This window comes from Pristiophorus japonicus, chromosome 3 (assembly GCF_044704955.1).
Source record: "Pristiophorus japonicus isolate sPriJap1 chromosome 3, sPriJap1.hap1, whole genome shotgun sequence".
Lineage (NCBI taxonomy): Eukaryota > Metazoa > Chordata > Chondrichthyes > Pristiophoridae > Pristiophorus > Pristiophorus japonicus.
In genome coordinates, this window is record NC_091979.1 from 77,525,812 (window position 1) to 77,585,670 (window position 59,859).

Below are 59,859 nucleotides of genomic sequence, written 5' to 3' on the forward strand. Positions count from 1 at the left end.
GTATTCTTGCCTTACTTTCACTGGTAAATTCCAGGAACCCTGGGAAGCCATGGACCCAAAGTTAAAGTGGAAAACCCATGTCAATATTGCTCTAATTGAGCGATTGACATATCTTAAATGGAAAGCCGCCTCTCCCGAGGGGGTTGCTTGCACGCAGTGAAATGCAGAAGTTGGTGGGCTGGAGCCGGCTTCTTGACGCGCTGTGAAATTTAATCAGTTTTAAATGCCCACCCGCTCTGAAAACTGCGCGTTCCTGCAGATTGAAATTCAGCCCATTGTCTTTGGGCCTCGCCACAAACTCTATTCCCTCACTACCGATTCCACATCCCTCCCTGGCCACTGTTTCAGGCTGAACCAGACTGTTCACAACCTGCCGTTCTATTTGACCCTGGGCTGAGTTTCTTCTTAAGCAGTCCCTCGGAGTCGAGGATGACTTGCTTCCACACTAAAAATGAGTTCTCAGGTGACTGATGAGTCCAATGCGGGACCTACAGTTTCTGTCACAGGTGGGGCAGACGATGGTTGACGGGTGGGTGGGGTGTTTGGGTTAGGTGCGCTCCTTCCTCTGTTTGCATTTGGCTTCCGCTTGCTCCCAGCGAAGAGACTCGAGGAGTTCGGCGCCTTCCCGGATGCTTCTCCGCCACTTTGAGCGGTCTTGGGCCAGGGATTCCCAGGTGTCAGTGGGGATGCTGCACTTTATCAAAGAGGCTTTCAGAGTGTCCTTGAAGCGTTTTCTCTGTCGACCTAGGGCTCGCTTGCCATGTCGGAGCTCCGACCCCATAACCCATAACCTATCCATCACAAAGGCTGCCTACTTACACCTCAGTAACAGCACCTTCCAGAAATACTAGGGAACCAAGGGTCCAGCGAGAAGGAGGAACTGAAGGAAATCTGTATTAGTCAGGAAATGGTGTTAGGGAAATTGATGGGATTGAAGGCCGATAAATCCCCAGGGACTGATAGTCTGCATCCAGAGTACTTAAGGAAGTGGTCCACGAAATAGTGGATGCATTGTTGGTCATTTTCCAACATTCTATAGATCTGGATCAGTTCCTATGGATTGGAGGGTAGCTAATGCAACCCCACTTTTTAAAAAAGGACAGAGAGAGAAAACAGGGAATTATAGACCGGTTAGCCTGACATCAGTAGTGGGGAAAATGTTGGAATCAATTATTAAGGATGTAATAGCAGTGCATTTGGAAAGTAGTGACAGGATCAGTCCAAGTCAGCATGGATTTATGAAAGGGAAATCATGCTTGACAAATCTTATCGAATTTTTTGAGGATGTAACTATTAGAATGGACAAGGGATGTGGTGTATTTGGACTTTCAAAAGGCTTTTGACAAGGTCCCACACAAGAGATTAGTGTGCAAAATTAAAACACACGGTATTGGGGGTAATGTATTGACGTGGATAGAGAACTGGTTGGCAGACAAGAAGAAAAGAGTAGGAATAAATTGGTCCTTTTCGGAATGGCAGGCAGTGACTAGTGGAGTACCGCAGGGTTCAGTGTTGGGACCCCAGCTATTTACAATATACATTAATGATTTAGACAAAGGAATTGAATGTAATATCTCCAAGTTTGCAGATGACACTAAGCTGGATGGCAGTGTGAGCTGTGAGGAGGATGCTAAAAAACAGGAAGGCAGAATATTATCTGAATGGTGACAGATTAGGAAAAGGGGAGGTGCAACAAGACCTGGGTGTCATGGTACATCAGTCATCGAAAGTTGGCATGCAGGTACAGCAGGCGGTGAAGAAGGCAAATGGCATGTTGGCCTTCATAGCGAGAGGATTTGAGTATAGGAGCAGGGAGGGCTTACTGCAGTTGTACAGGGCCTATGTGAGGCCACACCTTGAATATTGTGTGCAGTTTTGATCTCGTAATCTGAGGAAGGACATTCTTGCTATTGAGGGAGTGCAGCAAAGGTTCACCAGACTGATTCCCGGGATGGCAGGACTGACATATAAAGACTGGATCGACTAGGCTTATATTCACTGGAATTCAGAAGAATGAGAGGGGATCTCATAGAAACATATAAAATTCTGACGGAATTGGACAGGTTAGATGCAGGAAGAATGTTCCCGATGTTGGGGAAGTCCAGAACCAGGGGTCACAGTCTAAGGATAAGGAGTAAGCCATTTAGGACTGAGATGAGGGGAAACTTCTTCACTCAGAGAATTGTGAACCTGTGGAATTCTCTACCACAGAAAGTTGTTGAGGCCAGTTCGTTAGATATATTCAAAAGGGAGTTAGATGTGGCCCTTACGGCTAAAGGGATCAAAGGGTATGAAGAGAAAGCAGGAATGGGGTACTGAAGTTGCATGTTTCAGCCATGATCATATTGAATGGTGGTGCAGGCTCGAAGGGCCGAATGGCCTACTCCTGCACCTATTTTCTATGTTTCTATGTTAAAGGCGCTATATAAATGCAAGTTGTTGTGCATATTTGCATTTGGTTTTGAAAAGTGTAAAAAGATGTTCAAACAACAACAAAAAAATCACTTTGAAAATAATTACAAAGAATGATAAGTAATGTTTTTAGGCCATTTTTGCCACACACTCTGGGTGGGACTAAATACTGAAGAAAACCTGAAATTCTTGGGAGTCTGCGATAAACGCTGAACGAGCGAAAGGAGGTTGTGTGTTGATCAGGATTAGTGAATGTGCCTTCATTTAATCGCAGTGCCCAACTTGGAGGGGAAGAGCCTGAGGACGTGACTGCAATAAGTCACATGGCATCGTTCCATTCCGCTCACACCAAGTATACAGCCAACATGTGAGTACTGTAAAGTCAAAGCGTGTTTGCGAGCGCGCTGTGCCAGTGATCTTGTAATGTTGCCCTAAGTTGTGTGGAGTTTTGCACGCCGAGCTGTTTACTTTCGGTTTGTGAGTGTGTCGGCTTGGGTTGTGTAACGTTGTTTCCGCAGATTCGGCGCTTTGACTTTAGGTTTGAGGAAGTGTGCTTCGCTCTTGGTGTCACCTCTCACCCTATCGGCTCGCTGCTTTCTGGCTGACTGTACAGTAAAAAGCACCAGCAAGTACCCTGCCCTTGAATACAGCAGCACCGGGAGCTCTGTAGAAAGTGGCATTGTACCACAGCCCCCCTTGGGGTTAGTGGAAAAGGTTTGTTTCACGCGGATGTTCTTTACAAAATTACAGTTTTTAAACTTCGAACTATTGCAGGAAAGCTAACGTAAAACTACACGGCCCGCTCAGTGACCAGAATGACGCTAACTCTGAGCCGCACATGTAAAGGACAACACTTTCTATGTTTATACCCTACAATAGACGTTTTCTCTATAACATTATTTTGTACGGTTACACAAAATATGTTATGAAATAGTTTATTTTAAGCGTTCTGCTCAGATGGAACTTTAAATAACGCGGTGTATTTTGGTAGGGCTGGAGAGAAGAAGCAACAAAAAGTGCTGTGGGCAAAAGCTTCTTTTAACAGGATTAGTACCAGTCAGTTAATGTCGTGCATTGAATGGAGGGGAACTATAGGAAGAGTTTATAGTGGAGATGAATGCTTACAGTATGCACTGTAAACTAATATAGATGGACTACTCTTTGACATCACTCGAAAGAGATCCCAGAAAGGTTCAAAACCAATAAATCTGTGGGCAGGATGTGTACATTCCCCAGATCATTAAATGTGCCTTATTTAGAATTCTGGAAAACCTTGGATTAATTTCCTTTGGAAAGGCTGTTACAGCATCTTAAAGTAGTTTGGGTCGTAGGTAAGCCCTTTAGGGAGCTAGAAATTGGCTGAAAGAGAAGAAGCCATTAGCATTAATTCGGGGAATGGTTAGAGCGGGGAAGTGAATACAATGCAGAACTGAACAGATTGGTTTTGGAATCCTCATTATTTCTAATCTATATAAATTACCTAGTTTCAGAAATGCAATGCAATTTGGTCAATTTTGCAGAGGTTGCTAAATGGAGAGTGGGTAATGTCAACTCTCATGACTTGGCCAAAGTAGTTCAGAATTGGAACGTGAGCAGAACTATGGCCGATGAAAGAAGAACACGGGGGACATGTTTAATAAATTGTGCTAAATTCCTAATGAAGTTAGTGTTTGGTGTTTGCTCTTATTCTTCAGTTAATAAAAGGAGACACTTCTTGGGGGGGGCCTTTACTAAACTCCCTTTTCTTCCCAGCCTTGTGCTGTAACTCTGCTGTTTTTCAATTCTGGGATCTAAAATATGGGAAATATGTGAATGAAAAATCCATTTATGCCTCAGTGTTATCCAATACATTAGCCACTAGCTCCATGTAGCTAATTGGGATTCAAGATGTGGCTATTTTCTCATGAGTAAATTTTAAAAATTCAGTAATAGCCACATGGTTGGGCATATCATCTCAATATACATATTTACATGGCATATCCATGTGTACTTTAACCTTTTTGTGCATTTGTTGGTAAAATAATAAGATAAAAAGCCGAGCGCATGAGTGTTTTTTGATCATTGTGAGTGCTTTAATTCCTTGGTTACTGAATGGTGGTAGATGTTCTGTAAATATACACATGTGAAGCACATTTACCTGTAATGTGTGTTTATAAGGTGTTTTCTAGTAAAATTAATGCATGTAGCTAAAACAGTGTTGCCGTAGCCACATCTGTGGCTCGTCAGCAGTTTCTATTGGACAACACTGTCTTAGTAGCAATATAACAGTTGGCCCAGAATTTTAAAAGGTTCTAGTACAACTGTTTGGTTTCAAGTGCACTTTTCAACAATATATCCATTCAGTAAGTGTCATCGTTGATCTAGAAGTGTTTGCTACTTTGTTCACAAGAAGTTAGTATTGTAAAATAGTATTTTCATTGGTGACGGTGCATTAACCAGTATTATTTCATGAATCATTGAAGACATACTGAGCTAGGAATATATCATTGCAGCTATTCTATGGGCAGGGAGTAATTAATCAGCCCATCCCAAAAATAAAGATACAACTTAGTTTCTTTTGCACTACTGAGAAAATGCATGTGTTCCATATCTTTGAATTCCACGCAGAAAGAAGTGTATTTATCACATTGTGAAATCTGTGGTGTATCTGAGGAGGCAGACATCATTAAGGCACTGTAATATTTTAGGCTCTATATTTGTCTCAGTCACCATGTTATATAACACTCCTTTTCTGAGTGAAGTATGTGGTGTATGGTTTCTTTTGTGTAACCCATATATTAGTGGTGTTTATTTTTTCTCTTTAAAAAAGAACACATTGCTACTGCAACTTAGGAAAGTTTGTTTATGCTTCGATCCATATTTGCACTACTATTCAGTTTCCCCACTGTGAGGACATGGGGTGAATGACTTTTTTTTGGATGAATTGGATCATCCACAGTTCAACCCACCCCTTCCCCGCCTGTGTTTAAATCTGAGGCATTTTTCACCTACCCACCAGGCTATTACAAAGGCAATGAAATGGAAAAGAACAACCATCTCCACCACTAAATCACTAGCAACCTTGGACAGTAAGTGGGGTCAGTTCCTTCCAGTTACAGGTTGCATAAGCTTTGAGTCCAGCTCAGTCAATAGTCACATGTATGCAACATTCTACGGTTCAAAAGGTGGTAGGGTTTGAGGGCTAGGTAGCTTGGGCTGATGTAAGTAATAGCAATCCATAGTAACTCATTTCATGATTCATCATCATCATCATCATCATAGGCAGTCCCTCGGAATCGAGGAAGACTTGCTTCCACTCCTGAAGTGAGTTCTTTGGTGGCTGAACAGTTCAATATGAGAGCCACAGAATCTGTCACAGGTGGGATAGATAGTCATTGAGGGAAGGGGTGGGTGGCATTGCCTGCGCTTGATTTCTGCACACTCTCGGCGTTGATACTCAATGTGCTCAGCGCCCTCCCAGATGCACTTTCTCCACTTAGTGTGGTCTTTGGCCAGGGACTCCTAGGTGTCAGTGGGAATGTCGCACTTTATCAGGGACGCTTTGAGGGTGTCCTTGTAACATTTCCTCTGCCCATCTTTGGCTCGTTTGTCGTGAAGGAGCTCTGCATAGAGCACTTGCTTTGGGAGTCTCGTGTCTGGCATGCGAACTACGTGGCCTGCCCAGCAGAGCTGATCGAGTGTGGTCAGTGCTTCAATGCTGGGGATGTTAGCCTGGATGAGGACGCTGATGTTGGTGCGCCTGTCCTCCCAGGGGATTTGTAGGATCTTGCGGAGACATCATTGGTAATATTTCTCCAGCGACTTGAGGTGTCTACTGTACATGGTCCATGTCTCTGAGCCAGACAGGAGGGCGGGTATTACTACAGCCCTGCAGACCATGAACTTGGTGGCAGTTTTGAGGGCCTGGTCTTCAAACACACTTTTCCTCAGGTGGCCGAAGGCTGCACTGGCACACTGGAGGCGGTGGATCTCGTCGTGCTGTTGTTGATAGGAGGCTTTCGAGATATGGGAAGTGGTCCACGGTGTCCAGAGCTGCGCCATGGATCTTGATGACTAGGTGGCAGTGCTGTGTGGCAAGGACAGGCTGATGCAGGACCTGTGTCTTACAGATGTTTAGCGTAAGGCCCATGCTTTCGTACGCCTCAGTAACTACGTTGACTATGTCCTGGAGTTCAGCCTCTGTATGTGCGCAGACACAGGCGTCGTCCGCGTACTGTAGCTCGACGACAGAGGTTGGGGTGATCTTGGATCTGGCCTGGTGACGGCATAGGTTAAACAGGTTCCTACTGGTTCTGTAGTTTAGTTCCACTCCAGAGGGGAGCTTGTTGACTGTGAGGTGGAGCATGGCAACGAGAAAGATGGAGAAGTGGGTTGGGGCGATTTCGCAGCCCGGTCCGGACGTGGATTGGGTCTGTGATTGATCCGTTGGTAAGGATCATGGCCTGCATGTCGTCGTGGAACAGGCAGAGGATGGTGACAAATTTTGGGGGGCATCCGAAATGGAGGAGGATGCTCCATAGACCCTCGTGGTTGACAGTGTCAAAGGCCTTTGTAAGGTCGAAGAAGGCCATATATAATGGCTGGTGCTGTTCCCTGCATTTTTCCTGTAGCCGTCGCGCTGCAAAAATCACGTCCGTTGTGCCCCGTAGGGGACGAAATCCACACTGTGACTCCAGGAGGAGTTTCTCAGACATGGGGAGGAGTTCCTCGGACACGGGAAGAAGACGGTTGAGGAGGACTCTAGCGATGACTTTCCCAGTGGCTGATAGCAGGGAGATTCCTCTGTAGTTGCCGCAGTCGGACTTGTCCTCTTTTTTAAAGATGGTCATGATTACTGCATCTCTGTGATCCCCTGGCATACTCTCCTCCCTCCAGATGAGAGAGATGAGGTCATGTATTTGCATCAGCAGTGCCTCTCCACCATACTTCAATGCTTCAGTAGGGATTCCATCCGCACCCGTAGCCTTGTTGTTTTTAAGCTGTTTCATGATTAGACTAATGGGGAATTGCCTAATTTCTGTTCATCTCACAATTGAATAGCCCACCTGAAATCGGGACCTCACTGAGAGGGAATCATTGGCATAAGCTCATGTCCTTCTATTCTGCAGTGCAGTGTGTAATGTATGTGCCCACTATATGAAAACATGTTAGTGTTGGTGCTCAAGGAGATCCCAAGTTTCAATTAGGCCACTTAATGAGATAAAATGTGGAAGTGAGGTGGTTACAAGGAAGGAAAATTAAAAAAATATCCGATACTGACATTTGTGGAAGCCTGGCGGTTCGTTTTGTCTGGAAATGCTGAGTGATTTGAGCAAGGCTCAAATTAAATGTGATTGGCCAGGTTTCGCTGGAGTGGGGCAGCTCACAGCGTGACTCATTAGTTAGACTTGTTCGTATCGTGCACATTAAGTTTTTTTTAATTTTGCCCATAGAATTGCTGGAAGTGTGTGCTGATAATGGCACAGCGAGGGCAGCAGGGCATCCGGGATCTTGGTGAACAAGGGAACAAACAGTGTATCTTTTGAGCCAATGAGATTAAAGGATTGAGAAATAAACAGAAGACAGACTGAGAAGGAGAGTGAATTAGAGTGGGTGCATTCAATGTCAAATCAGGTAGAGAAAAGAGAGGGAAAGAAAGATTGCATTAAGAGAGAAAAAAAGACAGAAAAGAAAAATTTTTAAATTTAACATTTTACATTTGTACAATCTCCAAAAACAGTTCACAACCTGAAGGAATGAGGCAAGACAGATTGATTGACAGTCATTAACAATTATCACATTGTTAAAAGGGCACTCGCACTGTTTATTACTCGACAACTTTCTGTGACAAGTTTAATGGGCAATTAATGTGCAAATGCAGCAACTTCATGAAAATCACAGGGAGGTTAAGCACGATATGCCACTTTCGCTAAGTCGTTCAGACACCTTTTTTCCAGCACAATCTGGCCCAGTATGGAAAGGGGTAAACAATCACTTTTTTAATTCTTGGGATGTAGGCGATCCCAGCACAGTATTTATTGCTTAATCCTAGTTTCCCTGAAAAGTGATGGACGGCCTTCTCTTTAAGTTACTGTAGCCCTTATGATGATGGTGCTCCCTAGATGGCGTTGCCTAGGGAATTCCTGATGAAGAAACAGCGGCAGTGTATGACTTGGACATGATATTGTTCCCATAACATTGCTGCTTTTGTGAGTGCTTAATATTCCATTGCACTCCCGATTTAAGCCTTGTAAATGGTGGAGAGGCTTTGAGGGATCAGATGGTGAACCACGCGTTTGAGTATTCAGCCTCTGCCCTGCTCTTGTTTGTGATGGTCATTACCACGCAGTTAAGCGGCAGCTAACATTGGCATCACGTGTCAGCCCAAGCCTGGATATTACCTAGGTCCCGCTGTAGGTGGTATGGCCTGCTTCATTATTAGAGGAGTTGCGAATGGAGTTGAACAATGGAATCATCTGCTGAACTCTCTGGCATCATAATCCTCGCTCCTGATCTTATGACAGAGGAAAGGTCATTGATGAAGCAGCTGAAGATAGTTGACCAAGGAAACTTCAAACTTCCCTGAGGAAATCCTGCACTGATGTCCTGTAGCTACGACGACTGACCTCTGATAACTACAACCATCTTCAATGTGTCAGGTATGACACCAGTCACTGGAAGATTTTTCCTTTGACCCCGCTGAGCTCAGTTTTGCTAGTGCCATACTTGGTCAAATACCGCCTTGACAACGAGGGCAGTTATTCTTACCCCCCCCCCATCGGTATTCAGCTCTTGCATCCATATGTAAGATCAAGGCAGTAATGAGATCTGGAACCAAATGGGTATGGCAGAATCTTAATTGAGGTTTACTGAGCAGATTATTGGTAAGTAGGTGTCACTTGATGGTACTATTGATGAATCCTTTCATCACATTACACATATAATGATGGGTGTGGTTTAATCGCATAGTACAATTCGTCTAATAAAGTTTACTAAAATGTGTAGTTTTGTTAATCACTTTTTATAACTCCTTTGTACTAACAATTGGGAGAAAATAAGCCTGTTTCTGCTTACTATTGTAAATGTGGTAATTCTATTACTCAAGCCTATAAAATCCTCATCCTCAGATCCCTTTATTACATTACTGTATCCTCTGGGCTCAATTTTGGCCAGGAGTTGCTCTGTTTTTTTTGGAGTAACTTGGTTTTTTTGGCGTAACTTAAAAATCCCCATTTTCCCCAATCAATCATTGTAACTGAGATAGTTACAATTTTTTTTGTTTCGGTTTTTTTCTCAAAAGGGGGCGTTACCAGCCACCTACACCAGTTCTGCCCATTTAGGCAATCTTTGGCCAGCTAATAGTTACTCCAAATCTACTACGGTCAGCTTATGTGGCCACTTCAGAAAACCCTTGCAGAGAGTTAAAGAAATCGGCGCAGGTAAGTACATTGGAGGCCATTCGGCCTGGGATAGGGGCGGGAAGCAGAGAGGACCTGCCTGCACCTAAATCACCAAGCCTTACAAACCACCAAACCTTGCAAACAAAAAGTAATAAGAATTCAATAAGAAATAAAAAATTGAAGTAAGTCCTACCTTCATCTTCAAACTCGGCCCGGGAAGGCAGCGGACCAACCGGTGCGGGAGGCCACTTGGCCAGGGCTAGGGGCGGGCAGGAGAACTGATAGAAATCATCCAGGCAGGAGCACTATCAGTTCTCCTGCCCGCCCGCCCCTAGCCCTGGCCGAGTGGCCTCCCGGTATGATCGATCTCTTAGAAATCACACTGGGAGGCCACTCGGCCTGGGCTAGGGGCAGGAGCGATTCCAGTGGCCGGCATCGCGTCCCACAGAGCAGCTGCAGCAAGACACGGAGAGGTTGGGGGCGAGAAGCGATTCTAGTGGCCGGCATCGCGTCCCACAGAGCGGCTGCAGCAAGACATGGAGAGGCTCGGGACGAGGAGCTACTGCGCAAGCACGGACACTCCACTGTGCATGTGCAGATGTCCCTGCAGTTTTCAATGCAGAACGCTGGCTCCACCCCCGACTTGACTGGCCACGCTGCACGACTACAGGGAAGAGGCCGGACAGCGGCTAAAGTGGGAAGGAAATTTTTCGGCGCACTTTGGAACGGAGAAAAGCGGCACAACTCCGGTGTGCGCCGAAAAAAGGACTGGGCCAAAATTGAGGCCTCTGCCTCCACAATCTCCTCTGGTTTTATATTCCCTCCTGCACCCACTGGTCCTCCAAATCTGACCTTCTCTGTATCCCTTACTTCCATTTGCCCCCCCCATTGCTGGCAGAGCTTCAGCTACCTCAGCGCTGCTCTCTGGAACTCCCTCTATTAAACCCTTTCACCTCTCCCCTCTCCACTTTTAAGAATCTTATGAAAATCCATCTCTTCGACTAAGGTTTTAATACCTTCAAAGAATCTGTGCTAGATCCCTTAACTATTCCCGTTTTTCTCCCCCCTCCTCTCGGCCCATAAAGCATCCTGCATATTTATTACATCAAAGATGATATATAACTGCAAATTTTTGTTGTTTTAAAAACAATACATTTATGCCCCATTTATATTAGAACTTTGGCACTGGTACCAACAGCACTGCTGTCGTTGGCTCAAAACTGCTAGTGTAAACATGAACACTGTTGCTGCCAGAAACAATCATCATCAAAGTTGGTGGTTTTCAGCTGCCCTTCAGATAGTAGCGCTGTTTCCACCTCCTAATGTAACTGCAAGCAATGCAGTTTTTCCACTTTTTGAAAGTTTTTCAGGAACTTGGTGAACTTATGCAATATCTGTCCCATGACCGCACCCACTACAAATAATGCATAAGTACTCATTCTAATCTTAACTTTAAAAAAAAGTTTTGTGTATTGCACAATGTGCGTGGACTCCTGAGTGGAGACACATTTTGTTAATCTTTCAGCCTGAAAAAAGTACTGTTGATATTGAATAACCTTGGATCCTTGGGGATTGTGAGTCAGTGGCATTTAAAACAAAAATAGTTTGTCTAGCTCAGTGTAGCAATGGTTTGCAGAATGTTAGGCTGTGTGCTTATGGACATGATTCTTCACATAAGGGTTCTGATCTGGCTTAGGTGTTTCAGAGGAGGAATTGAGCAGAGGATCATTGTTTCTGCAGCAGGGCAATGGTAAAAGACAAACAAATGGTAAAAGAGGAAATAGCAGAGGCCTTGACCATCATTTTCCAGTCCTCTTTGGATTTTGGCATGGTGGACTGGAGGACTGCTAATGTGATACCCTTGTTTAAGAAGGGAGAAAGGGATAGGCTGAGTAATTACAGGCCTGTTAGCCTAACCTCAGTGGTAGGAAAATTATTGGAAAAAATCCTGAAAGACAGGGATAAATCTACATTCATTAGGGACAGTCAGCACGGATTTGTTAAAGGAAGATCGTGTTTGACTAACTTGATTGAATTTTTTGAGGAGGTAACCAAGAGGGCCGATGAGGGTAGTGCGTACGATGTAGTCTATATGGACTTTAGCAAAGCTTTTGATAAGGTCCCACATGGTAGACTGGTCACGAAGGTTAAATCCCATGGGATCCAGGGCAAAGTGGCTAGTTGGATCCAAAATTGACTTAGAGGTCGGAAGCAAAGAGTAATGGTTGATGGATGTTTTTGTGACTGGAAGGATGCATCCATTGGAGTTCCGCAGGGCTCAGTACTGGGTCCCTTGCTTTTTGTGGTATATATCAATGATTTAGATTTGAATATAGGGAGTATGATTAAGAAGTTTGCGGATGACACTAAAATTGGCTGTGTGGTTGATAATGAAGAGGAAAGTTCTTATGTTCTTAAAGTAATGGACTGCAGGAGGATATCAATCTACTGGTTAAGTGGGCAGAGCAGTGGCAAATGGAATTTAATTTGGAAAAGTGTGAGGTAATGCACTTTGGGAGAGCTAATAAGGAAAGGGTATACACATTAAGAGGTAGGCCACTTAATAGTGTAGATGAACAAAGGGACCTTGGAGTGCTTGTCCACAGATCCCTGAGAGTAGCAGGCCAGGTGGATAAGGTGGTTAAGAAGGCTTGCTTGCCTTTATTGTCTGAGGCATAGAATACAAGAGCAGGGAGGTTGTGCTTAAATTATATGGTTGGGCCACAACTGGAGTACTGCATGCACTTCTGATCGCCGTATTATAGGAAGGACGTGATTGCAATAGAGAGAGTGCAGAGGAAATTTACTAGGATGCTGCCTGGAATGGAGAATCTTAGGTATGAGGATAGATTAGATAGGCTGGGTTTGTTCTGATTGGAACAGAGGAGGTTGAGAGGAGACCTCATTAAGGTGTACAACATTTTGAAAGGCCTGGATATAGTGGATAACAAGGGCCTATTTCCATTGGTGGAGAGGTCTATTACGAGGGGGCATAGTTTTAAGGTGGTTGGTGGAAGGTTCAGAGGGAATTTGAGGGGAGGCTTCTTCATGCAGAGGGTTGCGGAGGTCTGGAACTCACTGCCTGGAAGGGTGGTGGATGCAGAAACCTTCACCACATTTAAAAGGTGCTTGGATGGACACTTATAAAGTGCCGTAACCTACAGGGTTATGGACCTAGAGTTGGTAATTGGGATTAGACTGGATAAGCTCTTGTTGGCTGTAAGTACTGCAGGGAATCGAATACGGTCAGGTGATCTCCTGGAGTAGTTTTGATCGCCTGGATGGGTCGGAGGGGAATTTTCCCAGATTTTTTTCCCCCCCAATTGGCCTGGATTTTTATCTGGTTTTTGCCTCTCCCAGGAGATCACATGGCTCGGGTTGGGGTAGAGTGCAGAATGTTTCAATGTCAGGGATGTCGCAGTTGTGAGGGGTAGACTGGTTAGGCTGGATGCTCTTTGCCTTTCCGCCATTATTCATTGTTCATAGGTTTATATGTAATCTTCAGGGCTGCTGACCCAGGGCCGTGCAGCTCTTTGTTGGTCGGCGCGGACATGATGGGGCGAAATGGCCTCCTTCTGCGCTGTTAATTTCTATGTTTCTAAAGTTATTTGGGAGTATTTTCTGGTAGCTAGTTACAGACTAGCATTGACAGAAGCCTGGCCACAGATCACTTACCTGAGTGATGGTGTAAAGTTGAGAGGAATCTGAAAATGTAGGTTTGAGTAGAATAAGAAATTGCCGATTTAAAAAAAACTTCAAATAATCTAAATTTGTGATCTTGGGAATCCGCTAAGTTATTATATTGTACAATATGGTGTGATTAAGTCATAGATTCATAGATATTCTATACTAGGAAAATTAAACACCTTGAAATTACTAGCACTATTTTTAGTGCTTTCATTTGAATTTCCTCTCGCCACTTAATTAGCAAAGTTATTTAATCATTTAAAATGGTGGAGAGAGGAATTTCAAATAGATGAGTTAAGTTAGACAATCTTGGCTCAGCGGTCGCACGATAGCTTCTGAGTCTAGGTTCAAGCTCCAGTCCAGAGACGTGAGCACATAATCTGGGCTGACACTCCAGTGCAGTGCTGAGGGAGTGCTGTACTGTCAGAGGGTGCCGGCTTTCGAACGTGACGTTAAACCGAGGCCCCATCTGCCCCCTCAAGTGGACATAAAAGATCCCATGCCATTATTTGAAGAAAAGCAGGGGAGTTCTCCCGAGGGTCCTTTTCAAATAGTGGAGAGAGGAAATTCAAACAAATGTTAGGTTTGTACCTTTTGTTGTAATTTCAGAGCCATAGGACTTATAACCAATGTGGCAGCTGTAAAATAGGTAAACAAGATATACAGAGGTACAACTTGTACTTTGGATTTCTTAGTAAATCTCTGATGTTTAAAAAGTAAACACATTACTGGGACATACTTTGACTATCATTTTCTGAAAACAACTATTGTAGTTTACATTGATGTGGATTTAATGGTTTCTTTGGCTCATGGTTACAGTTATCAGGAAGAATTCAAAAAGATTTTGTTTTAGGAATACTAGATCTTAATCCAGGCCAGTTAATGGCACAGTTTTCTGTTGGATACTGCTCAGTTTGATACTGCTCTGTTTGCAGTGTATGTTACTGATTTGCCCGAGAGGTTTTCAATCAAGTACAGCTCTAGTGATCACTGAGGGAAATTTGCTTGTGGGTGGCCATGGTGAGTGAATTCCCTCATGGGTAAATGTGTTTTCTGATGTATTGGCTAAGGAATGGTATTAATAATTCTGTCTTTCTGACTTGAGAATAAATGGACACAAAAGAAAACCCTTGGGGAAATAAAAATATTTTATAGCGATTCACTGGTTCTGTGTACTCTATATAGAAACATAGAAAATAGGTGCAGGAGTAGGCCATTCGGCCCTTCGAGCCTGCACCACCATTCAATAAGATCATGGCTGATCATTCACCTCAGTACCCCTTTCCTGCTTCTTTCCATATCCCTTGATCCCCTTAGCTGTAAGGGCCATATCTAACTCCCTCTTGAATATATCCAATGAACTGGCATCAACAACTCTCTGTGGCAGGAAATTCCACAGGTTAACAACTCTCTGAGTGAAGAAGTTTCTCCTCATCTCAGTCCTAAATGGCCTACCCCTTATCCTAAGACTGTGTCCCCTGGTTCTGGACTTCCCCAACATCGGGAACAATCTACCTGCATCTAACCTGTCACGTCCCATCAGAATCTTGTATGTTTCAATGAGATCCCCTCTCATCCTTCTAAACTCTAATGTATGAAGACCCAGTTGATCCAGTCGCTCCTCATATGTCAGTCCAGCCATCCTGGGAATCAGTCTGGTGAACCTTCGCTGCACTCCCTCAATAGCAAGAACATCCTTCCTCAGATTAGGAGACCAAAACTGAACACAATATTCCAGGTGAGGCCTCAACTGCAGTAAGACCTCCCTGCTCCTATACTCAAATCCCCTAGCTATGAAGGCCAACATACCATTTGCCTTCTTCACCGCCTGCTGTAACTGTATGCCAACTTTCAATGACTGATGAACCATGACACTCAGGTCTCGTTGTACCTCCCCTTTTCTTAATCTGCCACCATTCAGATAATATTCTGTCTTCGTGTTTTTGCCCCCAAAGTGGATAACCTCACATTTATCCACATTATACTGTATATGCCATTGTGGAAGTGTATATTTTCAAAGCTGAAATGTTCAGTCATGGGTTGTTTGGCCTCAACTTGTTAGGATGTACTTCATATCGCAACTTTGGCATTGTTGAAAAGCTGTTTCTACTTCGAAGCAATGTTAAAAATACAATGTTGGAACACGTTGGAGGAGAGAGTCTTGCACCACTTGGTTTGATACCAAATATAACTCCAGCCCAGTGCTAAACTTGGTTTTTAAAAAAGAAATGCCTATGGACTTGTAATTTATTTGCTTCATGGGTTCTTTGCTTAAGAATTCATAGCAACACATTGATATTAAGAAATAGTTGATTTATTAGGTTTAACAATCACATCACACATTACCAGTTCATCCACCAGGCTCAAAACCACCTGCCTCATCATAGACCCCCTGAATCCAACTGCTGGGGTTTTATTGAGTCTTGTGCACATCACATAACTGGCTAACCCTCTCAGAACTCAACAGCTCTACAACTATTTTTGTGGAAAACAAATAATCAAGCGTCCCCTGATTAAAGGGGAGTACACACTCCAAAAACTTTTCAAGTGCCTCTTTTTTTTTGTTTTATATTTTTTTTGAGGGCACTAAAACCGACTAAAAGAGGGGGGGGGGGGCACTAAAACCGACGACTTAAACAAATGAAACTTTAGACATTTAAAATTAAATTAAAATTTGGTTGCCGGGGGTGATGATGCACTCCAGTCCCTCTGACGCACACCTCTCACGGAAGGCCGCGAGCGTACTAGTAGGCACCGCGTGCTCCGTTTCCAGGGACGCCCTGGCTCGGATGTAACCGCGGAAGAGAGACAGGCAATCGGGCTGAACGACCCCCTTGACCGCCCGCTGCCTAGACCGGCTGATGGCCCCCTTGGCCATGCCCAGGAGCAATCCTACGAGGAGGCCTTCCGACCTGCCCGCTCCCCTCCGCTCAGGGTGCCCAAAGATCAGGAGTGAGGGACTGAAGTGCAACCAGAATTTGAGGAGCAGCCCCTTCAAATATTGGAAGAGGGGCTGCAACCTTGCACTTCAGTAAAAACATGGAACACGGATTCTTCCTGACCGCACAAATTGTAGGCGGCATAGGAGCCCATGAACCGACTTAAAAACTTATTTCACGGGACTGCTCCGTGCAACACCCTCCAGGCCAAGCCCCCAATAAACAGAGGGAAGACTCCCGCGTAGGGTGCACTCCATTGGGGACCCCCGCTTCCTCCGGATGGCAAGATCTTGTGCCATGGTGTGTCCGGACGGCAGACGAGGATGGCAACGTGGAAAGTGTGCAAGAGCAGCCCATATAGGAATCCCCTCCGTGCAGAATGGAAAGGCACGGAGGGGATTTCCCCGAGGAGGCTCACGTTGTGAGGCGCCGACTCCCGAGGGAGGTTTTGGGGCTTGGCGCCGATGAGGAATTCTGTCTCAACAGCTCTACAAACCTGTGCGCATACTCACAGGTGCATACATTACAGGACCTAGTGGAAGTCTGGAGCAGTGAGTGAGGGCTACTTCTGTCCATGATCTCAAAGCATTGAAATTGTAACCTTTATGAGTAGAGTTCTGTGTATGCCTGTAACCCTGCACATGCAAACACTCTCCTGGGTGAGAAAATTTCAGTTTGAACCAGGTCATATAAATGAGAGGGTGCTTCCCAGGAACTGATGCTACAGCTGCTGGTGTCACGAAACCCTTAATGCAGTCCTTTACCACCTTTTTTTGTTACATGAGAACATAAGAAATAGGAGCAGGAGTAGGCCATCTGGCCCCTCGAGCCTGCTCCGCCATTCAATAAGATCATGGCTGGTCTGACCATGGACTCCACTTCCCTGCCCGCTCCCCATAACCTCTTATTGCTCAAAAATCTGTCTACCTCCGCCTTAAATATATTCAATGACCCAGCCTCCACAGCTCACTGGGCAGAGAATTCCATAGATTTACAACCCTCAGAGAAGAAAGTTCTCCTCATCTCAGTTTTAAATGGGTGGCCCATTATTCTAAGACTATGTCCCCTAGTTTTAGTTTCCCCTATGAGTGGAAATATCCTCTCTGCATCCACCTTGTCGAGCCCCCTCATTATATTATAAGTTTCAATAAGATCATCTCTCATCTGAACTCCATTGTGTATAGGCTGAACCTATCCTCATAAGTCAACCCCCTCATTTCCAGAATCAACCGAGTGAACCTTCTCTGAACTGCCTCCAATGCAAGTATATCCTTCCTTAAATATGGAGACCAAAACTGTACACAGTACTCCAGGTGTGGCCTTACCAACACCCTGTACAGTTGTAGCAGGGCCTCTTTGCTTTTATACTCTATCCCCCTTGCAAAAAAGGCCAACATTCCATTTGTCTTCCTGATTACTTGCTGTACCTGCATACTAACTTTTTGTGACTCATGCACAAAGACCCCTAGGTCTCTCCGTACTGCAGCACTTGACAATTTTTCTCCATTTAAATGATAATTTGTTTTTCTATTATTTCTGTCAAAGTGGATAACCTGACATTCTCCCACATTATAATCTATCTGCCAAATTTCTGCCCACTCACTTAGCCTGTCTATATCCCTTTGCAGATTTTTTGTGTTCTCCTCACAATTTGCTTTCCCACCCATCTTTGTATCATCAGCAAACTTGGCTACATTACACTCGGTCCCTTCATCCAAGTCATTAATATAGGTTGTAAATAGTTGAGGACCCCGCACCGATCGCTGTGGCACCTCACTAGTCACTGTTTGCCAACCGGAAAATGACCCATTTATCTCGACTCTCTTTTTCTGTTAACCAATTCTTTATCCATGCTAATATATTACCCCAACCCCGTGAGCTTTTATCTTGTGCAGTAACCTTATTGAATGCCTTCTGGAAATCCAAATACACCATATCCACTGGTTCCCCCTTATCCACCCTGCTCATTACATCCTCATAGATCTCCAGCAAATTTGTCAAACATGATTTCCCTTTCATAAAACTATGCTGACTCTGCTTTATTGAATCATGCTTTTCCAAATGTCCTGCTACTGCTTTCTTAATAATGGACTCCAGCATTTTCCCAACAACAGATGTCAAGCCATCTGGTCTATTGTTTCCTGCTTTTTGTCTGCCTCCTTTTTTTAAATAGGGGCGTTACATTTGCAGTTTTCCAATCTGCTGGGACCGCCCCAGAATCTGGTAAATGTAATTGTTAAATATTTTGGACTATATTTTACATTGTCAGAATCACTTGCCAGATTTGTATAGCCATAGGCCAATAAAGTCCTCAGATGTGCTCCCACTTTCCTGCCACAAGACCTGCAAAAGCCCTGTTTACATGTGCAAACTGGAATTCCACCACCTATCTGGCGAAGAAACAGGAGCACATCTGAGGAAATTTCCAGCTGTTTCAGCACAGAATAAGGGCATTCATCCCAACATGCCTGTGCTAGCTCCACATCAGAGGTGCCTATTAATTATTTCCTAAATGTAATTGACTTTGCTTTACTAGTCACTTGGTGTAATGTACTCCCCCATTATAAATCGAACATTAATCTTACATCTGTGACTTTACTTCCAAAACAAGCAACCAGTTGAAATATTCCTTCATTATTCAAACTCAAATTTTTCAAAATTCTGAACATTGTTCTCCCGCCCCAACTTCCAATTCATCTACTCCAGTACCTTTGTGTCAAGATAGTTAATGTTGCGAAGCTGACTGAGTTTGACTTGTGGCCATCAGAGCTAAATCCAGTCTTGTACTCAGTAAGCATGTGTACACACACTTCCAGTAGGGGTTACTGGATAATAACCAGGAACCAAACTACAACTAGTTACTCATTTTCCATTCCCTCCCCTCCTTACTTCACGGTGGGGCGGGCAATAATCAAGGGAATAATGGAGGCATGTGAAAAAGGAACGGCAGTAGTCATGGGGGATTTTAACCTACAAATCGATTGGTCAAATCAAATCGCACGGGCTAGCTTGGAGGAGGAATTCATAGAATGCATACAGGATTGTTTCTTAGAACAGTATGTTACAGAACCTACAAGGAAGCAAGCTATCTTAGATCTGGTCCTGTGTAATGAGTCACGAATAATAAAAGATCTACTAGCAAAAGATCCTCTCGGAATGAGTGATCACAGTATGGTTGAATTTGTAATACAGATTGAGGGTGAGGAAGTAGTGTCTCAAACAAGCGTACTATGCTTAAACAAAGGGGACTACAGTGGGATGAGGGCAGAGTTGGCTAAAGTAGACTGGAAACACAGACTAAACAGTGGCACAATTGAGGAACAGTGGAGGACTTTTAAGGAGCTCTTTCATAGTGCTCAACAAAAATATATTGCAGTGAAAAAGAAAGGCGGTAAGAGAAGGGATAACCAGCCGTGGATAACCAAGGAAATAAAGGAGAGTATCAAATTAAAAACCAATGCGTATAAGGTGGCCAAGGTTAGTGGGAAAATAGAAGATTGGGAATATTTTAAACGACAGCAAAGAATGACGAAGAAAGCAATAAAGAAAGGAAAGATAGATTACGAAGGTAAACTTGCGCAAAACATAAAAACGGATAATAAAAGCTTTTACAGATATATAAAACGGAAAAGAATGACTAAAGTAAATGTTGGTCCCTTAGAAGATGAGAAGAGGGATTTAATAATGGGAAATGTGGAAATGGCTGAGACTTTAAACAATTATTTTGCTTTGGTCTTCACAATGGAAGACACAAAAACCATGCCAAAATTTGCTGGTCACAGGAATGTGGGAAGGGAGGACCTTGAGACAATCACTATCACTAGGGAGGTAGTGCTGGACAGGCTAATGGGACTCAAGGTAGACAAGTCCCCTGGTCCTGATGAAATGCATCCCAGGGTATTAAAAGAGATGGCGGAAGTTATAGCAGATGCATTCGTTCTAATCTACCAAAATTCTCTGGACTCTGGGGAGGTACCAGCGGATTGGAAAGCAGTTAATGTAACACCTCTGTTTAAAAAAGGGAGCAGACAAACGGCAGGTAACTATAGGCCGGTTAGTTTAACATCTGTAGTGGGGAAAATGCTTGAAACTATCATTAAGCAAGAAATAGCGGGACATCTAGATAGGAATAGTGCAATCAAGCAGACGCAGCATGGATTCGTGAAGGGGAAATCATGTTTAACTAATTTACTAGAATTCTTTGAGGACATAACGAGCATGGTGGATAGAGGTGTACCGATGGATGTGGTATATTTAGATTTTCAAAAGGCATTCGATAAGGTGCACACAATTTAAAACCGAGTTGAGAAGGAATTTCTTCTCCCAGAGGGTTGTGAATCTGTGGAATTCTCTGCCCAAGGAAGCAGTTGAGGCTAGCTCATTGAATATATTCAAGTCACAGATAGATAGATTTTTAACCAATAAGGGAATTAAGGGTTACGGGGAGCGGGCAGGTAAGTGGAGCTGAGTCCACGGCCAGATCACCCATGATCTTGTTGAATGGCGCAGCAGGCTCGAGGGGCTAGATGGCCTACTCCTGTTCCTAATTCTTATGTTATGTTCTTATGTCCTTAGTATCTACATTGCCACATCAGCTGAAATAGGTTAACTCTGCACAGATCAAGGATTAAACCTGTGACCTATAGTACATATATTCTGAACCATTGGGAATGATGCAATGCAATATGATGCAAACATGCATAAACACAGACATTTCACCCTCACTGAACCACTCCTACCTGAACACTGCTGCAGCTGTTGTGTGATTATGACTGCTGTATACTGTGGATGGGCAGTCTTGTTCTTATATGAATTCCAGCCAAAGGATGCAACAGCAAGATTCACTTGCAGCTGCAAAACTCTGGGAAGGCTTTGGGTCCCGCTGGTTTTTGCCTGCAAATGAGAGCATGTAGATCAAGCTGACAAAACGCTGATTACTCTTGACATATTTGTAAGTGACTCCAGGGCTTTCGCTACCACTACCCTACCCAGAAATCCATTCCATGTGATGAATGTTTTGAATGTGGAGGAAGAATTTCTTGACCTCTGTCCTAAATTTGTTTCCATGTTAACCAGTTTGAGCCTCTGCAAACTTGTTTTAGCAATTTTGACAAAGGGTCCAAAACCAAAACATCAACACTCTCATCTCTACAGATACTGTCTGACCGCTTTTGAGTTTCTCCAGCATTTTCTGCTTTTGTTTCAGATTTTCACCATCTGCAGTTTTTTTTGATTGTCATATGTTTAGTTTAGTTTTAAATAGTGTCCGGGTGACCTTATCCAAACCATTTACTATCTTGTAGATTTTGATAGGGTTCTCTCCCTCGGCTATCTCGTTCCTGAGCTGAGAAGTCCAACGGGCAGATTTTAAATTTCTCGGTTGATCAGTGAACACGATGTTGCAGATCTGCCTCCCGTTATACACCCCGCCCAATTTTCCTTTCCATTTCCTTCAAAGGCGTAATATCTCCCAAGTTTCTTCAGTCTGTCCTCATAATTAAGATGTTATGAATCAGTCTTTTGGGATTTCTTTGCACTGCCTCCAGGTCTTGAATGTCTCCCCTGTGCCTCTGTGACCAGAACTGGACACCTCACTCGTGCTTTAGTCCAACCATAGCCACATATGCCAGCCATTGGTGTTTCATGCTGACAGCATTTCCCGAGTTTCATTTGTGTGTCAACATTTGCTTACAATATTGGTGTTTCTTGTTGGCTCCCTAATTTTCCCAGAGTACTATACAATTTTCTTGTGTGCATGTGCAATGCTGTACCACTTGCATGGAGACTGAACATTTGTGCAAATGCATAGAGGTTGTGTTTATGCTAGCTCGTGATCAACCTGCTATCAGGTGCCAGGTAGTGAGGGAATTAAAATTCTTTCTACTGTTCAGTGTTATTTTATTCATCCCTTCTGCCCCTTCAATTTACAAATGGAAATCTGTGGTCCCTTTCCCTAATGAGGGATTGCATCAACTTCAGTTGTATTCTAAAGTTAGACACAATTACTTTTATTTTAATATTTAAAAACCTTCCAGAGTAAGTTATTTTGGATTTCACAGTACATTCCAAAAAGTGTCAATCAAAATTTCCTGGAGTACTCTGCTCCCAGACCTGTCCGAGGAAATAAACTTTGCATCCCAGTGTTCACATCCTTTTGTATTGATTTCTAGATCCACCACTACAAAAAATGCACACTTGTGTTTTTCTTTCTCGGCAATGCAAGTGATGGATACATTGGATTTACCTACAACCTAAATTACAACAAGCTCACGTCCCACTGCACTCCATAAGTATGCATCAGACAGGGCTTTTGTTTTTTGTTTTAACCTCATCCAAAAGACAGCGCCTCCGATAGTGCAGCACTCCCTCAGTATGTGTAGATAGTGTGCTGAAGTCTCTGGGGTGGGACTTGTACCCACGACCTTTTGACTCAGATCATCCTTTGGTCTTTCTTTTGCCATACCAAGAACTCAAATTTTTGATCACTCTGTGTGAAGCACTTACCTGCCATTACTCCTAGACTTTCCTTTAACCAAGTTGAACTTGCACCTCTTGGCAATCTGCATTTTTGGGACATTCTCGCAATTTTAGCCTTCCCTGCTGTCATAATATAAGGTGACAAAAGGTCACATTTTTAAAAAGTTGGTATATTTTATCATGAATTACTTCATTTGTAGACAAAACTGGACTAGTTTTGAGAGATTAGAATAAGAACATAAGAAATAGGAACAGGAGAAGGCCATACAGCCCCTCGAGCCTGCGCCGCCATTTAATACAATCATGGCTGATCCGATCAGGGACTCAGGTCCACTTCCTTGCCCGCTCTCCATAACCCTGTATTCCTTATCATTTAAGAAACTGCCTATTTCGGTCTTAAATGTATTCAATGTCCCAGTTTCCAGAGCTCTGACGCAGCCAATTCCACAGATCCACAACCCTCTCAGAGAAGAAATTTCTCCTCATCTCAGTTTTAAATGGGTGGCCCCTTATTCTAAGATTATGCCCTAGGTTAAACAGCTTCCCACTGGTTCTGTAGTTTAGTTCCACTCCAGCGGGGAGCTATTTGATTGTGAGGTGGAGCATGGCGGCAAGGAAAATTAAGAGGATTGGAGCGATGACGCAGCCCTGTTTGACCCCGGTCCGGACGTGGATTGGGTCTGTAATGGATCCGTTGGTAAGGATCACGGCCTGCATGTCATTGTGAAGCAGGCGAAGGATGTTAACAAACTTTTGGGGGCATCCAAAACAGAGGAGGACGCTCCGTAGACCCTCATGGTTGACAGTGTCAAAGGCCTTTGTAAGATCGAAAAAGGCCATGTATCAGGGCTGGCGCTGCTCCCTGCATTTTTCCTGCAACTGTCGCGCTGCAAAGATCATGTCTGTTGTGTCACGTCGGGGACGAAATCCGCATTGTGATTTCGGGAGGAGCTCCTCGGCCACAAGGAGAAGACAATTGAGGAGAACTCTAGCGACAACTTTCCCAGTGGCTGAAAGCAGGGAGAATCCCCTGTAGTTGCCGCAGTCGGACTTGTCCCCTTTTTAAAAAATGGTCACAATCACTGCATCTCTGAGATCTCCCGGCATGCTCTCCTCCCTTAAGATGAGAGAGATGAGGTTATGTAGCCGCGCCAACAGCGCCTCTCCGCCATACTTTAGCGCCTCAGCAGGGATTCCATCCGCACCCATAGTCTTGTTATTCTTGAGCGGTTTTATGGCTTTGCCTACCTCGTGCAACGTTGGAGTTTCACTGAGTTGTCATTGAGCTGCAATATGCAGACGACGCCTGTGTGCGCACATTCAGAGGCTGAACTCTAGGCTATAGTCAATGTATTCACTGAGGGAAATGAAAGCATGGGCCTTATGTTTTACATCCGTAAGACAAAGGTCCTCCACCAGCCTGTCACCGCCGCTCAGCACTGCCCTCCAATCATCAAGATCCACGGCGCGGCCCTGGACAACGTGGACCATTTCCCATATATCGGGAGCCTCTTATCAACAAAGGCAGACATTGATGCGGAGATTCAACATCGCCTCCAATGCGCCAGTGCAACCATCGGCCGTCTGAGGAAAAGAGTGTTTGAAGACCAGGCCCTCAAATCTACCACCAAGCTCATGGTCTACAGGGCTGTAATAATACCTGCATTCCTGTATGGATCTGAGGCATGTACGATGTACAGAAGGCACCTCAAGTTGCTGGAGATATATCACCAACGATGTCTCCACAAGATCCTACAAATCCCCTGGGAGGACAGGCGCACCAACATCAGTGTCCTTGACCAGGCTAACATCCCCAGTATTGAAGCACTGACCACATTTGATCAGCTTCGCTGGGCAGGCCACATAGTTCGCATGCCAGATACGAGACTCCCTAAGCAAATGTTTTATGCGGAGCTCCTTCATGGTAAACGAGCCAAAGGAGGACAGCGGAAACATTATAAGAACACCTTCAAAGCCTCCCTGGTAAAGTGCGACATTACCACTGACACCTGGGAGCCCCTGGCCGAAGACCGCCCGAGGTGGAGAAAGTACATCCGGGAGGACGTTGAGCTCTTCGAGTCCCAACGCAAAGAGGCCAAGCGCAGGCAGCGGAAGGAGCACGCGGCAAACCAGCCCCACCGACCCCTTCCCTCGACGAATGTCTGTCCCACCTGTAACAGGATCTGTGGCTCTCGTATCGGACAGTTCAGCCAAAGAACTCACTTTGGGAATGGAAGCAAGTCTTCCTCGATTCCAAGGGACTGCCTATGATGTATGATGATGCCCTCTAGTTCTAGTTTCCCCCATTAGCGGAAACATCCTGTCTGCTCCACCTTGTCAAGACCCCTCATAATCTTATACGTTTCAATAAGATCACCTCTCATTTTTCTGAATTCCAATGAGTAGAGGCCCAACCTACTCAACTTTTTCTCATAATCAACCCCCTCATCTCTGGAACCTAGTGAACCTTCTCTGAACTGCCTCCAAAGCCAGTATATCCTTTCTTAAATATGGAAACCAAAACTGCACGCAGCTCAGGAAATTCAGATAATAGAGATTCAGAAACAGCTGGGATTGGGACATCTGCAGTGCATCTCAAAAGCTGTGCTTTGCGCTGTTGACACAGTATTTACAGGTTTCTGCGTGCAAGTTCAAAATATAGCTTTGAAACATAAAGACCAGAACCAGGCAATTTGTGCAGAAAATCTAATTTCAGCTGTCTGACATCAGGCCTTGATTTAAGAATGTATAAATAAGTACAGTTCAGAACTTCCTGCAGTCTGTGGGACATCAACTTGGATCAGCTTCACAAATTTAGTATTGGTGCAGCAAAGAAGCAGAAATCCTTTGAAAGCAGCAGTATAATGTACTTTTAAATATCTTATACCTATTCTGTTTCACATCCTCCACTGTTAAATTTAGTCATCAACTGAATATTTATTTTCTTTTTGTTTTCTGAAACTCCATGTGAGAATGCTGGGTTAACTGATGGCAAGCAATGCACTTGCAAAACATTGCACTACAGCATCAGATCCTCTATTAGTGATGTCAACTGATTTACTGAAACTCATCTACAACAGTGCTATTCCAGATCTTATTACAAATTCAGCTACAGGTTTAAGACTACTATTGGATAGTTGATATTAAGAGTTGTAATTTAATAAAAGAAAGACTTACAACCACCCGACTTCTCAAAGTGCTTTACAGCCAGTGAAGTACTTTTTGAAGTATAGTCACTATTGTAATGTGGGAAACACGGCAGCAATGTGATAGTGAGCAGATAATCTGTTTTTGTTATGTTGATTGAGGGATAAATATTGGCCAGGACACCTGGGATAACTCCCATGCTCTTCTTCGAAATAGTGCCATGGGATCCTTTGCATCCACTTGAGAGAGCAGACGGAGCCTCGGTTTAACGTCTCATCCGAAAGATGGCATGCCCAACCGTGCAGCACTCCCTCAGCACTGGACTGGAGTGTCAGCCTAGATTTATGTGTTCAAATTCCTGGACTGGGACTTGAACCCAAAACCTTCTGACTCAGAAGTAAGTGTGCTGCCCACTGAGCCACAGCTGACATAAAATAAACACTTTAAGGTGTGATCTTGCACACAAGGATTGGCATATGAATGCTGTAAAAAGTGCTGATTAAATGCTTTTAATTTAATTTTAATTGATGCATTAACAGGTCAATGCCTCTTAAAATAGTAGACTAAGGAATTTAAGAATTAAGAAATCTAAGGAACAATGACAACTTGCACTTGTATAGCACCATTAATATATTGAACATTCCAATGGGCTTCACAGATAGGAAAATGACAAGTGAGAAATCAAGGTTTTCCTGAAGAATTGAGCTTTGGTTAGGTTTCTAAAGAAGTAGGAGGGATGCACAAAATGTCAGAGTCAAAGGAACAGAGTGTTTGGGGATATAGCGCTTGAGGAGGTTGCAGAGATTAAGTGGGGTGAAATCACGGGCAAATTTAAAGACAGGCCATTGAGGACAGGGATGATAGACAAGCATGATTTAATGTGGTACAGGATGTGGGCAGCACAGTTTTGTGCAAGTTGGTACTGTAGAATGGAGGAAAGGAGGTGTTGGAAGTGATAAAGACACTTTGTTGAACTGCTAATCTCACAGCATAATGTCAAGCTCCTAGATTTCTAAATGATTTTAAATTTGAAATCCTGAAGAATGCCTGTCTAAAATTTTACTTTCTCTCCATCCCCAAAAAGAGAATGGGCCCACCCAAAAAGGAACTGCAAACTAAAAAGCTCCCCTTTCCAAAGCTCTACAAAACTGATGGCCCAAACCTGTGAGAACACTAATTCTCTGACCCAGCCGAACTCCAGGGGCCATTGGCAAACTATGTTGATTCCCAATATTGCATTGTGCCCAATTTAGGCACAATCGTATCAGTAACTCCAAAATACTGTCTTGTGTGACAAAACTACAGTAATTTCACAAAGTATATGAATGTTTAAACACAAAGTTTAAAGTAGAAATAAAATAGAGTTAAGTGCTTTCCCTTGAATGTATGAAGATTCTTTAAAAAATAAAACCATTTAAAGTGCTCTGCTCTGCCAAATATTATAGTTGTGCTGATGTAAGATAAGCAGACATACTCTGAACAAATCAATGACTGACTACACGCTGTCTGATCACAGTTCATGATCAGTTATAGTGCATAGTACATCCACTAATGCAAAGTTAATTTCACAATATTATCCTTAGAGCTGCAGGATAACAAGTATAGAGTCTTGATCAGGACCAGGGGTTTATGACTGATTGGCAGACTGAGTCACTGTAAACAAACACAATAGTCCCAACTATGCCATCCTGTAGTAATTCGACAGAATTTAAAACATTTTTTTTTACTTGGGGTAAGTTTAACTGTGAAGCAGACATAATTATTATTGTAAGGATATCAGCTGCAGTTCAACTGGGGGCAGTCAAGAGGTTATGGAGGCAATTCATTTCATTTCTGTTCATTCAATATTTTTTTTCTCGAAGTGTACTCAAAGCATTTGTTTGTAATGGTTTCCAACCTGCAACTTCCATAAAATGAAATACATGCTTCTTGGAATAAACAGATGTCAACAAAGTAACGCTGAAGTTTTTCTAACATACGACATGAGTTTACTTTTTACTGGCAGTAGTTAAAGAAGTGCTGCGTGGGGAGGGAGTCCTTCGCCCATATATATCAATCCTTGAGTAAAAGTCCACTTTGCATCATCATTTTCGGTTTTCAGCTCCACTTCTGTAATGATGGGGGGGTGATTGCAATCTGCACTTGGGGTTGGCTAGGGTGCCAGTGTGGAGGCTGCCAAGTCTGAAAATGGCAAGTTTTAGGGGGACATCAAGACCATAATAAACTAATATTGTCATGTTTCATATATATTTAGAAATCTCATTGCCACACCGGATCAGAATTAATGAAATCTTTACTGTTGGATTATGTGCTTTTCTTTAATGGTAAATTTTATTTCAAGACGTACTTTGTTGTTGGTAACAATGATTTTTAATGGAGAGTATTTTACATCTTCTGTGATGGTCAAACTAGGAAGCTTGCAGACTAAAAGAACGTATTTCATTAAACCTGGACATGTTGCAGCTTTGCTTTGTCTATTGCACTCCCGTGTTCTGTTGAAATCAGCTTAAACATGAACTGTTAAATAGCTTTCAGTTGTTTCAAGGACCCTTGGAAGATTTGAAATCAATTTGTTATGGCTATTTGTTGAAGATTTCTAATTCCATTAACAATGGGACAAAAAAGGAGATAACGCTGTATAATGCAAAGCAGAGTTCTTGGTTTTCTAATGACTTTAGTGCTTTTGCCAATTGTTAACTTCAGTGCAAGATGCCAGGCCTGTATGAACTGCATACAAGAGTTTATAAGAGATGGCTAGTGACATCAGTCACATCTTTGACATTAGCTTTTTTGGCGAATCATCTAAAAATATGAATAGTGCCTGAAGACTGGAAAGGAGCCAATTTAACACAAGTCTTTAAATGGGGAGATTGGGATGGCCCAGAGAAATATAGGCTAATAATAGCAGAAAATGCTGGAAAACTTAGCGGGTCAGACAGCATCTGTGGGGTGAAAGCAGAGTTAACGTTTCAGATCGACGAAGGGTCATCAAGCCGAAACATTAACTCTGCTTTCTCTCCACAGATGTTGCCTGACCCGTTGAGATTTCCAGCATTTTCTGTTTTTATTCCAGATTCCAGCATCCATAGTATTTTGCTTCTGTACAAGCCAACAATAATCTGTTGTGGGTAAAGTATTAAAAGGCATCCTGAAAGAGTGATAATGAAATGCCTAGTTAGATATCATGAGAAGGAGTCAGCATGAATTTATGTGCGGGAGGGTCCCACCATAATGGAATAAGATCTAAAACTTCCAAAATTGGCTAAACTAGAGAAAGCAAAAGTTGGTTATAAATGGGGCAGATGTATAATGGCAGGGAGTGACTAGTGAGGTCTCACAGGGATCTGTTCTGGGACCATAATTTGGAGCTGGGATGTAAACAACACTGTTTAGCTTTGCAGATGACACCAAATTAAGGGTATGCTAGCCTAGTGGTTAAGGTACTGGACTCTTAACCCTTGAAAGCTCAAATCCCACCATGGCAAGTTATGAAATTGAATTCAATACATCTAGCAGTTTGTGGGCTATCACCAGAAAATGGCCATTAAAGCTGCCATTTTGTTGTACAAATTCTAATGTCCTTCAGGGGAGAGAAACTGTCACCCCTACATGTGCCTCCAGTTCCATACTACATATTTATCATCTTTCAGGGCAACCAGGAATGCCCAATAAAATATCACATTGGGAGGGAAATGTCAAATAATCGGAAATGGGCAAACCAAGTACTAAGGGATCTGGATAGGTTGGGAAGGTGGTAAATGGCATTTTGCAAGGTAATGAAACTAGGGAAAGGAAATGAGCAATGACAATATAAACTAAATGACTCTAGGCTTGCCAAGGCTTCTTCAGCAGCATCTCCCAAACCCATGACCTCTACCACCTAGAAGGATAAGGGCAGCAGGTGCATGGGAACACCATCACCTGCAAGTTCCCCTCCAAGTTATGCACCATCCTGACTTGGAAGTATATCGCCGTTCCTTCTGCGTTGCTGGGTCAAAATCCTGGAACTTCCTCCGTAACAGCACTGTGGAAGTACTTTCACCCCACGGACTGCAGCGGTTCAAGAAGGCGGCTCACCACCACCTTCTCAAGGGTAATTAGGAATGGGCAATCGATGCTGGCCTTACCAGCGACACCCACATCCTATGAACTAATAAAAAAAAGACTACAGGACATAAACCAGGAGAGGGATCTAAGGGATATTGGTGAATAGCTCACTGAAATCAACAAGTAACATGACAGCAGTAAGGAAATCTGACCAGATTGTGGGATGTATAGAGGCATAGAACACAAATCGCAAGAAGTGGTGGTGGATTCATCTGCTATGTGCAATTTTTATCACCGTTACAAAAAAGATATCCTTACTGGATACCTAGTGTTCGGCTCTGAACTTTGAGAAGAGATTGAAGCGCCTGGGATTGTTTTCTCTGGAGAAGGCTTTTGGTATATATTATTCATGATTCTTAAGGAAAGACGACAAATTGAACCCTGGTAGTGTGTTCAAGATTGCTGCAAACTCTGGAACCATGTGACACGGGTTATAACATAGAAAAGGGAAGTTGCACGTACAATTTAGATTTGATTACTTTCTGCAGAACGTACTGAACATATGGAACAGACTCTCCAGGGAGGCAGATAGTGTGGAAAAATTTACAGGAAAATTGGATAAATATTTGATAGAGTGGGAAATTGAGGACTATTAGTTTTGAGACCTGCCACATGGACTGGAAAATATTTTCCGGTCCTATCTTTGTTCCTATTTAATACTAAATCAAATTAAGTATTGCTTTGCTGTCTGTATAGAAGCCCAAATGTGCACTAAATGTGTGTCCCCCAGTAAGATCTTTTCCAGCATCACTTTTGAGCTGTTTCCTAGAAGATAGAGAGTGGTCTCTCATAACTTGTCCCAGATTCGGAACTCATTTCTTGAAAAGTTGTGAATGTAAATTTGCTCGTTTTTTATGGTTATGCAAGTGGCTTTTTTGTTTCTTTAAGAAATCAAAATAGTTTTTAAGTGAAAGAGTCTACAATTCAACAGTTAAAAATAGTGTAACTAAGGTTTTCAAAAAAACCTGGTAATATAAAATGCAATCTATATATTTGTTTACTCATCATTGTTATAGAAGGAGGAGGCTCCATGAACATCCCCATTCTCAGTCATGGGTGGAGCCCAGCACACAAGTGCAAGACACAAAACTAAAGTGTTTGCAAGTGTCTTCAGCCAAAAGTTCCCATTCGGCCTCCTCCCACCATCATAGATACCAGTGTCTAGCCAATGTGGTGCCACATAACATTAAGCAGCAGCTGAGTGATCTGGACACAGCAAAACGTCATGGGCTCACAACATCATGGCTGTCTTGTTTCAAGACCTGTTCTAGCTTCTCCCCTAGCAAAGCGATTCCAGTACCGCTATGACAATGGCATCAATCTGACGATGTGGAGGATTGCCCAGGTAGATTCTATCCGCAAAATACAGTGTAAATCCAACCCAGCCAATTACCACCCTATCTGCCTCCTCCCAATCATCAGTAAAGTGATGGATGGAGTTGAATAATCCCATCAAGCAGCACCTACGCACACATAACCTGCTCACTGCCAGAACAACTCTGCTTTAAACTTCATCACAGCCTTGATCAAGACATGGATGCTAACTGGCTGTTGAGAGGGGAGAGTAGCTGCCCTCGTCATCAAGGCAACATTTGACCCAGTTATGGTACCAAGGAGCCCTAGCAAAACTGAAGTCAATGTGAGTCAAAGGAACAATCCTCCACTGGTTGGAGTCATGCCTGACACACAGGCAAGATGGTTGTGGTGGTTAGCAGCCAATCACCACAACCCCAGGATATCACCGAAGGAATTCCTCGAGGAAGCAACCTCGGCCTATCTTCAGCTGCTGCTTAATAAGTTCAGGAATGGGACTGTTTACTGATGACTCCACAGCAATATTCCCTCTAAATTTTTTGTGGTGCACAACCCCTTTAGCAGGTTGCGCAGCCAATTCAAATTTCCGCAGGGTTTTTCATTAAAAGCCGGTAAGCGGCCTGTGCAGGACCTCTAGACTGCTGCACGGGCCACGCAACCAAACGGGAACATTTCTCCACAGTATCCGGCTCCATTTGCAACTCTACCAATAATGAAGCAGCCCACAGCAGGATAATATCCAGGCTTGGGCTAGGAAATGGCAGGCAGCATTTGCATACAAGTGCCAGGCAATGACTTATATAAACAAGAGAAAGCCCAGCTATCTCCGCTTGACCTTCGACACAGTACAGGTACCATCTACATGTTGGAGATCACCACTGACCAGAACTGAACTGGACCAGCCATATCAAAACCATAGCTACAAAAGCAGAGCAGTGACTGGGTCCTCTGTGATGAGTGGCTCACCTCCTAATCCCTCATAGACTCTCCACCATCTACAAGATTCAAGTCCGTATGATGGAATACCCCCCACTAGATTAGTGCAGCTGCAATATTACTTAAGAAGCTTGGCACCATCCAAGACAGAGCAGTTCACTTCCTCTTACCACTGAACTCAGTATTCATTCCCTCTCCACCGGCACATGTGGCTGCAGTATTGCCAGGATATAGTGCAGCAACTTAACACGTTTACCTTGAGAGCACCTCATTCCCCTGTGATTTTTACCACCAAAAAAAGACAAGAGCAACACCATCTGCTCCATATTTCCCTCCAAATCACACATCATCCTGACTTGGATGGATATCACCATTTCTTCAGTGTCGCTGGGTCAATATCCTGGACTTCCTACCTAACAACATTGTGGAAGCACCATTGTCACCAGGACTGGAAAAGTTCAAATAGAAAGCCCACTACCTTCTCGGGGCAACTGGGATGGGTAATAAATGTGGACTTGCTCATGTTGCGCACATCCTCAGAACAAACAATTAAAAAAATATATTGCACTTTAGCCAGACAGTAGAAACCCACGGTTGCAGATTAAAGGCTTACAGCTGAATGTTTCAAACAAGATAGCAGATCAATTAGAGGTCAGCTACCACTTTTCTAGATTGTCTCTCCCACTCATTCAATGTTGTTTAACTGAATGTCCTTGGCTGAGGGTTCGGAGTATTTACTTTGTACAAACAAATGAGTATAAAGTGAAATTCTGATTACGAACACAAGACTGAGGTACAAAATTTGATTTAACTCTTCTTCCTTCCATTTTACTAAATTTGTTGTTTGGAATATCTGGCACATAATGACATAGCTGTAGGATAAAGTAACATTTTGAAGCTAAAGATACTTCTAGTACTCCAATGCACAGCTTTGTTCGACTGTAGAAATATGCTCCAATGTCCTTGTCACTACCAGTATATACATTTTTGTACTTGTCAATTGCATTATTTTGGGATATTTGATTTTGAATAGATCATCTTGCTTGAAAACTATGTCCAAAAACATGGATATTTTCAAGGTAACTTGCGCAAATTAAATTTTTAAGTTGCATCATGTCTACTTTTATATGTTTACAAACTTCTGCGAAATTCATTTTGCTATACAGTTATGCAATTACTGCTAGAAACAAGACAAAAAATTGCCTGTCCCTTTCTTTCTGCAATACCAAACTGCTGAATTTACATCAAATATAGCAACTTCAATCGTCAAAGATCAGAAGCACAACACAATTCAAAATCCACAAGATCAGGAGAACACTCACTTAATGGTTTTGTGGACTCTCAAACGGTGGGAGAGCGAATTCAGTAATAATGCAGTGCACATTATGCAGGACTATGCTTTGGTAGTAACATTACTAATTACCTTGGGGAACCCTTTGAAGAAGGCAGTCTTGGATGTTATGCGTTGTGGAACTTGCGATACAAAGATACTATTAGGCAGCTTTTCCTTTTGATCCTTAGCACTGCACTGTATGGGCACTTGGATTTACTTTGGCGTGTTCGGTGACGCAAAGCTGTTCAATCCCTATTGAAAGAGGGCCTGGATACTGCAGCTTCTTTGAAATCTAATCAGATCTCTTCCAACTTAATGGCCCGGATTTTATGGAGCCTATGACGTACGCCGTCATAAGTGCTGTGAATCCCCATAAGCATAATAGGAATCTCCTTTCTCATTGGTTGGGCCGGCCCATGTGATCCCAGGGACGCTTTCAAACTGCGTGCGCCCCTGGGATGTGTGGGCCTTTATGCAGGCGACGCCTGCAGGCCCAGGATCGCAAGAGTCCGAAGCTCCAAGGTAAGTGCGTAGTTTTCTTGTGGTTCGGAGGCGTATGCAAGGGCGTAAAGCCTCCGAACGCAATTTCCAGGCTAATAGTACAACACCTTACCCCACGACCACTACTGTAGCGCTGTTCTTCCTTTTTCTTCATGGTTATCGGAATTTTAGTGAGAAGATTTAAAATAGAAGCTTGAACAAAACTAACAGGCAGACAGAATAATTCAAAACAAAATGTAGTGGCACATGTCAAACTCATTATGGTTATCACTGTCCATCACTTCATTCTTTCATAGCATTAATCCAGTGCACAAAACAGAAAATTATATGTAACCTTCATATTAAACCCACTTACATGATACTTAATCAATTGAATGGCACTAAGATGTATTTTACTTTAAACATGTTTTGACATCCATATATAGCACTCTCAATAAAAAAACTAATTGAAAGTTAAAAACTATGGGTCCATTTTGCTGTTAAATATAAACTTTAATAGCAAGAAAATGTATAGTGCCATCTTTCTGCTATTTCAATGCAGACCCTCAGGCTCTTTCTTTAGTTTAATTTTGCGTCTTTCTTGCAAAGTTGGTGATGTGGCAAAAACATGAGCTCTGCTTGCAGACTACAATTGAAGTTGCAGTATTTGGTCAGTCACATAGGCAGCAATATCCTAGCATGGGTATCCCGGGAAGGTGCATGCTCCCTGGAATTGTTTTGAAGTTTCTGTTATAAATAGGGTATTATGGTTAATTTTGAACACATTGGGCTAGAAATTTGTTTGTGGTGATATCAAGTTTTTTCCCGTTATTTTACGCCAAAAAATTTCGCCATGTTTAAGAGGGTAAAATTGGCAAAAGAAATGCGGCCAACAGTAAAAATCGGTGTTGCACAAAGATTTATGCTGGAAACTGCAGTTCTCGAGGCCTACCACCGCCAAAAATACAAAAATAAAAGCTTCAACTTACCTTTTTTGTAGGTCTTCATACCTACCGCTGTTTCTGGGGCTTCTTTTGAGGATGTAACTGGTAGAGTGGACAAGGGAGAACCAGTGGATGTGGTGTATTTGGACTTTCAAAAGGCTTTTGACAAGGTCCCACACAAGAGATTGGTGTGCAAAATTAAAGCACATGGTATTAGGGGTAATGTACTGACGTGGATAGAGAAAGTGGTTGACAGATAGGAAGCAGAGAGTCAGGATAAACGGGTCCTTTTCAGAATGGCAGGCAGTGACTAGTGGGGTGCCGCAGGACTCAGTGCTGGGACCCCAGCTATTTACAATATACATTAATTATTTAGATGAAGGAATTGAGTGTAATATCTCCAAGTTTGCAGATGACACTAAGCTGGGTGGTGGTGTGAGCTGTGAGGACATTGCTAAAAGGCTGCAGGGTGACTTGGAGGGGTTAGGTGAGTGAGCAAATACATGGCAGATGCAGTATAATGTGGATCAATGTGAGATTATCCACTTTGGTGGCAAAAAACACGAAGGCAGAATATTATCTGAATGGCGGCAGATTAGGAAAAGGGGAGCTGCAACGAGACCTGGGTGTCATGGTACATCAGTCATTGAAAGTTGGCATGCAGGTACAGCAGGCGGTGAAGAAGGCAAATGGTATGTTGGCCTTCATAGCTAGGGGATTTGAGTATAGGAGCAGGGAGGTCTTACTGCAGTTGTACAGGGCCTTGGTGAGGGCTCACCTGGAATATTGTGTTCAGTTTTGGTCTCCTAATCTGAGGAAGGATGTTCTTGCTATTGAGGGAGTGCAGCGAAGGTTCACCAGACTGATTCCCGGGATGGCAGGACTGACATATGAGGAGCGACTGGATCAACTGGGTCTTCATACATTAGAGTTTAGAAGGATGAGAGGGGATCTCATAGAAACATACAAGATTCTGACAGGACGGGTCAGGTTAGATGCGGGTAGATTGTTCCCGATGTTGGGGAAGTCCTGAAGTTGGGGAAGTTTCCACAAGAAAAAAAACTGGCGCCCCTCCGAGCTGGGCGTCCGTTTTTCGCGCCTAAAAAAATCCTCGGTATTCTCCACCTACTTACAGGTCCTGTGGCACTCGGCGCAGCCAGCACAAGCTGTGGGGGGGGCGGAGCCGTTCCCGGCGCTGAAAACAGTGCCGGGACCTCTGCACATGCGCGCTACAGTCGGCACGCAAGTGCAGTAGCTCCAGGCGCCGAACTGTGTGGGAGGGGCCCGAAGCACGCAGCCCCAATGGCCTCACTGGTGCTGCGTGAATGAGGCTCCTCCCATGGCCAGCTCCTGCTCCCCCCGCCGACCAGACCCGAGACCCGCTCCCCCCTGCCCCGATCCGAGACCCGCTCTCCCCCCCCTTCCCCCTTCCCGGCACCCGCTTCACCCCGCATCAACCCGAGACCCGAGACCCGCTCTCCCCCCCCCCCGACCAGACACCCGCTCCCCCCGACCCGACACCCGCTCCCCCCCCCACCCTCGCCCCGACCAGACACCCGCTCCCCCCGCCCCGACCCGACCCCCGCTCCCCCCTACCGACTGATCCGACCCGCGCTCCTGTTCCCTGACCCGACGCCCCCCCCTCCCTCTCTCGCCCCCCTTCCCCCTCCCCTCTCCCTCCCCCTCTCCCTCCCCCCTCCCTCCCTCTCTCCCTCCCCCCCCCTCTCTCCCCTCTCTCTCCCTCCCCCCTCTCTCTCCCCCCCCCCTCTCTCTCTCTCTCACCCCCCCCTCTCTCTCTCTCTCTCCCCCCCCCTCTCTCTCTCCCTCCACTCTCTCTCTCTCTCTCTCTCTCTCTCCCTCCCCTCTCTCTCTCCCTCCCTCCCTCCCCCCTCTCTCTCTCCCTCCCCTCTCTCTCTCTCTCTCTCTCCCTCCCTCCCCCCTCTCTCTCTCTCCCTCCCCTCTCTCTCTCTCCCCTCCCCTCTCTCTCTCTCCCCCCCCCTCTCTCTCTCTCTCTCTCTCTCCCCCCCCCCCCTCTCTCTCTCCCCCCCCCCCTCTCTCTCTCTCTCGCTCTCGCTCAGCGGCACGAACGGCTGCAGAATTCTCCCTGGCTGAAGCACTTTCACACAGGTAGGAAGATGGTTTATTTAATCTTTTCTTGGCTTATAAATGTTTATTCAGGTTGGATTTATTTGTATAATATTTGTAGAAGTATAAATAAGGATTTATTGTCGAATTTAATGAGTTCCCCCCCCCCCCCCCCACCTCGTTCTGGACGCCTAATTTGTAACCTGCGCCTGATTTTTTAATGTGTAGAACAGGTTTTTTCAGTTCTACAAAAATCTTCACTGGCTCCATTCTACTTTAGTTTGGAGTACATTTTCACTGGAAACTTTCAAATCAGGCGTCAGTGGCCGGACACGCCCTCTTATGAAGAAAAAATTCTGTTCTAAACTAGAACTGTTCTACCTGACTAGAACTGCAGAAAAAAAAATGTGGAGAATTGCGATTTCTAAAATAGTCCGTTCTCCACCAGTTTCTCCTAAAAATCAGGCGCGAATCATGTGGAAACTTGGGCCCATGAGGAGAGACTGGATCGACTGGGCATGTATTCACTGGACTTTAGAAGGATGAGATGGGATCTCATAGAAACATATAAAATTCTGACGGGACTGGACAGGTTAGATGCAGGAAGAATGTTCCCGATGTTGGGGAAGTCCGGAACCGGGGACAGAGTCTAAGGATAAGGCGTAAGCCATTTAGGACTGAGATGAGGAGAAACTTCTTCACTCAGAGAGTTGTTAACTTGTGTAATTCCCTACCGCAGAGAGTTGCTGATGCCAGTTCATTGGATACATTCAAGAGGGAGTTAGATATGGCCCTTACGGTGAAAGGGATCAAGGGGTATGGAGAGAAAGCAGGAAAGGGGTACTGAGGTGAATGATCAGCCATGATCTTATTGAATGGTGGTGCAGGCTCGAAAGGCCGAATGGCCTACTCCTGCAACTATTTTCTATGATTCTATGTTTCAACGCAGGCTTTTTTCAGGCACTTTATTTTGACCCCGAGTATGGGTTCCCTGAATGGCCAATTTTAAGCAGTGCGTTTTTCTTTGGCATGGCACGTGGTTGATCCGCTTTTTAGCGATATTTCGAAACTACCATTCTTTAACTTTGGCCAATGTAGATAAATACCTTTTAACGGCAAAAAAGGCAAAATATCACCGAAAAAACGTGCGCAAGGCTGGCCAATTTCTCCCCCCAGTGCTTGAAGACCTCCTTGTGCATCAGTCAGAGTCCTAATATGTGGAATATATGTTTCAGAGCCAACACATCTCTGGCATAAGTGTTGGAGAAGGCTGGGAAAAGGGAGAGGAACCTGGTTTGCCTAGATTCTGCCCTGTTCAGAGAATTCCAGGAAATTCCACTGGGGTGGTTTATGGGCAGAGCTTCCAATACCATCACAATGGGTCTCCTACTGGGCCCAGTGCCTGCTCAAGTTATATCACGGGCTTTACAAAGCCCCCAAAATGCAGGAGGAAGCAGGTAATTGATCACAGAGGGGATCTATTTTCCATAGAGAGTGGGACAGCCCTTTTGGGAGCTGTAGAGTTGGTCGCTCTACCTCTGGGGAGGCCATTCCTCATTCTCCCTTACTACAACAAAGCAGCATAGCACTGCTCCAACATTGCAGGCCTTCATCAGGGTGGATGCCGCTGTTGCGTCCTCATGGGCACTCGTAGCTTGCTTTGCGATGCTTTGCCACCCACCCATTTCCCAAATAGGGACAGTATCTACAATGGACTCTATGCTGGCAGAGGGGGCCTCATGGAATTAAGAACATAAGAAATAGGAGGAGTAGGCCATACAGCCCCTTGAACCTGCTCCGCTATTTAATAAGATCATGGCTGATCTGATCATGGACTCCGCTCCACTTCCCCACCCGCTCCCCATAACCCCTTATCATTTAAGAAACTGTTTATTTCTGTCTTTAAATTATTCATGTCCCAGCTTCCACAGCTCTTTGAGGCAGCGAATTCCACAGATTAACAACCCTCTGAGAGAAGAAATTTCTCCTCATCTCTGTTTTAAATGGGCAGCCCCTTATTCTAAGATCATGCCCTCTAGTTCTAGTCTCTCCCATCAGTGGAAACATCCTCTCTGTATCCACCTTGTCAAGCCCCCTCATAATCTTATATGTTTCGATAAGATCACCTCTCATTCTTCTGAATTCCAATGAGTATAGGCCCAACCTACTCAACCTTTCCTCATAAGTCAACTCCCTCATCCCCAGAATCAACCTAGTGAACCTTCTTTGTCGGTCCTAAAGCTTTATTTGGCAAATTTCACACAAGTGCCCAAAAATGTGCACACAATAATGCATGCCCTAGGCAGTCAATCTGTTCAAAAGAAAAATTATGATCTGAACTACATGGAATCACCTGGTTACTTCGGCTTTGTTATTTTTTCAACTGATACACAGTGCAGACACTCTCAGGATCTATTTTGTGTGTTGCATTTTCACATTTTTCCACACATGAAAGTGAAGAATTTCTACAGGGTGGAATGGCCATTACAGTAAACATTTCATAGATGAGGCATTTTGTCTAGTGTGTGTTTGGCCAAGTTCATTTACCCCTTTTTCCAGCCAGTTAATATCTGTACATTTTTAATGTTCTGGATACAATTATACTTTCTCTCTTTTCCATTACAATAACCAATTATGTTTATAATAGCATTCTTTATGTATAAGAAGATATCTTGGAGCGCTTCAGAGGGTGATGGACAGCAAGGCACACTAATCCAGGTGAGGAAAGGAAGGGGCAAAAGCATGGTCAAAGTAGAGGTTTTTTTTCTGGGCAGGGAGGGAGATGACGAGGCAGTGATGCTAAGGGACAGAATTCCAGATAGTTGGGGAAAGGTGTCTGAAGGAGTAGCCCCAATATTGGAATGGGGAGAGCAGGCAATGAGAAGTGGGCCAGTGCTTGAGGACTGGAGTGTCATAAGGCTGGGGGAGATTACTCCGATAAAGAAGGGTGTAGTTGTGGAAGGATTTGAAGATGAAGGTGAGTATCATTTTCAATTCTCTGGGACATGGGAAATGGATCTTGGCAAGAACAGGGTCTTCAGTGCGCGTGAGGACATGGACCACTACATTCTAGATGACCTGAAACTTATGACTGGTAGAAGTGGGGAGGCTAGCAAAGAAAGCAATGGAGAAAAGGTGATAGAAGTCTGGATTGATGTCTTGTCAGGGAAGAGGTAGAGGCAAAAGTGAACAGTAATGCAGAGGTTAAAGAAAGCAGTCTTCGTGACTGATCGAATTTAGGGGAGAAAGCTGAGCTCAGGGTCAAGTAATATGCCAAAGTTCTGTAATTATAGACTAAGCCTGATGCGACAGCTGAGGAGTTGAGATCAGAAGAATTTGGGTGTTTACAGGAGCCGAAGATCATTGTGTTTGGTTTTGCTGACATTAAGCTGGAGGAACTGAGAGCTCATTCTGGTCTCAATATCTGATAGATAATTGGAGACGGTGTCAACAGCCATGGGGTCCATGGGATAAAGTGGTAAGGCAGAGCTTGGCTTTGCTAGCATGCATGTGAAAGGTGACCTCCATGTTTCCATATAACATTGACAAGGGGGAGCATATCGATGAAGAGGAGGCAGCCAAGAATAGCACCCTGAGTGCTTCAGAGGTGACCATGTGGACACAGGAGAAATCATTTGAGATGGTGTAACGATGGTGTGATGCAATAGATAGGAGGGGAACTAGAAGAGAATAATGCTATGGATGTGTAATGTGGAAGAGAGATTCCAAAGATAGCAGGAAGTTCAATGAGGATGAGAAAGGATGGTGAACCATGGTTGCAGGCACATAAGATGTTGGTGACATTGGTATGATTTTGGTACTGTGTTGGGAGGTGGGGCACAAGGGGTGAAGCCTGATTTTGGAGGGCTTTGAACAGGAAGTAGTGATAGAGGGGGCCAATTTGAGAGAGAAAGTGAAGGTTGAAGACCTTAGAGAGGATGGAGGGATGGCGAGGTCTTCATGAGGAGAGGGTGGTTACACTAGAGTAACAGGCAGAACTGGAGGATAGTGATAAGGTCGCTGACAGTGATGATCAGTGGACTGAGAATAGGTGGTTGGTTAGTCGGAAGCTAGGACAGAGAGCGGATTAGAAAGCAGGTGGCGAGTTTCATGGAAGAGATAGGAACATCTGTAATATGAAACCTGCTTGATTTTTCCATTAATTTAAAATGGAGGAAAATTGGGCAGCTGGTCCTGCCTACCTAATTTTCCAATATTCCCTGCACCCAGGTTTGAGTGTGCATGGTCCCAGGCCCAGGAAAGTCTACTTTGGGGGATAAAGGGGCAGGGGGATATACCCATGGTGGAAGGACACCGTCCATTTTGGATATGAAAATGTCCATGAGCTCCTCCCATTTGATGAGGTAAGGATGGTGAGAGTGACAATGGACCTTGAAGTGATTGAGTCAGATTTTGTAATGGCTAACCAGACCAATTTCTTGTCGGGTATGTTCCAGCTTATGAACAGCGAGTATGAGGCCTCAGAGTGACTGTTCTATGAGGGGTGCAGTAGGTATGCATAACTGTTTGGGGAATTGACTGGGATATGGGCATTAAAGGAGAAAGAGAGGCAGTTGTTGACATAAAAGATATCAATATCGACCCGAGTAGAGGCCATAGCTGGGGGGAAATCGGCCATGAAAGGGCTTGTGTGAGAACGTTGGAGCAGGGTAGCTTTTCTGGAGATCAAATGTGATAGTGGAATAGTTTGGAGCAGGCAGGAGAAAGGAGATAAGAAAATGATTACAGTTTACAGAGCCCTGTCAGTGATCGAGACCCTTGAGGTACTATGGTGATGAGGTCAAACGGAGTGGCAGAGAGTTGATGTGAGGGTTAGAAGGGAAAGGAAATTGGCAGTGGTGGGGGAAGTTGACTTCAGGTAGAGGTTGACGTCACCAAGGATGAGTAGTCTTTCTGTGTACAAAGACTTATGTAAGACGTAGGGAAGAGACTTAAGTGAGGAGGATCGTTTAGAATGGGTGAGGTGAGGTGTTAAATTTGTGGAGAAGAAGGAGGAGTAGGGGCAGAGAATGAGGGGGGATTTGGAAATGAATGTTATACTACCAGCTTTGGCTGCTAGGGTGGGAAACATATTGGAACATGAAGCCAGGGGGTGAGTTGCAGCCTCGACTATGGGGGGGGAGGGGGGGGCGGGGAAAGAGTGACATCCGAGAGTCAATTTTATGGCAGTACCAGTGCAGTCTGGTGCACATACCACAGCTCATCAGTTTTGAAAGGACCCATGCTGGCTGCATCAAAACACAAACCTTATTTACACGTTAGGTTTTGTAAGGCTTCAAAATAATTAATACTTCTGAGTGTATAAACTGACGAATCACATAATTCACAGACATGTGCATCGTAAACGAATGAAGATCATGAGATTATTTACGGGTAATAGTGGAATTTCCACAGAAAATAACATCTCTTCCTCCCCTCTTTCCTCTCTTTCAGCTTAAAAGAATGGCTAAAAAAGAAATGGTAAAACCACTCTTGGGAAATGAGAGTGAAATTCATCATTATGATCTCCAAAAAATAGCTGTTGGAATTTTGGGAACTGGAGATTTTGCTCGCTCTTTGGCAGCACGTCTGGTATGTTCTGGTTATGGCGTGATCGTTGGAAGTCGACATCCTAAATGCACTGCAGCTTTGTTTCCCACTGCGACTGAAGTTACTAGTCAGCGAGAAGCCATAGGCAGGGTCAACACTATCTTTATAGCAGTGTACCATGAACATTATAGCACGTTGAGTGAACTAAGAGATGTACTGACTGGTAAAATTTTGGTGGATGTCAGCAACAACATGCAAGTAAATGAGCATGAAGAATCAAATGCTGAACACCTCGCCTCTCTGTTCCCAGAATGCACGATTGTGAAAGGGTTTAATGTCATCTCAGCCTGGACTTTACAATTTGGTGCAAGAGATGGAAATAAACAGGTGCGTATAACAAATATAAAACGGTGGAAAATAATTCCTTGTTTTGTTAATGTAGTATGATTTCTGATGGGGACAGATAGTCATAGAATTAAGCACAGTTGGTGGGACTGTAGCTCAAGAATCTACTTAAAGTTTGGCTTTTCAGGGTTTAGCTTTTAACTTTTATTGCTGCTATGCGTCTGCACACATTCAGAGACTGAACTCCAAGCCATCGTCAACATCTTCACCAAAGCTTACAAAAGCATGGGACTTACACTAAACATCCGTAAGACAAAGGTTCTCCACCAACCTGACCCCGCCACACAACACTGCCCCCATTCATCAAGATCCACGGCGCAGCCTTGGACAATGTGGACCACTTTCCATACCTCGGGAACCTATTATCAGCAAGGGTAGACATCGACGATGAAGTTCATCACTGGAGACCATCTCCAGTGCACCTGCACAGCCTTCGGTCGCCTGAGGAAGAGAGTGTTCGAAGATCATGCCCTTAAATCTGGCACCAAGCTTATGGTCTACAGGGCTGTAGTGATACCCGCCCTCCTGAATGGCTCAGAGACGTGGACCATATATCGCAGATACCTCAAATCGCTGGAGAAATACCACCAACGGTGTCTCCGCAAGATCCTGCAAATCCCCTGGGAGGATAGATGCACCAATGTCAGTATTCTCGATCAGGCCAACATTCCCAGCATCGAAGCACTGACCACACTCGACCAGCTCTATTCGGGGGGGGCCACATTGTCCGCATGCCCGACACAAGATTATTAAAGCAAGCGCTCTACTCGGAACTCCTACTCGGCAAGTGAGCCCCAGGTGGGCAAAGAAAACGTTTCAAGAACACCTTCAAAGCCTCCTTGATAAAGTGCAACATCACCCCCACCGACACCTAGGAGTCCCTGGCCAAAGACCGCCTTAATTAGAGGAACAGCATCCGGGAGGGCGCTAAGCACCTCGAGTCTCGCCGTCAAGAACATGCAGAAAACAAGCGCAGGCACCGGAAGGAGCGTGCGGCAAACCAAACTCCTCACCCATCCTTTCCTCCAATGACTGGCCCACCTGTGACAGAGACTGTAATTCCCGTATTGGACTGTTCAGTCACCTGAGAACTCACTTTTAGAGTGGAAACAAGTCTTCTTCAATTTCGAGGGACTGTCTATGATGATGATGGATGATGTAGTAAAAACTGCATAACTGTTTTTATTATTTCACCCATTTCATGCAGTCCATTTCAGGACTAATCTAATCTCTACCTCTTCACTAATTAGTTGAACTGTGTGATTTATGTCACTCATTCGACATTTGTGTAAACTTTGGTAAAATGCAGACATGGTGATGATCATAGTCATGTCTGCAATATACCCCTCAGAAGAGATCTACATTGCAGATCCCAAGCACAGTGCATTTAGACTGAAACAGTGCAAAAAAGTTTCCACTTTGTACTGAAGCCAAATTGTAATGTAAATCTGGAATTGGGGTGTGACTTTAGAGTAAAGTGGAGTAAGATTTCCTGGAGTGGAATTGTTAGACAATTGTTAGACAAGGCGTGAAACTCCTTTGTGAGTATAAAAATTGTCCAGGAAGGTTACTTTTGGATCTCCAACAGTATTCTGTGTACAAAACTAATTCCTTTTGATGCCAAATGATATTTTTAACAATGCGACTAACTTCATTTGCATAGTTTAGCCTTAAAGCTTCTAGAACAGGTATTTTCCATGAAGGAAAGAGCTCGATGTAAGGTGCTCAATTTCTTTTGCTCATGATAAAGAGCGCAGTATCACAGGAGGGGACGAAAGATGTAAGGTGGCTGAAATGGCACGAAATATGGGATTCGTTCCTGTGGATATGGGCTCTTTATCATGTGCAAAAGAAATTGAGAACCTCCCACTACGGCTCTTTCCTTCATGGAAAATACCTGTTCTGCTGGCACTAGTCTTATTTGTATTTTTCTATATCTATAATTTTATTGGAAAGGTTATTCATCCATATGTAATGAAAGGACAAAACACATTTTATAAAATCCCGATTGATCTTGTTAATGTCACTCTACCATGCGTTGCATTTGTGATGCTCTCCCTTGTTTACCTGCCAGGCGTCCTTGCAGCCATTTTCCAACTGCACAATGGCACAAAGTACAAACGTTTTCCAAGTTGGTTAGATCAGTGGCTTCAGCAAAGGAAGCAGCTTGGCCTGTTGAGCTTTTTCTGCGCTGCTTTGCATGCTGTCTATAGCCTCTGTCTCCCTATGCGTAGATCTGAACGTTACCAGCTGCTGAATGAGGCTTATATCCAGGTAAGAGAATTGTAATTTAAAGCATTGCACAACAACTGACACATTGTTAGCTAAGTTCAAAGATGGTGCAGCAAGCACACCACCAAGTGGCAGGTTTCATTAGAGAATAATTATATGACCATTTTACAATAGTGACAAGCTAACTCCTTCCTCTCCCCTCAGCTTTTCAATAAAATTGGTGTTTTACTCGGAGAATTCTAAAATAGTCTATTCCTGGGGAGGAAAAAACAATTTTTGAAATACCGAATTATCCAGAAATTTTAATTAAATTAAAATGGCAAAGTAGCACTTTTAAGTGCACTTGAAATTATCCAGTATTTTGGACTGACTTTGAATTAACAGGAACAGACTACAATTAGTAAAAAATATTAATCTGTCTTTCTAATCAATGTTATATTTAATATAGTAACTTGATGTGCTCTGCAGTTACATTGACATATATTAAACGAAGAAAGGAGTTTGCTATAATCAATGGCACATAAATACATTGCATTTTAAAAGTATTGGTAAACAACAGATAAAATAACAGCAACTCAAGTCCTGAGAGATTACTATCAAGCAATATTTAACCTGCTTTATCCACCTCAGCCTATTGTATTTAGTCTATAGAAATCTACCCTTGATTGGTCTACCTGCCAATCACATTTGAGCACCTAACTCGGTTGAGTTAGCTACTCCCGTTTTCAGATACAAGTTGTTAAAACCACATTGGATGAAATTTTATTTCTAAAGGACCACTGTTAAATAGCATTAGCACTATAGTCTGTGGCGTTAATAATAATCTGCTAATAATGGAAATTGACAAAATAGTGACAAAACCATGGATCATGATTTCCTTTGTTACACTTCCAGCTTTTTATTTCCTTTTTAAACTTAATCACATGTGTTGAGGGCTTGAATAATCCCTTAACTCCTACACCATGTTTACTTACTGCTTAGAACAAGGTGAAAGTTTACCTTTTACTTAAAATAGACTAAAGGGGCTTACAGAAAGGAACAGAAATTTGTGGGGTGCTTTTGTATTACATGGGACGTATTATGCAATTTGGGGGTTTCAATTTCAGGTTTTAACAATTACTTTGAAAAATGAGGATTTCCCATTGGAAACCCACGTTATTCAGCATTATAAGACCCCTGAAACAATGTTACTGGTATAGTGATTTGGAACATTATTTTGATTTTTTTTCCTAGTCATGTCCCTTATAAAGTTTGTAAGCTCCAAAACATGGGCATAGTGACAACGAAAGGTATCAAAAATGCAGTTTCTCGGTCTGGAAAGACTACAAGGACTACACTGCCAAAGAAACTTGCTATGGTGAATAGGAGTCCAAATTGAAACCGATACATTCCATCCTCTCATAGTATACATCAAATACAGCCTAAGAAACAGTTCGTTTACCAGCTTGGTAGGACAATTAGAATTCAGCCATTTTAAAATTTTTGAAATGAGGTTTGTGGTCCCAGGATCTCGCATTAAAAATTATTTGACAGTTGATGAGTATCTGTGACAACTCGTTGTTATCACTGTGTGGCATACTAATAAAGAAAGACATTTATATAGCACCTTATCACATCTCTGATGCATCTCAAAACATATATACATGAAGTACTTTGAAGTGAGTAGTAACTTTGTTAGAATAAAAAAAACAAGCTGGAAATGTTAACATCTGTAAAGAGGAAAGGCAGGTTTTGACATTTTGGGTGTGGACATAAGAACATAAGAAATAGGAGCAGGAGTAGGCCATACGGCCCCTCGAGCCTGTTCCACCATTTAATACAATCATGGCTGATCCAATCACGGCTTCAGGTCTACTTCCCTGCCCGCTCTCCATAACCCCTTATCCCCTTATCTTTTAAGAAACTGTCTATTTCTGTCTTAAATTTATTCAATGTCCCAGCTTCCACAGCTCTCTGAGGCAGCGAATTCCACAGATCCGCAAGCCTCTGAGGGAAGAAATTTCTCCTCATCTCAGTTTTAAATGGGCGGCCCCTTATTCTAAGATTATGTCCTCTAGCTCTAGTCTCCCCTATCAATGGAAACATCCTCTCTGCATCAACCTTGTCAAGCCCCTCATAAGATCACACCTCATTCTTCTGAATTCCAATGAGTAGAGGCCCAACCTACTCAACCTTTCCTCATAAGTCAACCCCCTCATCCCCAGAATCAACCTTGTGAACCTTCTCTGAACTGCCTCCAAAGCAAGTATATCCTTTTGTAAATATGGAAACCAAAACTGCACGCAATAGTCCAGGTGTGGCCTCACCAATACCTTGCACAACTGTAGCAAGACTACCCTGCTTTTATACTCCATCCCCTTGTAATAAAGGCCAAGATTCCATTGGCCTTCCTGATCACTTGCTGGAGCTGCATACTAACCTTTTGTGTTTCATGCACAAGTACCCCCAGGTCCTGTTGTACTGTAGCACTTTGCAATCTTTCTCCCTTTAAATAATAACTTGCTCTTTGATTTTTTTCTGCCGAAGTGCATGACCTCACACGTTCCAACATTATACTCCATCTGCCAAATTTTTGCCTACTCACTTAGCCTAAATCCTTTTGCAGATTTTGTGTGTCCTCCTCACACATTGCTTTTCCTCCCATCTTTGTATCGTCGGCAAACTTGGCTACATTACACTCAGTCCCTTCCTCCAAGCCATTAATATAGATTGTAAATAGTTGGGGTCCCAGCACTAATCCCTGCGGCACACCACTGGTTACTGATTGCCAACCAGAGAATGAACCATGTATCCCTACTCTCTATTTTCTATTCGTTAGCCAATCCTCTATCCATGCCAATATATTACCCCTAACCCCGTGAACTTTTATCTTGTGCAGTAACCTTTTATGTGATACCTTGTCAAATGCCTTCTGGAAGTCCAAATACACATCTACTGGTTCCCCTTTCATTAAAACTAAAAACTAAAAGATATTTTGGCATGGTTTGAAAACAAAAATAAATGGAGAGATAATCAAGAGTTACATCTATTTAATGGATTAAATAGCGTGCAAACTGCTTGGTAGAAAATTATTCTAATGGTTCTTTGTATATGGTAAATATGATGCTACATTTGCACATGATCCTATTTCTGTTGTCTTAACAGTTTTACAATGGTACAAAACATGTCTGGATAGAGGAAGAAGTGTGGAGGATGGAAATTTACCTTTTCTTCGGAATTTTGGCTATTGGTGTGCTTTCATTGCTTGCTGTGACCTCACTGCCATCGGTGGCAGATTCTCTGAACTGGAGGGAATTTCATTTCATTCAAGTAAGACAGTTACACACTTTTAAATTGTGCTATTATTTTTTTCCACTAATATGCTTATGTCAGTGATAAACTTAATTATTTCAAGTGAACAATTATTCGTAGAATGCTATTGTAGGCATCTATGTTCATTTAAGATTCCTGCAAAATCACAAATATGGCTATTTGTAATGTAAAATATTGGCAGCAATTCAGTTGGGGTTTAATTGTAAGACTTGAACATTGTTGTAGTATTTGAAAGCAGAGGTTAATTTTACCAACTTACCAGTCACATGCTGGTACTCCCTCAGTATTCTACTATGAATAGCACTCTCATGCTGCTCACGTTTTTAACTCAATTGGGCAGAAATCCAGATGTAAAACAATGGGTCTATTGATTTGCTTCGTAAAGGACTATGGTGGTCAACATATTTTAATTGCTTTTCTGAATCCAATGTCTTTTGTCAATGCAAAATGGCAAGAAAAACAATCTATCATTTTGCTACATTTTGCAACTTTACATTTTAGAAAGTAAACCATGTTAGATTGCTGATACTTACTATTACCAATAACTTTTTTTAGTTTTTGTTCGATCATTAATATTATTTTGCTATTTAAAAATATATTTTAAAAGTTGATCAGCATAATGTAATAGTGAATTGGAAAGACCCTAAAGGCTTCAGGTTTAATCCCTGCTCTCCATTCTAATATGTTAGCCTTGGCTCAGTGTTGGTACTCTCACTTCTGAGTAAGAAAGTTGTGGGTTCAATTCCAAGTCCAGAGCCTTGAGCAGATGATCTAGGCTGACAATTTAGTGTACAACTAAAAGAATGCTGCATTATCTTTCGGGTGATACATTGAACCAAGGCCCCATTTGCCTTTTCAGATGGATGTGAAAGATCCCATGATACTATTCAATTAAGAGTTGGGAGTTCTCTCGGTGACCTGGCCAACATTTATCCCTCAACTAATATCACTAAACTAGATTATCTGGTTGTGTACCTCACTGTTGTTTGTGGAACCTGGCCATACACAAATTGGCTGCCACATTTCCCTATAAGTGGCTACACTTCAAAAAATACTTAATTAACTGAGTTTTGGGACTTCCTGAGGTTATGAAATGCAGGATCTTTATTTCCTGTTTGCTAAAGATGAGTTAGCAGTGGGATTTACTGTTGGCTTCAGAATTCCCAAATTAGGCAGCTGAAGGGGAAAGCAGCCAAGATTCCTACTTCTGGTGCAAGTATATAGACTGGGTGTGATCACAGCAGCTGTTTAAGCATCGATGTTGTAGCTGAGACAACATCAATGGCTAAATAATCCATTAACATGTGATGTCCAGGCTCACATGAAGAATGGCCATTGCAACCATAACCAGCATGAGATGATGCCATTCAGTAAAATTGATGGAATAAAAGTATATGTAAACTATTTACAATTTAAAGGCCACAGTTCAGATCTGTAATTTGATTAGTAACTCAACCCCTCCAAGTTCTGTATAGCCCACATACTATTCTTCACAGCTGTACTTCTTTATAGAATGCCAGAATATTAATACTGTCATTTAGTCACAACAATTTTTACATTGATCATTGTGAAAGTTATTAATTAATCAAGATTCTAAAATTACTGCCCTCAATCCTATCCTTATCATTTGGGATGTTCCAAAGTGCATTGAGATTATGTTGGAAGAAAAATTGATACAATATCCACAAACGTAATGCCAGCATAGAATACAAAATAGCATACATAATATACATTTCGAATGCTGATAGTTCTAAAAAAAACATTGTGTAAAAGCTCATTAGCTAATGCACATTATTATTCATAAGTATCCTGTAAAAGGTATTTAATTTGTAAAAATTACAAGTTGACACATGACCAGTTATGTGAACCTGAAAGTCGATGTTCTTTTTCAGTCTAGACTTGGATGCACCGCACTGGTGATCAGCACTCTACACGCACTAACCTTTGGATGGTGTAAAGCCTTCGACTCAGCCCAATACAAGTTCTATCTGCCACCTACATTCACACTTGCTCTTATTGTGCCTTGCATAGTTCTTCTGGGCAAAGTGTACCTTCTCCTTCCCGTTGTGAATCGCAAACTGACACGGATCAGACGAGGCTGGGAAGCCGGTCACCAAGTGAAGTTCCATGAAGCTGGTGATACTAGCCAGTTTGCAGATTTCAGTACAGAGAACATTAGCATAGTTTGAGTACTGCCTTTGTAATAATTTTCATTTGTAAGAATTTGATATTTTCCCCAAATTAAAGCACTAGTTATATTTTCTAGTGTTTTATAAATTATAAATAAAAGCCAGAGATGGTTACTAAAGACTAGTTGTCCACTCTTAAATATACAAAAACAATTATTGCTTTCTTTTTGCTTATGCATTGTATATAAAGATAATTGTTAGCATTTTATTCATTATTTGCATGGCTAGTGATATAAAAACTGTTATTTATTAGAGCGAATAGTTTTAAGGTTGGTTGAAAGTGTGGAGATTTCCTGTAAGTTGTTTGGAGATAGGCAATTTCCCCACAGAGGAAGAAAAAATGTGAGTTGCTTAGAGAAGAATTTTCAGGGTATGAAATAGTATAGAATAAATACAAAGAATAAACAAAATATGTTATGAAATGTATCTTTAATTGACTGGGAATATATAGTTATAGAACATGTGTGCTTGAATTGGTATGTATTCAAACCATTAAGATAACAAAAGCCAAAATCAGTAAGAAGCCACATGCTTTGTGATCACCCCCAATATAGGGAAAACACTTCATCCTAAATATTTTTTTATATATACAAGTCTCATCCTTTTAAGCATTACACTTATTTACACTCTAGACATCCTACTTTAGTGTACCCTCGTCTCACTAGTATGTGTGGTAATTAGTAGGCTACACAAGTATAAGGTATACAGAATTAAGCAATGTAAAACTGACTGAATTACACCAGAAGATACTTAACTTTGAGTCTAATGTAAATCCTGACATTGTTAATTAATTAGAACAGTTGTATATTGTTCAGTATATATTTTGTGCTGGTAGATCTTAAATCAAATTGTGTCTGGAACCAACCATCACTGAGAACATATACTTAGTACTTCTTCACTGTTGCTTAAATATCCAGGCGTAGAGTTTCTGCTTTGGGAGCAATCAGGAAAATGGGTGCAAATTGCGATAGAAGTTACGCAGGTTCTTTCATAGTTCTTTCGCCCAAACTCATTTGCATAAATCACAAACTTAAAATCTCCCATCAACCAGTGAAATCAGTCAGTGTAATAGAATGTAATTGTTTTTTTTTTCTTTGCATTAAAAGATATTCATTGTATTTAAGAGGGGCAATAGGTGCAGTTTTTTTAATACAGCTGAGAATGGGGTTTATCACAAAAAATAAGCATTTTTAATATTGAGTGCCTAGTCCTCCACCTGTGAGCAATGTTCCCTCGAAAAAAGTGTGCACAGTCCTCTTAACTGGCTGAGTGGCCCATTCAAATTTTTGCGCATGTGCAGTTTCTTCCATTGAAATTCCGGTGAGTGGTCTGCATGGGACCTCTAGACCATGGCGCAGTTGCACAGAACATTACCTGAGTGACCTGATTTTAAATCACTGAAAATGATCGTTTAAAAAAACTGAACTAAACCATTTACTACTTTCACTGGTGTATACTCGTCAGTTTCTAAATAAATTAATCATATTTTAATATGTACAAACTTTTAAAATATGCCTATTAGTGACTGCGCCAAAAAAGTAGCTCAATTTGAAGAGTCCTCAAAGGCCTGCAAACGGTGGAAACTCGTCATCCTCATTATTTCAATCTGGGGATGCAGCCAGTTTTGAGCACAGGGCCAGCTTCCAGCGTAATATGTTTTAAATTAGCATTAAAGACTGCGGAAACTTGATTTACGCTAGACATAACTTGTGTTTAAAATTCCAATCTTCTGTGCTAGTTCGGCCGGATTGCGTTGATAAAACCAGCAGACATTGTACATTATTTTTATTGCAGACAAATGTCTGATAAGTTAGTATATTCTGCCAGCATAAATATATAGATTTTATTTAGCATTTACACATTATGTGCAGCACAATTTAATACATTTATTTCTGTAATTGAGGTGTGATCTTATTGAAACATACAAGATTCTGAGGGGGGCTGACAATGTAGATGCAGAGAGGATGTTTCCCCTCATGGGGGAATCTAGAACTAGGAGGCATAGTTTCAGAATAAGGGGTCGCCCATTTAAGACAGAAATGAGGAGGACTTTCTTCTCTCAGAGGGTTGTGAATCTTTGGAATTCTCTACCCCAGGGAGCTGTGGGGACTGGGTAATTAAATATATTTAAGGTGGAGATAGACAAATTTTTGAATGATAAGGGAGTCAAGGGTTATGGGGAGCAGGCGGGGAAGTGGAGTTGAGGCCAGGATCAGATCAGCCATGATCTTATTGAATGATGGAGCAGACTCAAGGGCCCAAATTGCCTACTCCTGCTCCTATTTCTTATGTTCTTATGTAAAATGTATACAAGTTTCCAATATTTCATAACTGATTCATGGAGAATTTGCTATGGGGTTACAGAATTTTTTTTGTGCTCAGTATTGATTTTATACAACAAAAAACATGTACATATGTCCAGTGTACATTTAAAAAGTTATTGAAAACAGTTTTGAAATTACATTTTGAACATAAAGGCTGGCTACGAGGAGGTGGGGATGGAGAAACAGGACTAGAAACAGTAATCTCATTTTGCCTTTTGTTCAAAAAGCACTTTAATATTTAAACATTGGATCATGTTAGATATGTTTTTCAATTGATTTAATTATCGTACAGTAGCTGATTAAAGTTTTGTTTTTCCTCTAATTTGTTGCAATTAAAACTACCCATCACTGCCATCACACATCCTCTTTGCATACTTACAATGTAGTACTAAGAATATTTTAATGTAAAAAGTAAATACATTATAAAGATCAACCAGAAATGTGTTTGTTACGTTTTAAATAAATGCAAAGTTTGAGTTTGAGTCACTCAGAACCACTGCATTCAATTATCCATTTACCCAATATGCAAATTGTTATTGCTGCATGCAGTGAAATAAAGCTCGATGTTGCTGCAGTTAAATTCATGATTTGATTTTTATAATTTTCACCATGACACCCACTAATTAAAAAAAAATTAAATTGCCAACAAAATAAAATCATGCTATTGAATACATGGAGTATGTTTCAAAAGCATAATTCATCCTCGGATTGAAATGACAAACATATCAGACTTCAACCTTTATAAATGTCAACTTAATGCCTCTCTGTAAGCTTTGCCTGTGTTGTTCATATTGTTCATTAATGCTGAAAAGCACTTGCTTAGTTTAACCGTTCAGTATTTTGCGTGCTAATTTTGATATCTACATGGCAAGGAAGTTCTGGGTTTTCCTCAAATGTCTGCCCGAATATAGACATATGAAACGAGATGGGGAGATCCACCATTGTGCTAGCCAACTTCCTCCACACCCCTGTAGCAGGGATGTCGGCTGCCCCACTTGACCTCACAGCATATAATTGATAGCGGGGAGGAGGCCAATTTTTCCCACCGCATGTCTCAACTATTGTCAACAGCGGGCAAGGGGTGGTGATAGACCATGGGGCAGAGATGGAAAGCCCATGACTGCAAATGTTGGAGACAGTGGGCCTAGTAGTATGCAACTCTCTCCAAGTGCCTTACCATTTTTGCTAGAGAGACTTTAATTTAGTAAGACCCTTTTTTAAATTCCTTGGTTAAACTAGACTTCTCTTTCTGGTGGCAAATCTGTCTAGGAGGAAAATTCAGACCCGAGTTCTTGTTTACTAAAGTATTAAGCTTCTAATCAAGTAGTCCTTTTTGAAAAATATTGAATGTTTGATATTTTGTTTGACAGGCATATTGAATACACAAACATTGTGAGATTACGGGCCCAAGTTTCCACACGCGCCTAGAACGGCGCAGTCCCGACCTGGACGCCCGTTTTTCGCGCCACAAAGTGCGCCTAAAAAAATCCTCGGTATTCTCCACCTACCTGCAGGTCCTCTGGCCCTCGGCGCAGCCAGCACGAGCTGCGGGGGGGGGGGGAGCCAGGACTCTGCGCTAAAAACAGTGCCGGGACCTCTACACATGCGCGCTACAGTGGGCACGCAAGTGCAGTAGCTCCAGGCGCCGAACTGTGTGGGAGGGGCCCGAAGCACGCAGCCCCTAGTCCTGGCTGAATGGCCTCACTGGGGCTGCGTGAATAAGGCTCCTCCCACGGCCAGCTCCTGCTCCCCCCCCCCCCCCCTCGACCAGACCCGACACTCGCTCCCCCCACCGCCTGCCTCCGGACCAGACCCGACACCTGCTCCCCCCCCCGCCTCCGGATCAGACCCGACACCCGCGCCCCCCCCCCCCCCCAGACTGACCCGACCCGCGCTCCTGTTCCCGCTCCCCGACTGGACCCGACTCGCGCTCCTGTTCCCGCTCCCCGCCCCCCCCGACTGGACCTAACCCGACCCCCCCCCACTGGACCCGACCAAACTCCCGCTCCCGGACTGGATCCGACCTTCCCCCCTCCCTCCCTCTCTCTCCCCCACCTCTCTCTCTCCCCCGACCCGAACCGAACCGAACCTCCCCGACCCGACCCAACCCAACGCCACCTACCTGTAAATCTGGTGCTGGGGACGGGCCGTTCAGCTTTCGGTCCCGAAAGGCCTGCCTGAAGCACTTTCACACAGGTAGGAAGATGGTTTATTTAATCTTTTCTTTGCTTATAAATGTTTATTCAGGTTGGATTTATTTGTATAATATTTGTAGAAGTATAAATAAGGATTTATTATAGAATTTAATGACTTCCCTTCCCCCCCCCCACCTCGTTCTGGACGCCTAATTTGTAACCTGCGCCTGATTTTTTAATGTGTAGAACAGGTTTTTTCAGTTCTACAAAAATCTTCACTTGCTCCATTCTATTTTAGTTTGGAGTACGTTTTCACTGTGGAAACTTTCAAATCAGGCGTCATTGGCCGGACACGCCCCCTTTTGAAGAAAAAATTCTGTTCCAAAGTAGAACTGTTCTACCTGACTAGAACTGCAGAAAAAAAAATTTGGAGAATTGCGATTTCTAAGATAGTCCGTTCTCCACCAGTTGCTCCTAAAAATCAGGTGCAAATCATGTGGAAACTTGGGCCCTACATTTTAAAACTGTTTAGTTCATTTAAATAAAAACAGGTTAATTGTTATATTGCTGTCAGGTATTTGTGCTCAATGTTCAATAAAATTTCTGAATTGATTGCAGTTGGGAGTTCTTGTCTTGATTACATAGAAACATAGAAATTAGGTGCAGGAGTGGGCCATTCAGCCCTTCGAGCCTGCACTAACATTCAATATGATCATGGCTGATCATTCACCTCAGTAGCCCTTTCCTGCTTTCCTCCCTTTAGCCATGAGGGCCATATCTAACTCCCTCTTGAATATATCCAATGAACTGGCATCAACAACTCTCTGCGGCAGGGAATTCCACAGGTTAACAACTCCGAGTGAAGAAGTTCCTCCTCATCTCAGTCTTAAATGGCCTACCCCTTATTCTAAGACTGTGTCCCCTGGTTCTGGACTTCCCCAACATCAGGAATACTCTTCCCGCATCTGACCTGTCCCGTCAGAATCTTATACGTTTCTATGAGATCCCCTCTCATCCTTCTAAACTCCAGTGAATAAAGGCCCAGTTGATCCAGTCTCTCCTCATATGTCAGTCCAGCCATCCCTGGAATCAGTCTGGTGAACCTTCGCTGCACTCCCTCAATAGCAAGAACGTCTTTCCTCAGATTAGGAGACCAAAACTGAACACAATATTCCAGGTGAGGCCTCACTAAGGCCCTATACAATTGCAGTAAAATCTCCCTGCTCCTATACTCAAATCCCCTAGCTATGAAGGCCAACATGCCATTTGCCTTCCTCACCGCCTGCTGCACCTGCATGCCAACTTTCAATGACTGATGAACCATGACACCCAGGTCTCTTTGCACCTCCCCTTTTCCTAATCTGCCACCATTCAGATAATACTCTGCCCTCGTGTTTCTGCCACCAAAGTGGATAAGCTCACATTTATGCACATTATACTGCATCTGCCATGCATTTGCCCACTCACCCAACCTGTCCAAATCACTCTCTTAGTATCCTCCTCACAGCTCACACCACCACCCAGTTTAGTGTCATCTGCAAACTTGGAGATATTACACTCAATTCTTTCATCCAAATCATTAATGTACAATGTAAAGAGCTGTGGTCCCAGCACTGAGCCCTGTGGCACTCCACTAGTCACTACCTCCCATTCCGAAAAGGACCCGTTTATCCCGACTCTCTATTCCTGTCTGCCAACCAATTCTTTATCCATGCCAGTACATTACCCCCAATACCATGTGCTTTGATTTTGCACATCAATCTCTTATGTGGGACCTTGTCAAATGCCTTTTGAAAGTCCAAATACACGACATCCACTGGTTCTCCCTTGTCCACTCTACTAGTTACATCCTCAGAAAATTCCATTAGATTTGTCAAGCATGATTTCCCTTTCACAAATCCATGCCGACTTGGACCGATCCTTTCACTGCTCTCCAAATATGCTGCTATTTCATCCTTAATAATTGATTCCAACATTTTCCCCACTACTGATGTCAGACTAACCGGTCTATAATTACCCGTTTTCTCTCTCCCTCCTTTTTTAAAAAGTGGTGTTACATTTGCTACCCTCCAGTCCATAGGAACTGATCCAGAGTCGATAGACTGTTGGAAAATGATCACCAATGCATCCACTATTTCTCGGGCCACCTCCTTAAGTACTCTGGGATGCAGACAATCAGGCCCTGGGAATTTATCGGCCTTCAATCACATCAATTTCCCACCTAATAAGGATATCCGTCAGTTCCTCCTTATCACTAGACCCTCGGTCCCCTAGTACATCCGGAAGGTCATTTGTGTCTTCCTTCGTGAAGACAGAACCAAAGTATTTGTTCAATTGGTCCGCCATTTCTTTGTTCCCCATTATAAATTCACCCAAGTCCGACTGCAAGGGACATACGTTCGTCTTCATGAATCTTTTTCTCTTCACATATCTGTAGAAGCTTTTGCAGTCAGTTTTTATGTTCCCGGCAAGCTTCCTCTCGTACTCTATTTTTCCCCTCCTAATTAAACAGTTTGTCCTCCTCTGCTGAATTCTAAATTTCTCCCAGTCCTCAGGTTTGCTGCTTTTTCTGGGCAATTTATATGCCTCTTCCTTGGATCTAACACTATCCTTAATTTCCCTGGTTTGCCACGGTTGAACCATCTTCCCTGTTTTATTTTTACTCCAGAAAGGGATGTACAACTGTTGAAGTTCATGCATGTGATCTATAAATGTTTGCCATCACCTAGCCACCATCAACTCTTTAAGTAACATTTGCCAGTCTATTCTAGCCAATTCGTGCCTCGTCGTCGAAATTAGCGTTCCTTAAGTTTAGGACCCTAGTTTTTGCCCTGTTAACATTCTACAATTTATACTGCAAATTAAGCATTAAGTGTTGTGGGCACCTTGGTGGATTATTAAATATGTCTTTAAAATACATGTTAGTTCACTGATTTATATCCAATTCCCTGAAATGATTATAGGTTCAAATCCCAGAGCTTTCCATCCCAAATAGGTTAATGTCTGAGCTGGTATAGTGCATTGCGGCAACTAAGTATTCCAGTTCAAGAAATTAAAAACTTGACTGTCACAGCTATGCATCGTCACAATCATTAAATTGCATGATCAGAGTGGAAGTCTACAAAATGTCCCAATTTTTTTTCTGACGGGCAAAATATAATTTAATTTAAAAACGAGTATGCTTATATTTTATAGAATTACATTATACAATAGACTATTGAACTTCTGACAGGAAAATAGTTTAAATCTTTATCTTCTAAGCTTCTGGTCAGCTTTGATCAGGTTTAGACAATGTATAGCGTGGATGGTAAGAAAACAATTGGGCCACTCGAGTAGACGTTTAGGAAGGTCAGCTGCATAGCATTCATGGTGATCCAAAAGATCTGAAGCAGATTTTTTTTTGCACCCTGCCCCTTTTAGAGATTTGCTATCCATACTTTTTCAGCTGAAGCTGGGTTGAGAACCAGCACCCAAGCCAGATCCAAGTGACTTGCCCTCCATTGGAGGAGGTGGAATAGATGAGTTGGGTATATTCCACTCAGTGCTTGCGCCTGATGACAGCCAATCTCAAAAAATAGCTGTGTGTAACTGCAACATCTCAAATTGGATACTGCATCCTGCATACGTGAACTGACCTCACTGGGTAACAGTCATCTCATTTGAAAAATGTTGTGGTACACTGGGCATGACTCATGATGCAGCACGAGCACCAGGAGTCACTGGTCTCTTTCACTTCCTCCAATGGAGGGCAAGTTGCTTGGGTGCTGATTCTCAGCCCAGCTTCAGCTGAAAAATAATGGATGGCAAATCTCTAAACAGGGGCAAGGTGCAAAGAATTTCTCTGCTTCAGATCTTTTGGACCACCATGAATGCTTTGCAATTGACCTACCTAAATATTTACTTGAGTGGTCCAATTGTTTTTCCGACCATCTATGCTACACATTGTCTAAACCTGATCAAAACCGTCCAGAATAAAATATGTGGGAGAACCTGAGAAGATAAAGGTTTAAATTGGTTTCTTAGTCAGAATTTCAATTGTCTTGTGTATAGTGTTATTTTATAATCCACTGTCCAGTAGGGAGAGACAAAAGGGGACACTGGGCAGGGATGTTTATTCCTTTGCCTCCCCACCGACCCCCTACCTAATAGCAGCTCCCTTTCAACAAGTAGGCCAGGCACTCCCGCCACTGAGGGAATTAGTTCACTTAAATTAAAGTCAAGGGGCTAATTAGCTTTGCACACAGCTAATGTACACATTCCCACTATTCTTTTATTCATACTGAGTGTCTCCGAGGCCTCAGCACCCGATAACATGGTAAGTGAATGTCCAAAATGCAGAAGCATATCAGGCACCCACCATCATATTTTCCACCAACTGTATGCAATGCAAAGAAGACCAGAGTTCTCACTCATCCAGCACCAATCATTAATTTCTCTTGCAATTTGACTTCTGTCTTTGCATAAATTAAGGG

The 59,859-nt window shown here is 43.0% G+C and overlaps 1 protein-coding gene across 1 annotated transcript; it reads left to right on the plus strand.

The window, feature by feature from the left end:
• Positions 1 to 2,804: 2,804 nt before the first annotated feature.
• On the plus strand, positions 2,805 to 55,968 carry LOC139259760 (metalloreductase STEAP3-like). The gene is made up of 6 exons (XM_070875463.1): positions 2,805 to 3,126; positions 39,888 to 39,958; positions 42,695 to 43,181; positions 44,946 to 45,469; positions 48,572 to 48,736; positions 50,632 to 55,968. The coding sequence occupies exons 2-6, from the start codon at positions 39,896 to 39,898 to the stop codon at positions 50,926 to 50,928; spliced, it is 1,536 nt and encodes a 511-aa protein (XP_070731564.1). The 5' UTR covers positions 2,805 to 3,126; positions 39,888 to 39,895; the 3' UTR covers positions 50,929 to 55,968.
• Positions 55,969 to 59,859: the final 3,891 nt, after the last annotated feature.

Coding starts and splice junctions, on each gene's coding strand:
- LOC139259760 (XM_070875463.1), top strand. CDS start 39,896: ATGTATAAGAAGATATCTTGGAGCGCTTCAGAGGGTGATGGACAGCAA. Junction 39,959..42,694: donor AGCAAGGCACACTAATCCAG/GTGAGGAAAGGA, acceptor CCTCTCTTTCAG/CTTAAAAGAATGGCTAAAAA. Junction 43,182..44,945: donor AGATGGAAATAAACAGGTGC/GTATAACAAATA, acceptor CTCATGATAAAG/AGCGCAGTATCACAGGAGGG.